The sequence below is a fragment of the Phocoena sinus genome, chromosome X (assembly GCF_008692025.1).
Source record: "Phocoena sinus isolate mPhoSin1 chromosome X, mPhoSin1.pri, whole genome shotgun sequence".
Classification (NCBI taxonomy): domain Eukaryota; kingdom Metazoa; phylum Chordata; class Mammalia; order Artiodactyla; family Phocoenidae; genus Phocoena; species Phocoena sinus.
Window position 1 is genome coordinate 87,997,194 of NC_045784.1, and position 72,089 is coordinate 88,069,282.

General features: G+C 44.7%; 2 protein-coding genes across 2 annotated transcripts; both read right to left on the reverse strand.

Annotated features, from left to right (window-relative positions):
* Positions 1-10,926: 10,926 nt before the first annotated feature.
* On the reverse strand, positions 10,927-18,102 carry LOC116747152 (nuclear RNA export factor 2-like). The gene is given in 19 exon segments (XM_032618948.1): positions 10,927-10,997; positions 11,000-11,097; positions 11,636-11,708; positions 12,374-12,416; positions 12,512-12,627; positions 12,736-12,794; positions 12,901-13,008; positions 13,152-13,207; positions 13,291-13,359; positions 13,742-13,778; positions 15,578-15,687; positions 15,874-15,981; positions 16,101-16,189; positions 16,336-16,405; positions 16,540-16,620; positions 16,735-16,839; positions 16,957-17,040; positions 17,651-17,804; positions 18,038-18,102. Coding segments are annotated over 18 exon segments (1,473 nt in total). The 5' UTR covers positions 17,747-17,804; positions 18,038-18,102.
* A 21,664-nt stretch (positions 18,103-39,766) lies between these two features.
* LOC116747655 (nuclear RNA export factor 3-like) lies at positions 39,767-46,433 on the reverse strand. The gene is made up of 17 exons (XM_032620109.1): positions 46,367-46,433; positions 45,662-45,745; positions 45,450-45,554; positions 45,245-45,325; positions 45,070-45,139; positions 44,827-44,915; positions 44,323-44,432; positions 43,409-43,445; positions 42,976-43,044; positions 42,835-42,890; positions 42,584-42,691; positions 42,419-42,477; positions 42,195-42,310; positions 42,057-42,099; positions 41,378-41,450; positions 40,658-40,840; positions 39,767-39,957 (listed from the first exon to the last, which is right to left on the reverse strand). The coding sequence occupies exons 1-16, from the start codon at positions 46,415-46,417 to the stop codon at positions 40,669-40,671; spliced, it is 1,323 nt and encodes a 440-aa protein (XP_032476000.1). The 5' UTR covers positions 46,418-46,433; the 3' UTR covers positions 39,767-39,957; positions 40,658-40,668.
* Positions 46,434-72,089: the final 25,656 nt, after the last annotated feature.

The following is a 72,089-nucleotide window of genomic DNA, read 5'->3' on the forward strand; positions in this document are numbered from 1 at the left end:
TGTGCCTGGCCCCCAGTGATTTACTGTAGTGTTCTTCTGCAAAGCCCATTCTGGCTGGGTTACAGTACATGTTATTCTTTTTTTTTATTATTGAAGTATAGTTGATTTACAATGTTGTGTCAATTTCTGCTGTACAGCAAAGTGATTCAGTTACACATATGTATTCCTTTTGACATTCTTTTCCATTATGGTTTATTACAGGATATTGAATATAGTCTCCTGTGCTATACAGTAGGACCTTGTCGTTTATCCATTCTATGTATAAATAGTTTGCATCGGATAATTCCAAACTCCCAATTCGTCCCTTCCCCACCCCCTCTCCCGCTTGCCAACCACAAGTGTGTTCTCTGTCTGTGAGTCTGTTTCTGTTTGATAGGTAAGTTCGTTTGAGTACACATGTTATTCTTAAGAAATTAACATAATTATTAAAAGTGGAATGGGAAAAGATATGAAATAATGTGAAATGGACCAATGGTTTTCTTTCACACACCCAATGGAAATGCTGGAGTCAGTTTTCCTTTCTCCTAAATTATCTGAGAAATGACTCCAGCACAGAGAAATGACACTGAAGTGAATACGTAATGAAAACTTATACGTTTCCCTTCCATTTAATAGTTCCACATTATTGTCTTATAATCATGCTGTTTGGATTGTATCAAGGGGATCTCCTTTAAAGGAAGGTCAGGTACGAGATAAGACTATTCATCCCTATTCAGCACTATATGTATCATCTGCCCAATTGACCTTTTGCTCCTCACAGTAATTGTCTAATATGGATAGAATTGTTTCCATTTTACAAGTGAGGAAAGGCAAATTCAGAGATACTGTGACGCAGCTTTTATAAAATTTCCCATCTGCTTTTCACATCCCTTTTTTGCAGCCTCTAATGATCATTGCCTCGAGCTACATTTCATAAAAGGTTGCAAAAGCATGACGTACAAATTCTTTAATTGCTTCTGCATGTATTGGCGGAAATTCTTTGATAAAAGAATTCTTCCCTCAACAACTATGCGTAGGTATAACAAGCACAGGAAAGGCAACGTGTATATACAGTTCACTGGCAATATTTGCACTTTCAAAAATCAGGTGTTTCCCTAGGATTCTCAAAGGTGAGCAGTGAGATGGTTTTGTTGGCTTTATTTTTAGAGTGTCATAGATGTTTCTATATTTGAAGTGTTTTAGTGCATCATAGTCATTAATATTTTTGATGTTCAAATTGTTCTGTCTTTGGCCAATGGGAGGCCCTGAGGTTATGAGTCTTTCTGATATAATTTCTGGTATGAGAGTTCAGTCCAGACTCACCTGGTACAATCCTTACCTAGACCAAAAATCAGGCATTTCTCCAAGGAAGCCTGGTTCTTTTAGTGGGAAATTCAGTCTAGGGACTACAGTTGCTGATTACTACTGTGTTGGTCATTGTTTCTTGCCCTTTCAGTGCATACAGCCAGTAATATAGGTTTCATATTTAAGAGAATCTACGTCATTGGCTTGCATCCTGGGCTGCTCTTCTGTCCCCTTATAGGTACGCATTTTTATCATCTTTTGTATTAACTGTACAGTTCTTAAAATATAAGGAAATATAACATACACTTGTTTTCTCCCCTTTCATACGTAAAAGCTGTCATATTCTACACCAGTGCTCTCCAACAGAAACTTCTGTGGAGATGGGAATGTTCTGTATCTGTGCTGTTCAACACAGCAGTCATTAAGTACCTGAGTCTTATTCAGGAATTGAACCTTTAGCACCTAAAACGTGGTAACTCTGAGTAACTGATTTTTTAATTTCATGTAATTTGAGTTTAATTTACTGTAAATAGCTACTTGAGGCTAGTGGCCGTCATATTGGACAGCAGCAGCTCCACACACTTCTCTGCACCTGGCTTTTATCATTGAACAATATATCCTGGAGATGACTCCACAACAGTACAGAGAAGGAGTCTTCATTGCTTTTTACAACTGCACAGTCCTCTCAGATGTAGATGGACCACAGTTTATTCAACCAGCCCCTTATTGGTGGATATGTCTTGTTTCTGGCCTTCTGCTGTATGAATTGTTCTGGCAGGAATGGCTTTGTGTTTATGTCTTTTTACATTGTTAGTTTGGGATAGGTTCTTAGGAGAGACATTGCTGGTTCCAAGGGTAAGTACCCTGGTAATTTCATAACACCGTATCAAATCCCCTGGCTAGGAGTTATACCATGTTACATTACCACCAGCAATGTACGTGATTGTCTATTTCTTCACTGACTATGTAAATGATGAGAAGAGGCATCTCGGCTTTTTGGTTTGTTTGTTTTTTTCTTTGCATCTCTTAATCCAGAGTTAGGTTTCACACTTTTTAACATGTTTAAGGAACATCTTTCGGGGAAATCCTTTTTGTATCTAGTGCCCTTTCTCCTTCAGAATGTTCTAATTTGCCCTTGCTTTTCCATAATCTTTCTACTACAAGGTAGATAACCTTTGTCATTGATGTAAGTTGTATGTTTCCCAATTTGTAATTTTTCAGTTTAATTTGCTGATGGGATGCTTTCTGCCTTACAATTTTTAATGAAATCAGGTGTACTATGGTTTTCCCTTATTGCTTCTGGATTTGAAGCCATATTTAGAAAACTTTTCTTCACCACTAGCTTTTAGAGGAATTTATTGTGGATATATGTTTGTGGACAGGAGAGAGAGAAAGGGATCATATTTGAGCGTCAGGTGTAAGAGGAACCCAGAAAAGAAGTGACCGTCATGTGAGAAATATGTGAAAACCATTTCACTAAGAAGTCAAGAGAATTAGGCATTTGGACCAGAGTCTTGGTCCTGTGTTTGTCTTGATAGCTCGGTCTCTGCTCTTTTCTGTCTCTTGTGGGTATGGATCCAGGCTCCCCCTGACTGGCAGAGAAGGTCTTCATGAAGCAGGAACTCCATGTCACCTCAAATGGACCTGTCAGATGACTAAATGGATAGAACCACCCTCTTAGGGATAAAACATACAAAACCAGTTCCGAAATGTACCACTCTGACAGAGCAAAGGTCTAAGAGAAAGTAAAACCTCCAGCTGGAGCCTGTGAGGAGAAGCAAAACTGAAAGCAACACTGTTCACCTCATCCTTGACTCTCTGAGTGATGTCCCGTCCGGGAAGGTTAAGAGCCTACTCGTCCTATGCAAAAGGACGGGGGTTTGAGTTAGAAGGTGCCACAGTTTCCCAAGTTATAGCCTCTCCCACTAAGCTACATCATTTCCTGTTTCCATGCTGGTTTCCAGGACCCAGGGTCAAGCTTGGACTAATCGTGCTTAGAATGGAGCCTGAGGTCATGGGGCTCCATGGGGTGGGCACTAACATCCATCTGGTTTCCTGGGGGCTTTTCCAGTTATGCAGGTCTGGAGATGAAGAGAGGGAGGTTGGGATGCAGATAAGGAATTGGACTGACAGTTCCTGCCACATGGTAAACACTACACATTAATAAATGAATGAGAAGCAGGGTAGAAACTACACATATGCCCTTTTAGTCTTTCTATACACATCTGAATGTTTCAAAGTAAGTTAAGATCACACTGTACTTGTTTTTTTCCAACAGACTTTGAGGAAACTTTTCACTTCTGTTTTTAAAATATATATTTTCCATTGAGGGGAAAAAGAAAAATGTGTAGAAAATGGAGAGCGATGCCACCTAGTGACCAAAGTCAGAACTGCAGGTGTAAAAGTCTGAACTGGGGGCTTGGCAAAGGATGGGGGATGGAAAGGACTGTGGTGGTGGTGGGGAGGCGAATGAATTTCATCCTAAAGGCAAGATTTCTAGACTTCACACTGGCAGCGATCCTTCTGTATTCATGCCCATGCTGGGATCTTCAAGCCCTGGGACTGGAAATCTGGCCCCTAAGTGAACTGAGTAGAAAGCTGCATGAGTTAGTGTATGAATAATTGGTGTAAAGAAATTTGAGACAAAGGGACATATACAAATACACACACATACAAAAAACTGTCAAGTCAATTCTTTTGATCTGCTTCCGAAGCCATGAATATATGAATAGCGCATTGGTAATCAGTTTGCAATCTTTTGTATTTTCAAACAAACCAAACATTGTATTTTACTCAATGTTTCCATTCTGGAAACAGCATAGAAATGCAAAGTTATAAAATAAAAACATCTTCTACCTTCAACAATCCACACTCAGTGATTTATTATCAAAGAAATCTGTTTAGTGTCTAAGTCAATAAATGTATTTCTACACTATTATTCTGTGACTTGGCTGCTGATATACCTGTTTAACAAAACTTTATCTCAGTACTTTGTTAGGGCACCAATGAATACTTCTCTTTGTTTAACACGTATGGAAAAATATAGACAGGCGTTTTTAGAAACCAAAATTACATTGCCACACCCATCTGTCCCTACCTTTTGCCCACCATAATACAAAGAGAGTTTCTCTTAACTTATAGGTGCCTACTTTCCAGATTTTTCTCTGTATGTAATGCACTAACATATTTAATCACCCTCATACACCCATGTTCATATATATTCTTTTGCAGAAAAAGGGTCATCATATTTTACTTTGTACATCATGACAACCCTGTTCGCTTAATATGATTCATTTCCTATTAATTTATTTAGTTTGGTTTCTTTCCAAGTGGTTTTTCTGTGCATCCGCTCTTGATATCATTGACCTAACTCTACTGTTTAAGAATATTTTGTACATTGAAGAGATAAACCTATGTCTGAATACAATATCCCCCAGATTTTCACACACCTTTTGTGACTTTTGAAATGCACAGGATATCTAATCCTTTTTAATGAGCTTTAGTGTTTTTATTTCACTTCACGTTGTTTTAGAGAACTGAATAATAATGCCTTCTGAGATGTCGAATGTCAGTTCACAGGATAAAATGTAACTCCAGATTACTTTGTGTAACTCCGGATTATGAATCCTGGAGCAGCAATTGGTAAGGTTGTTTCTAGGTCACGTTACTTAACTTGTAAGTTCTGTTCCCTGAAATGAATTCAGCAAGGTAGCAGGGTAAAAGATTAATATACAGAAATCTGTTGCATTTCATTACACTAATAATGAAATATCAGAAAGGAAAGTAAACAAATAATCCCATTTAAAATCCCATCAAAAAATGCAATACCTAAGAATAAACTTAACCAAGAGGTGAAAGACCTATATGATGAAAACTATAGGACATTGATAAAAGAAATGGAAGGTGATTCAAAGATATGGAAAGGTGTCCCATGCTCTTAGACTGGAAGACTTAATATTGTTAAAATGGCCATACTACCCAAATCAATCCACAGACTTAATGTAATCCCTATCAAAACACCTGTTACATTCTTCACAGAAATAGAAATAATAATCCAAAAATTTATATGGCACCACAAAAGACCCAGAATTGCCAAAGAAATCCTGAGGAAAAGAACAGAGCTGGAGGCATAACCTTCCCAGACTTCAGGTTATACTACAAAACTACAGTAATCAAAACAGCATGGTACTGGCACAAAAACAGACATATAGATCAATGGATAGAATAGATAGCCTAGGAATAAACCCACCCACCTACGGTCAAGTAATTTTCAATAAAGGAGGCAAGAATATACAATGGAGAAAAGACTGTCTCTCCAACAAGTGATGCTGGGAAAGCTGGACAGCTCCATGTAAATCAATGAAATCAGAACACTCCCTCACACTATATACAAAAATAAACTTGAAATGATTTAAAGACCTAAATATAAGACGTGACACCATAAAACTCCTAGAAGAGAACATAGGTGAACCAATCTCTGACATAAATCGTAGCAATATTTTCTCAGATCAGGGTCCCAAGGCAAAATAAATTAAAGCAAAAATAAACAAATGGGACCTAATTTAAAATCTTTTGCACAGCCAAGGAAGCCATCAACAAAATGAAAAGACAACTTATGGAATGGGAGAAAAATGCTTGCAAGTGATGTGACTGACAAGGGGTTAATATCCAAAAATATACAACTCCATATCAAAATATAAACAACTCAATCAAAAAATGTGCAGAAGATCTAAATAGATATTTTTCCAAAGGAGACATAAAGACGGCCAACAGGCACATGAAAAGATGCTCAACATCGCTAATTACTAGAGAAATGCAAATCAAAACCTCACATGAGTCAGAATGGTTATCATCAAAAAGTCTGCAAATAATAAATGCTGGAGAGGGTGCGGAGAAAAGGGAACCTCCTACACTGTTGGTTCGAATGTAAATTGGTGCAGCCACGTGGAGAGCAGTATGGAGGTTTCTTAAATAGCTAAACACAGAGCTGCCATAGGATCCAGCAATCCCACTCCTGGGTGTATATCCAGAAAGAAATGAAAACTCATACACACACACACACACACACACACACACACACACACACACACACACTGGACTATTACTCAGCCATTTGCAGCAACATAGTTGGACTTAGAGAATATTATACTTACTGAAGTAAGTCAGACAGAGAAAGACAAATATTATATGATATCACTTACATGTGGAATCTAAAAAATAATACAAATGAATCTATATACAAAACAGAAACAGTCTCACAGACATAGAATACAAACTTATGGTTAGCAAAGGGGAGAAGGAGGGGGGCGGGACAAATTAGGAGTATGAGACTGACAGATACAAGCTACTATACATAAAATAGATAAAGTAACAAGGAGTTATGGTAATAAAGTACGGGGAATTGTAATCAATATTTTTAATAACATATAATGGGAAATAATCTGATATCCGAATCACTCTGCTGTGCACCTGAAACTAACACAATACTGTAAATCAACTGTACTTCAATTTTAAAAAATACACACAAAAATTCTGATTCTGATCATTTATAAGTACCTATTGGTCTTGAAAAGAGTCTAGGATTAAATGAGATAAAATGTAAAATCCCTTTCATATAGTAGTTGTGTACATGTTAATATCCTACCATTCAGGTTCTCTTTCCAAAGGGCAACAGCTTGTGCTGCTTTCTGGGTCCAGTTCAGCACCTCAAGAATCAACTAGTCATTGTGGCCCCCACACCCAGTCCTCTTGGCCCACGGAGTAGGATTTCATCCCTACCATCATCTTCATGTCCAATGGGGAGCATGACACAGCCCAGATTCCACATCAGGCGAGGTTTCCACTATCAGTCTTTTAAGCCCTGGAATTCTATCATCTAAAACAGGAGGCTGCTGCTTGATCTGTGTGGAGGGCAAAGTGTAGACATGTGACCCTGGAAAATTTACACATTCCGTGAGTCTGAGGTTGGCCCTCTGTAAAATGGGACTAAGGGCGCCTACTTCTCGACTTGTAAGAAGAAAAGGAGAAAACCTCAAAGAATGTCTGGCAGGCAAGAGGACTTTGAGATACATTACTCCTGGCCCACCTTGCCTCCTCTGTCCTATAAAATAGATTTGAAACAGCATCTGGAAATGTAGCAGCAAGAAGTGAACTTTGGTGCCATCTCATCATTTCCTTTTTCCTCATGCTTTCTTGTCTCCTTTTTTTCATTCTAGTTTGACCAGAGGCAATTTCTTATTGAGCCCCAGGAAGAAGGATTAGCACAGAAGAGCGAAGAACAGGAACAGGTCAGCTAGACAGAAGTCATCAAACGTATGTCCAGTTCCAGAGCCATCAACTGACCACAGGACCTGGGTTGAGTCTCTTCCCCTGTGTCGGCCTGAGTCCTAACATAGAAGTACACTCAATATAGAAACAGGGGTTAGGGGTGGGGCCTTTTCGGTCAGAAGACCAGGATTTGATACTGGCAACCATTACTGGCTGGTTGACTTATCTTGAGCAAGTAATTTATCTAATATGTGTGCTAAAGCTGTTGCTATCTTTTATTACTATTGTGGGTTTATTCTTTCAGTTTTACGAGTATTATTATTTTTCTTACCACCCAGCCAAGTGTGAATGGTAGGAGTGGTGATTAGCACAAAGTTAGGGACGAACCCAACTGAGGCTGGAGAATATAGGAAGTGAAGACAGAGAATGGAGGTGAAGTAAGCAGACAAGCCCTGGGCTCTCTCTGGGTGCCAGGCCCTGTGCCCAACCTTTCACGACTCAGGGAAGGTTCTTACCCAACAGCACTCCTGGTTCTCAGCTGCAGACAGTGGCGACCTGGGGGCTGCCAGGGAGGTGCCCAGATGAAGGACTATACCCTTATTAGCTCCCTCCCCACTGAAGACCACCAGAGCTGCCTCTCCATTGCCATCTCCCTGCTCTTGGCTTCTGGGTATTGGAGTAGGTACCCCGTGGAAACTTCCACACCTGACCCTTGAAGGGCTTTCTCCTCATACAAAAGATACTCTACCTTCCTCAGTCCTCAAAGGTTGTCCTGAACAATTTACATTCCCACCAACAGTGCAAGAGGGTTATGACACAGCAATCCCACTACTGGGCATATACCCTGAGAAAACCATAATTCAAAAAGAGTCAGGTAGCACAATGTTCACTGCAACACTATTTACAATAGCCAGGACATGGAAGCAACCTACGTGGCCACTGACAAATGAATGGATAAAGAAGATGTGACACATATATACAATGGAATATTTACTCAGCCATAAAAGGAAACGAAATTGAGTTATTTGTAGTGAGGTGGATGGACCTAGAGTCTCTCATACAGAGTGAAGTAAGTCAGAAAGAGAAAAACAAATACCGTATGCTAACACATGTATATGGAATCTCAAAACCAAAAACGGTTCTGAAGAAACTAGGGGCAGGACAGGAATAAAGACGCAGACGTAGAGAACGGACTTGAGGACATGGGGAAGGGAAGGGTAAGCTGGGACGAAGTGCGAGAGTGGCATGGACTTATATACACTACCAAATGTAAAACAGACAGCTAGTGGGAAGCAGCTGCATAGCACAGGGAGATCAGCTCGGTGCTTGGTGACCACCTAGAGGGGTGGGTTAGGGAGGGAGGGAGGGAGACGCAAGAGGGAGGCGATATAGGGATATATATATATATATATATATATATATATATATGTAAATATATACATATGTATATATATATATATATATATATATATATATATATATATATATATACACACACACACATACACACATACTGGATTCACTTTCTTACACAGCAGAAACTAACACAACGTTGTAAAGCAATTATACTCCAATAAGGATGTTTAAAAAAAAAAGTTGTCCCGCACACTAAGGAAGGGGGACTCTGAGGTAAAGAAGGAAGTGCCTGCCTCTCAGAGGTATGTCATCTCCACGTTTTTACCTGACATATTGTACTTTTATCACTAATGACTTTATACATTTCCTATACACAGCCCGTCGATACACACACACAAACACACACACACACGGAGATATGCTGTCAACTCCATTTGGTTCTACTTTACCTCCCCCGTGAAACTGAGCACAGTGAATGCTTTTCCAAGTTAATGAATGCATGTGCGCGTGTATGTGCACTATCATATTCATCAGTAGGGGTTTTGAGGGAGTACCCCTTGGGCCTGTTATATCCGGGGAGAACAAAAGGACCATTTCTCCAGGCCTGGAAGCCCACTGTCTAAAAGGGAGGCTGCTCCACTGTCCTCTAGAGAGGGCGAGGGATGGAACCTCATTCCCAAACTCCCACTTACCTGGATAGGTGATAGAAGCTATATGAGGAGGAGTCTGTCATCTGTGAAATGGGACTAATCTTTAACACAGAGCTGTCCTGACGGGTGAATGAGAAAACCTGGGGCCAAGGCAGGCACTGTGGAAAGGTGTTTCTCATTGTTTCTCCTAATGAGAATATAGATATCTTTATGAAGGAAGCAAATCTCCCTCTGGTATGCCTTGAGTTCAAAGTTTTAACGACAGAAGGATCTTCTTGGGAGACTCAGAAGCTCCTAAGAGCTGCCCCACATCGTGCCTCTGAGCAGACCCTAACCCAGTTCCCCACGCTGGGAAGACAGGCTTGCCTTTGATTCAGCTGGTGAGCTCAGTGAGAGATGGCACCAGGGCAGCGAGCCATAGTGTTTGCCTAACTGCTGCTCCTGGACTGCTCCGCCTGCTAATACGTTTATAGGAACATTCTAGACCTGTCTCCCATTCAACTGTGCAGGGGTCCTCAGATCATGCGTCATCCAGTGACGTCACACCACAGTTTCAACCATCTGCTGCCTCCCTGTGACACAAAAACCTAAAAAGTACTATCATTTCACTGAAATACGATTGTCCCTTCTTTCATTCACTAATAACTAAATATATATTCCGCTTAAAATTTATACTATTCCATTTGAGGTGTCTCATTAGCTCTGTAGTAGAAATAAGATAAGAAGGAAAATTAATATATGGGCAAATTTAAGAGTTAAAAATGAGCTGAGATGGCTCCTTCACATTAGCTGTTAACTTGCTCAAGTTTCAAGGCACTGAAGATTAAATAATTCCTCCTTGGACCCCTCTTCCCCATTCAGCTACAAGCCTCTCTTTCTCATTGTCTCAGTCTCTCTATTTCCTTCTCTCTCTCCCTCTCATGATGAGATCTCATTTTCTGTAGATAAATATAGAAGTATATAAACGTGCATAATAAATATGTAAACACCTACGTAAGCAAACTTACAGGAAGATATGATGAAGGTGAAAACATTCAACGGTTACCTCTGGGAGGTATGTTTTGGGGTAATGATTTTTTTCCCTTCCACATACGCTGTGACATATACGGTGGAATGAACCTCATGCACACTCCTGAACACCCAACTGTCTGTTAATACAGAAGCAGCATCCATGAAATTAATAAAAATAATACAAGGCTGCTCAAAATAACTAGGTAGCGTTATATGTACCACGGATGAAATGTTCAGATTAAAAATGACTGAAATAAACAAGGAAAACAAATTACCTTCAAGTTCCCATTAATCACTCCTCTACTCCTCCCAGCTCCCTCCTATCCCCATGCAACCCCAGCACTCACTTCTGAGACCACTAGCGGTTCATCTCAGATGGGGTGGAGGATGCCTGCATAATGTTCTGCTGCTGCTGGGAGAGGGGTGCATGGAGCTGGAGGTGGGTGTAGACAGTGGGGTGGAGAACACACTCTGGGTCTCACTGGGGTCGGCATCCCTCACAAACAGCTCGTCATTCACGACGCACAGACTGAAGGAAAAATGGGCCCTCAGACAACTGATGGATGCACACCCACACCCCCAACACTGACTCTGCTCCCACTGGCACTCAGCAACCAGATTCCTTCCACGCGCCTCCCGTTTCTGTCTCCCAGGTTCCTTGACTGGTACCTCCGCCCCTCCCCGCAGAGTCCACCTTTGGAGGGACTGTCTACCACCTTCACTTGATTTATAGGTTCATCCCCAACCCAGGGGCAATTTCGCATTTACCCTTTAGCACAGTGCAAGGAGTGGACAGTCTGATCCCCATTCTCAGAAGACAACACTGAGTCACACAGAGGTCATGTGAATTGACCAAGGTCACACAGCGAGTGAGTGTTGGGTCAAGGAAAGAACCCATAGGCCGATCCCAGAGCCCACGCTCTTCCTAACCACTAGGCTACACTGCTCCTGGGATCTCCCTGCTGGCTTTCCACATTACTGAGTAAACCTAAGGTCTGCACCACCACATTCCCATGCCCCTGAGTCCAAGCGGGGATGGGCATTCCCGCCCACAACAGGGCTCTCACCTGGCGTAGCGGGCAGGGGTAGCGATGAAGGTCCGGGTGAAGGCACGCACACAGCCCTGAGAACTTCCTTCCACTTCAACAGCAAACAAACAACAGCACCCCTTACAGCTGCATGTGCTGTACACGCTCACACGGCGGTCCCCAGTCAGGGTGTGACTGGATACTCATGCTGAGAGGGCAGTTGTTCACGGGGGCCAGGGTGTCGGGAATGGGGAGGGCAACTGTAGGAGCAGTCTGCACCCAGTGACAGGGCCCCTGACGACCACTACACAAGTTCACGGGATGCATTTTTCACAGCCGCCCAAGAGGTGGATACTACTACCCCATTTTGCAAATGAGGAAACTGGACCTTAAGTAACGGCCCAAGTTCTCAGAGTAAGTATCTGGGTTGAGAGCCACCAAATGCCACAGCCTGTGTCCCCAAAGCCCAGGGTGTGCAGGGCAGACAGGCATGGACACAGCTCAGACCTGGATTGTCTGTGGGAAGCCTGAGGGCAGGAGAACACAGTGGGGAAGGGGAGGGGAGAGGAGGGGAGGGGAGGTGGGGGAGGGAAGGTGGGGAGGGGAGGAGTGGAATGCAGGGAAGGGAAGGGAAGGGACAGGAGGGGGAGGGGAAGGGAAGAGAAGAGAAGGGGAAGGGAAGGGAAGGGGTCAGGGAACCTAGGTGGTTCTGGGAGTGAGCCTGGCCAGGGGGAGGCAGCAGTGGGGCATCTGCGCTGGGGGTCTACACACACTCACCTGCCTTGAACACCCCACTGACGGAGAAGCAGAGCATCGTCTTCTGAAAGGGAAGAGCCCAGGCGCCCAGTGACCACCTCCACCTCCCACCCACCTGCGGCTTCCTGGGCCCACCCGAGGGAGGAAGCAGGCGCTCACCGTCTGGAACCACGTGTCCACCACGAAGGAGCTGAAGGCATGCTGAGTCTTGGGCAACACACAGAGGGTGTGCACAATGACACGTTTTGTGTGCTTCAGCAGCTGGACCCGCAGGTCTGTGAGGGGAGGGGAAGCGAGCGAAGGTCAGGGGCTGCCACGCCCTGGGCCCTATGATTGACCCCTTCACCACCCTTTCCCACCCAGTCTTCCCATCACACACTCACAGGGGTGCTTGAGCTTCTTCATATTCCTGCTGTCCTTGAAATACTCGCACAAGCTGCTTCTAGGAGACAAAGAGCAACAGTGGGTGGTGGGTGATTGCAGGAGCTGGCCTGTGTCTGCTGGGGAGCCACACGGCCCGGGAGCACAGCCTGTGCCGTGATACTCACGGGGCTGGGTCCTCGGGGTAGAAGGGAATCGTCAGGGAGAAGCAGGCCTCCTCGTGATAAGCACCCGCGAGAATCCGTCTGTCTCCATAGTCATGGATCAAGTAGTACCTAAGGAGGAGCAATGAAGACAGTCTATCTCTGTGGTCTGGACCTCAAATGAGACTTGAACACTCCCCTGAGCAGACCTGTGCTTAGGTGGCCTCACCTGTCCTAGCCCTCCCTCCCTTGCTCAGCTTCCCTGAGGTACTTACTGCTTCAGGAATTGCAGGACTAGGCTCTTCAGCTTATCAGATACAAAGCAGCTTCCCTGGAATCAAATGGCACTTGAGACTATGCAGTAGATAAAGGCTCCCTGCAACACCCCAAATGTTGTTTGATCCTTTTCCTCACCTTGCAGAGCTTTACTATGTAGGGAGTGTCAACGTCAACGGTCACTGGTGACGGTAACTCCTGGCCATCCTGGAGAAGGGAAGAGGAAGTCAGGAGTGGAGACCAGGGGAGTGGCCCTGGATGATCCGGGAAAAGGATGGGCCCAGGAGGGTGAGGGTCAGAGGTCAGGTGTGAAAGGGCCCGGGAAATTCCATGGGAAAGCTTACAGTGGATGTCTTCATCATGAGGTCCTGGAAGTCTCTAGTGTTATATTCAACTTGTGTGTGTGCGTGTGTGTACTTATGGGTATTTTTCCAGCAAGTATATCCATGTCATTTTCAGGAGACCATGTCCCCCAAAATGGTTAAGGTTCTGATGCTAATATGTGATCTAGGCAAGACCCAAAGGGCTTGAGGGCAGGTGCAGAGGCCACCGACATTCGAAAGAGACAATGATTTACGTAGGCACTTACCAGGCGTAACAACTTCGGGAAACATTCTCTGATGGCCCTGTCCAAAACCAAAAATAGAGAACAGGTGGTTGATAGTTCAAGGTTGCAATGCTTCCTTTGAGTTAAAACAGTAATACCATAAACAGAGATCAGTGTGTTCTGGCCAATCCAGCAGCACCCTTTGCCCACCTCTGCTCCTGATTTTAAGGGTTTTCGGTCCACTTGCCTGTTGAGCACTGAGCATCTGTCATCTTACTGTCTGAAAGGCACTGTCTCCTCATCTCTCTCAGTACCTTCACATTAATAGTCCTTCCCTCCCTCCTTTCCTCTCCTTTGCCTGCGTAGCTCCCACCCAGACTACTCGGACTCCCTTCTCCAGTGCCACAGGGACCAGCATTTCAAACCCGTGCTGCAGGGCTTCCTTCTCCTCCCTCCCTTCCTCCAGGGCCCCACTGAAGGCTGTGGGGAGAAGAGGGGATGGAGTGGGAGCCCAGGGCTCTGCTACCTCACTGGGGGTCCAGCACTCTGGCAAGACCCGGACACCCCCCAGGGATGGCCCAGGATGCTGGGCCCGCGAGGTGAGTGAGGTGGGGCCCAGGGAGGGAGATGGAGGGGATGAAGACAGAAAGGGAGTGAAGGTAGGAAGGGAGAGATGAGAGAGACATAGGGGCACAGAGACAGGGGAGAGAGAGACAACAAAGGGAAGGGAAAGAAGCTCTCCCGTGGTCGGGGTCAGGGAAGAAGAGAGAAGGAAGGGGAAACGGCACACCGGTTGCGGCTCTTCACCTGCCCCAGAATCGCCCAAACACACCGGGTAGGAGTGGAAAATATGCACATGTTGGGCTGGGGGCCCACTGGATGCTAGCTGAAACTTTGTCACCTGTGTGAGCTCAGCCAGACTTGGGCATGGGAAACCGAGCAGCCATGGGGGCAGATCTTCCTCAGAAAGAGGAAAGGGTCAGGTCCCAGCTCAGTATGGGGCTGAGGATCCATGGCCCCCTCTGATGATCACTGTCTTCTCTCCCGATGACCCCTGCACCTGTCTGAGTTGGTTCTTTATCTGAGGAATCATACCTGTCTCAGGCTGCCCAGGGCTCCTGTGAAGGACCAGGCGGAATGATGTGTCATGTGCAGGGAGGGATGGGAAGTGCCCCTCAGAGGCCTGTCCTTCTGTCTCCTCTACCACCTCTGCCCTCTGCCTTCCACTCCTGCCTCGGGAAGCCCTCTGATCACTGGCGGGGGCCCACGTCTGGCCCCTTGACTCAGGGAGCCCTGCTTTTTCCCAAGGAGGGTCCAGCTCCTGGCACTGGGCCAGCAGAATGGATGTCATGACAGCAGCCACCCATGGCCTCAGCCCTCAGCATGGCACAGGAAAGCCCCCATGTCAACATGGGAGAGGAGGGGGGATCCCTTTTGAGGAAGGGGAAGAGGGCCCCTCTCAGAACGGGGGAGACAAACCCCAACTCAGCACGAAGAAGGAAGGCTTCTCTCAGCAAGAGGCCCTGGACTGGAGGGCCCTTCTCAGTCCAGGGCGCCAGCATCTGGATCAAGGCTGGTCGCTCCTGGTCCTGGTGAGGAGGAGAAGCCCTGCTTCCTGGGGCACACTCTTGGGAGGCCTTGCTGGAATATAGCTGGGCGCAGAGAGCTGGAAACAGACCCCAGAGCGCCTGCAGAGGTGAGCAGGTCAGGGGAAGGAAACTCCTCACCGGTGATAGGCACAGAGAAAGCAGAAGGTGGGGCCTGTGATCCTCCCAGAAGACCAGGGCTGCCACCTTTGGCAAAGGGGCACTGTCACAGATAGTCTAGGCTCCCATGGGTGAAGGTCACCAAGAAGGGTGGCAGGGTGTTCACACTGACCTTACATAGGTGGACTGGTCTGGGAAGGTGTCACACAATGGGTTCCCTTGCAGCCACAGCTCTTCAAGCTTCAGCCCTTGCATCTTGCTCAACTCCCACACAGAGGTCAGCTGAGAAATATGGCGCGGAAGTGGGAAAAGGAATCCCAGGGAAAGAGGGACATCTGGATCCCTGCACCCCCAGACCCCTCCCTCCCACACAGGTACCTTCACCTGCCTCCTGTCATCACTCTGATGGCCACTAACATGCCCGCCCCCCACTCTCAACCCAACTTTGACCTGGCTCCCTCTTCTCACCTCATTTTTGGAGAGGTTCAGGATCTTGACCGTGGGGGCCATCTGTGTAATGTCAGACAGGCCATCCAGCTGGTACAGTTTGTTGCTGCTCAAGTTCAAGGACGACAGCTTTGGGGCAAGAAGAGGTAGAGTGAAGGTTACTATCTAGGACCTTGGAGACAAATCTGCCCTCCACCCCATCCCTTTCACCCCCTACCCTAATACCAGCAATGGGCCTACAGCCTCACCTCAGGGAAATACTTTTCGATGACCTGCAGGGTGGCAGCCATGCAGTTTCTTCGATTCAGAAATATATCAATATCATAGCACACCAAGTCTTCAGGAAGGAGAGGGGAGGAAATAGGATGGCTGAGTGGGGTGTGAGGCCAGCACCAGCCCCTCCCCGCGTTACCATCCCTAAGTCGCCCTCCGGGAAGACCCCTCTGCCCTCACCCGCCCTAGAATTACTGCTGTCAGTCGTACCTGGGTCAAGGCGGAGCCTCCGGAGATCAAGAGCTTGCTGGGAGACATCAAATCGTTTGCTCAAGGTCAGCTGCGGAGAGATGGAGAGAGCCGCTCTGAGGCTGTGGTGGTGGCAGGGAAATCGGGGGCGAGGGGGACGGGGGTCTGGAGGAAGGAGAGGTGGGTCTGAGCACTGCCTCACAACACGCCTTGAGTCTGCATTACCTTTAGCTGCTCCATTTCTTCTGGCTTCAACTTATCCCGCACAGAGTAGGGAACAGCGGAGGGGCTGACAAAGACAGGTATCTGCAGGAAGAAGAGGTGGGGTAAGCACCAGGAACTCTAGTTCCAAAGAAGACAACCAGCCCCTGGCCTGTACTCCTTCCTCAGGACGAGGTACACGTAACGCCCTCGACACACCTTTCGGCTCTCCTCGTCACGAATCTTGTAGCTGACATCCATCAATGCAGAGGCAGTGCTAGCTTCCTGGACAAAGAACTGAGCCCCATTTCGCATAAAGTGGAACTACAGGGATTGAATGCAACAGCAATAGTATCAGAAGCCAACAGACCCTGCAGAACCAGGTCTCTCTCTCTCCCCCTTCCCTGTGCCCATGCATCCGGCTTCGGCATCCTCTCTTACGTCCACTGGAGTGAAGGGGACACTGCAATGGCTCTGGATTGACTTCATTAGCCATGTCTTGTCATACTTTATCGCACAAGGAATCTAAGGATGAAAAGAAGGCATGGGAGAGAGGACAGACAACAGGGAATTTAGGCTGCAGGAGGAACCTTTTCCTGTTCTTTTCCGGCCTTCTACTGAGCTTGAAAGGGCTTGTAAAGAAGGGACCACTGGCATGATTTCTTATGGGTGTGCGTAATATGGATTTCCTAAATACTCTTTCTCTCCAGTCAAACTCTCTTCCATATAATCAAGGTGTCAGAGATGATCTTCCTTTTATAAATTTCCAGGAGATCCTACCAAGCGCACACACTGCTTGTCCCTCAGACAAGGTCTCCAGAGGCTCGACCCTCTCTCTCCCACACTCAGCTTGCCAAACTGAGACCTCCAATGTGGAGTTGCTCCATATCCTTGGCAGTAGTTTCCACCTTTGCTTTGAGACAGGCTCCTCCGTTCTCCTCACGGTCAGCCTGTTCCCTTTACATTGCTTCTCTGAACCTGCCCTTAGATGAACAAGACTGTTAACTCCTGGTAATAAAAAGGACAGATTACAAACTGTCCCCAGGGAAAGAAACCAGCATCTCTACATGAGACCAACACAACTCCCCCTGCCTTTTCTCTCCTGCACATTCCATACGTTTTTCAGGATACTCACTGTGACCCTGAACCAGCTGCCTGGGGTTCCATCTTGTGTGTTCTCTCCCATTTCACTCTCCAGAGGTTTTCTGTTTCTGCACACAGTAGTATGCATGTGGCCTTCACTGTGCCATCTCACTCCTCTCTTGTTGCCTCGGATGGTACAGGGAGAGCTGCAGGGGGCATGTGGAGAGAAGGACGGTGAGTGGCCATAAGTGCTAAGAAAGTCTTCTGTACACCCTCGTCTCTTTGACACCGGCTCTACAATTAGGATTGCTCAACCATTATTTCACTTCTAGCATGCTTCAGTTTTGCAGTGAGAGAAGAAAAACAAGTCCACGGAGCGTGAGAGAGGTGCACAGTCCCAGGGGCTGCTGTGCACAAACCCTGCTGCCTGGCCACTTACTGTCTTACTTCGGGGTCCTCCTGGACATCCCTCTTCACCACGTTTCCATCATCCTCCTGGAGGTGTGAGGGCTGAGGCTTACATCTATCATGTTCACAGTGAGGGCTCCTCTCACCAGAATTACCTGGGAAATAACTCCAACCTTTCTTTCTTCCTTGAGGTGATCTACCACCACCACCGTATTCTGAAAAGAGGAACAAAAATACAAGTTTGCAGACACATCTGTGGTCCACTTACCACGTACCATGTCTTAGGCTAACAGCATGGTAGGGCAGGCAAAGTGCCAACCTGGCCTAAGGGACCAGTCCCACAAGCCTCAGAAACGACACTCTTCTGCCTGTCCAGAGAGGACAGCCTTATCCGACAGATGGCACTATCAGGGGAAGAATCGAGGAGGAGCAGGATGAGGAAGAGGACGACAAGGAGGACAAAGAGGGAGGAGAAGGAGGAGAGGACAACTGCGTTGAAACTTTTAAAACAGTGGAGCAGGACTGATAAAGAACCGAGGTGTATGCGTCCATGGGTTAGACTGGACACCAGTCATATATATACCAGGAAGGCACCCGAATCTTGCTTTCTCTCAGGACTTTCCAGCAACCACACCAATACCTCTCTCGTGCTTCCCAAATCCAATGAGCCGCCAAACCGATTCCACTAACAACCAGCAAGCTAGCTGGACTTCCTTTGCCAGTGCACTTGGACCTTTAATGTCAGGTGGCACTGATGTAACGGCCTCCTGAACTGTCTCCCTCCCTCCAGCCTTGCCCTGAACAATACTCTGTTGGAAAGAGCCAGAGTGAGCTCTCTATTGGGCCAGCCTGAAATGCCTTTCAGCTCAGCAGGCAACTCTTCCTAACTTCAGCCCTTTTCTAACAAGGGTTTGAATGATAACCTGGAATGATGTGTCAACCACCATTTCCCAGTGTTTAGGGATTCTTCTTTTTGCTTTCTATTACTGGTGGCTAATTTGATTCCATCATGGCCAGGGAACACACTCTGGGAGATTTCAAGTGTTGTTTTTAAATAATTTTATTTCTTTATTTATGGCTGCGTTGGGTCTTCGTTGCTGCACACGGGCTTTCTCTACTTGCGGCAAGCGGGGGCTACTCTTCGTTGTGGCGCACGGGCTTCCCGTTGCGGCGCCTTCTCTTGTTGCGGAGCTTGGGCTCTAGGCACGCGGGCTTCAGTAGTTGTGGCACGCGGGCTCAGTAGTTGTGGCTCGAGGGCTCTAGAGCGCAGGTTCAGTAGTTGAAGCGCACGGGCTTAGCTGCTCCGTGGCATGTGGGATCTTCCTGACCGGGACTCGAACCTCTGTCCCCTGCACTGGCAGGCGGATTCTTAACCAGCACACCACCAGGGAAGTCCCTCAATTCTTTCTGAATTTACTGATGCTTGTCTGATGGTCGAGGAGATGGTCTAACTTGGTGAATGTTACAGAGATCCACGGGGAAAAACCTGTACTCTGCTGTTGGTGGGCGGACTGTTCTCTTTATGTCATGCAGATCTCGTTAGTTTACTGTGTTATTCAGGTCTCCTATATCCTTGCTGATTTTCTCTCTAGTAATTCTGTCACTTGCTAAGAGGGAGGTGGGTGTGGAAGGCCCCCACTATAAATATAGATCTGGCTCTTTCTCCTTTCAGCTCCACCCGTTTTTCCTTCGTGTACTTTGAGGCTCTGTTGTTTGGTGCGTACACATTTAGGAACTTTATGTCTCCCTGGTGTACTGATCCTTCCATCATTCTGTAAGGCCTCTCTTTGGCTCTTGCTCATTTTCTTTACGCTGACATCTACTGCACTGGATACTGAAGCTACAGCCACGCTTAGAAAGTGTCCTGGTTATATCTCACCTTGTCTTCACTCCTAGCAGTTGTGTTGCTGTTCACCCCTCCACCCACAAGTTCTCCCCTCCAACATATCTAATTCACCATGGGAAAAGATTTGGAAGTTTTTCAGCACCTGCAGAAATAAGATCGTATCAATTCTCTCTCCCATGGGTGGATTCACTAAGGGTATTTTATTTTTAACGCATTCCACTGAAACAGTGAACCAGCAGATAATCATACTAGTGGCTTGTGGGGAGGGAGGATTATGGTAATTACACTGTTACAAACCAGCTTCCCTTGGGTTGTAATACTTAAAGTCCTCTAGGTTTGTGTGCTGTGCCTTTTGTACATTAACTATTCCATGTTGTCTCAGGGCACGCTTATGAGCAAAGATCCGCCCACTGCTGATCACTCCACGATGGAGTGATTACGACCAGGCCTCAGATGAACTCCTCTGGGGAGCCCTCGCTTTCCCTGTGTGGCCCGCTGTCAGGGCAATCCTGCTACTCACAACCTTGGGACTTTCCGTGTGTGGCACTGGAAGTGAAAGGAAACACAGATAGGGCATTTGACCCACAAATGCCACTTGCTCAGTCCCCAAACCTCGGAGGGGGCCTGGCGTGCTCTCTTTCTCCCACACTCCACATCCAACTGGTCAGGAGATTCTCTCGGCCCCTCTCTCAAAGTATGTCCAGAAGCCAGCCACTTCTCACCACCTTCATTACCACCACCCTGGCCAAGATACCAACAGCTACCTCCTGGACTGTACTGCTGTCCAGCTGGCCCCTCTGCTTTCATCCTGGCTCCCTTACCTGTCTCTTTTCAACCCAGCAGCAGAGAGCAAGTCAAATCATTTCACTCCTCTTCTCAACACCACATAACAGTGGTTTGAAGCCCACCAACATGTTCAAAGGCCAGGAGTTCATAATGACACTCATCAACAATAACAACAACAAAGAGGAACCTTATTGGTGACCTTTGGAGAATGCCAGGCAACCAACTCGTTTTCAGGAAAATCCAGCAATGAAAGGGAAAAATTCACATTTTAAAGGGAGCAGTAAGGGCATGTGGTCTACGTACGGTGTATAGGAAGAGTCAGAGTCATTTGCAAGAACCCACTTTCCTTCCGAAATAACGTTGCCGAGGGGAAAGCGTAAAAGGGAGCTATATAACAGCTACCGCAGTGCCCCAGCTGACCAACTACGTCGGGTGCCTGAACAGGGCTAGAGACCTCCCTCATCAAGGTGATTCAGACACAAGCAATCTCAGACATCGACTTGTCAAGTATTTGATAGAATAATCCAGTGAAGCTCTGTCACTTACTGCGTATGTGATTTTAGGCGAGTAGTTTACCTCTCTGAGCCTCAATTCCATCGTGCGGTAGTGCTGTTTGCCATGTGTTTCCATTGGTCCCTGTTCTGGCGACCTGGAAGAGCTGGTACTTCTTGACCTCCTTTGTTTGGGCAGGGCTGTGTATGTGACTGGTTCTGGCTAATGGGCTGTGAGTGACATGTGCTATTTCTGGGCCAGAACATATGCTTGTTGGATTGAGACCTTGCAGGGTCCTCTTCCCCTCAGGCACAGAGACTGACAGCTTTCTAGATGATGGCTGCTCTGTCAGTTTGGGTCTCCAAGTCATTCCAGTAAGAATGGCTCAGACCCCCAAAGTCCACCATCCTGTGAGGGGCATGCACCTGCCATGGACATGTAGTCGAAGTGAGGAATGAGCCCCTGAGATACGGGGACTGTCTATTACCACAGCATAATCTAGCCTATCTTGATTCTTGTATCTTATCTGTAAATTAAACTAACATCCTCTCAGGATTTTTCTGGGGATTAAACGAGAAAACTGGTATGACAAGGTTGCCACAGTGCTTGACATAAAAAAGGAACTCAAAAAATGGCAGCTATAATGATTAAATAATAATAACAAACTAGTTTTGAATAAGTGTGGGAAATTGGTATAAAATGAGAGCTATTTCATCCACTCATCCTTACGGGTAAGTTGTATCATCTCTTCAAGAGTGGGGCATTTTATTTTATTTTTAAGACTTCCTAATGACTAGCACATATGCACTTATTGCTTGCCGTCATGATATCAGAAACATAAATTGAGGTTATATGTAAAGAGTGAAAAACTGGAAAGATTAAGCAAAAGAGAGAATGACTAATGACATAAGATAACATGAGTTAGCAATAAGTGGTTTCTTAATGAGAAGAACAGATTATAATTATTAGTAAGCATACATTCTTCTTAGTAAACAAAGGTACAAGGTATTAATGCGGCAGAAGAGATTGACTTTGAACAGGCTTTCCCAACAGGCTTTCTGAGGAACACTAGTACTTCCAGTGGTCTGTGGAAAAATGTTCCTTTCCCATATAGCTTGAGGAAACTACCTGCTACAGACTGAATGTTTATGTACCAACCTAGTCTCCAAGGTGACAGTATTTGCAGGTAGAGTCTTTGGTAGGTGATTAGGTCACGAGGGAGATGCCGTCATGAATGGGATTAGTGCCTTTATAAAAGAGGACCCAGAGAGCTCCCTTGCCCTTTCTGCCATGTGAGGATACAGCGTGAAGACAGCCCTTTATGAACCGGGAAGCAGGCTCTCACCAGACACTGAACCTACTGGTGCCTTGATTTTGGATTTCACAGACTCCAGAACCGTGAAGAATAAATTTTTGTAATTTGTAATCCACCCGGTCCATGGTGTTCTACTACAGCAGCCTGAACAAGCTAAGACACTACCCTATTCTTTGAGATTCAAGTGGCATATTATCTTAAAAATATGACAATATAGAAATCCTTTTTACCTTCATTTTTGTATGTCCCATATTTCTTCGATGGATAAAAACATTTTTGTTGTTGCTGTCTCTCAGACATAGTGTCTTGTAGAGCAAACCTGAAAGTGCTGAAATGAGAGGAAAGAAATGGCTATTATATAAGAAAAAATATATATATCACCGCTTTAACCATCTCTCAAACCATATTTAAATCCCTCACAAATGTAAACACCATCTTTTACTTGCTGCATTTTACTCATTAAGTACCATCTACGTGATTTTTATGAAATGTATCATCTATAATTTTACTTAATGTGGTTTTCTTAAATAAATTCACTGTTTTTTTCCCACACGAAGGAAAGGGGAGAGCTTTCAAGGAATGTAACAAGGAATGGTTAGAAAGTCAGGAGGAAAATCAGAAGGCAATAGTGTCTGGCTGGACTAATATAAGCCGTTTAGAGAGTCCAAGCAGTAAAAGATTATGGCATCCCACCCCACACACACTTCGAAAAGCTACTGATCGGCAAAGCAAATACAGAAAACAAATTCTGAACCTTAAGGTGCTGGCTACTTTCACACTTTTACTGAAAAAATATCAAATTAAAAAAAGTCTCTCTCCTTGCCTCTCTCTACAGAACAAATTAAGAGACAGAAATTCACATCAGATTTGAAATCATCAATACGAACTGGCATCTAGGAGTTCTCTGGTGTCCCTAATAACAAACGTGGTCAGAGGAGCACAGAGGACGCCATCACATGGCAGGCAGTGAATACGAATACGGAAGAGAGATAAGCAAGAGTAGGGCTTTAATGTGGGGGTTGGGAAGGAAGGGGGAAGGGAGGGGTCCACCCAGTTTCCCGAGCCTAGCTGCCGAGAGGAGCCCATGAACGCCTGCCGCCCGCTGTCCCGCCAATTCTGAGTAAACCTCTAGTACCGGCGGGCGCCCCTCCTACCCGACTACCGCCTACAGTCTACCACCTACCGTGGCAGAATATGAAAGCCGGTGGAAAGGTTGGCATCGGAGCCAGAGCCTCATCAAAGTTCCCCGTCAGCCAGGACAAGTACCTGAATGCTAAAGGTCTTCTTCACCCCTCGGTCTGACTCCTCAGAAGGCTAAGCCGAGCTACTGACCATTCGGCAGGCTCTCCACACGCTGAAAGGGCGCCCCCCTCGGTCGCGACCTTATGGCGTCACGTGACTGCGCGTCCTACGTAACGTAACGTAACGCAACGCGCCGCTGTGGGGCCCTACCTGACTTCCAGGGGCTTGGCTGGCGGAGGCCACAGAGTAGAAGGATGCAGGTGACCTCAGGGTTCAGGAGCCCTCTATCGTGAACTGTGACTGAGAGAAGTGAGCATCAGGAGACCGCAGCATGTCCCATGACCGTAGAATATACACAGCCAACAGCCGAAGGGTAGGTGCGGTGTTCATGTGACGGCAGGCGCTTTGCCTGCCATGTGATGGTAGCGGCCACATCCGTGTTGACTCAGGGATCTGAAGATTCTGGTAGCCAGCAATCTTCACGAAATAGAGATGGCTGAGCCTGATGTGTGACCAAGGGGGATATGTGACCTTCCATAGCATCCATACGACACTCAGAAGCAGGTCACCTTTGTGACTTGGAGGGCTGAGGCTTCCACATGCCACTAGCTAGTGAGGGCCACATGACAGGATGAATCCACATGATGGGCAGGGTTTAGGAGTCTGCCATGCTCTAGCGACTTGAAAAGCTGGATCTACCACATGATCATAGTGGCAATAGGTCCAGAGAGACTACACGAGCTCAGGGTTTAAGGGCTCATGGTGCTGACATGGCCAGTAGGTCTGGGCCTGCCACATAACTGTCAGGGCCTGCCACTTGATGGCCGCATCCACGTGACCATAGCCTTAGGAGCCCACGGTGCTCAAAAGCTGGGTCAGCCTCCTGAGTGTAGGATAGTGACAGTAGGGTTCTCCCGGCTGCATGTTTCAGGAGGCCGTTCTCTTCATGAGACCTGGAGATCTGAGATTTCCCACATTCCTGGGCTTCCCGTTGATGGTGGTGCCTCCGGATGATCTTCCTCAGAACACAAGCTGGCTTCACCTGCCCCAACCCCCTTTTAATGTGCTAATGTGCTTCTTTCATGTGCTATTTCTGTTTCCTTATAACACGTGAAATTTAACACATAGCAATGGACTAGTTCCGCCCTAAATCCATAACCATTGCCATATTTTAGGGACCATTTCAAAAACCTAAGCGGTGGGTACAGGTAAGCTTTGTTGCTGTAATTTCATGCAAGTCTAAGAGAAATTAAAGCAAACTCAATAAGTGAATTTTAGCTGTTAATTTGAAAACAAATGTATATAATGATTACTATGTGTCAGGCACTTTAAAACGTCAACTCCTTTAATACTGGCAATTCTATAAATGAGGTACTATGATTATTATTCCAGTTTTCAAAGATGAGAAAGTGGAAGCACAGATGTGTTAAGTCACTTGCCTAAGAGGTGCCAAACCAGGGTTTACTCCCAGGCACCCTGGCTCCAGACTTTGTGTTTTGATCACCCACAAGAGTCTCCAAAGAAAATTAAGAATAATTCAGCCTTCCTTATTCAGACTAACTGGAAAGCCATCCGCAGTTACTGAAAAGTTGAGATCATAGAGGACCTCTTTAAAGTGCCATTTAAATAATTTCCAGTACTACCAGTAATTAGAACTAATCCAAGCTGAAGCCAGGTAAGGCCCGCGGATTCATTTTAAGGTATAAATATAAACATCCTTAATAAGTGAAGTATTTCTATATATAAAAGTTGTTATAAAATGCTAGACGTTAGTTGAAAACGTTTCCTTCTTTTATTTTTAAACATTCTAAAGAGAAATATTGCAGACTTTATGGCTCTTTACGGAATTCCAAAAGTTAAAAGTGAGCAGAATCTGAATTTGATATTACTGCATTTGTATTTTGTTTGCATCTTCCCAGAAAGGACAGAGAAAGGGAAAGGAGAATATACAATATAGTTTTGGTGTTTTTTTCTTATTGCAGTTTTACAAACACCTCTTTTGCTGATTTGTACGGAAAACTGAAGATCTGTCTGTATATCCAAAAGAGATTTGATGTGATCTTGCGTGTTTGCTGGCTTAGGCAAACTTAATGCTATACAAGCAGTGGGATTATTTTCCCAGCACCCTGCAACGTGGCATGGCTACATAAATAACCTGAAGAAAATACAACAGACCAAATTTGCACCATGGTTAAATTTGAATATACTAGTAAGGATAACAGACTGTGTTTGTAGTTCTAAGCCTGTTGAAGGAAGTAGTGATTTTTTGGAGTGACTCTGGGCACATTGCTGTTACTTGGATAATTTTGGAAAATTATTTATGGGACACATGTAAATGCAGGGTATGAAAGTGGAGGCACGTGTTTACAGTAGAGCCTATTATGAAACCTCAAGATGGATTTAGGAAGCATCTGTATACAATCACTGGATGGAATCCGACATCAAGACCTGATGTCTGTCCCAACTGTAGCTTCTGTAATGGACAAATCCACTAATGGTGATTGAGGTCAACTTCTTTCACCAAAAGGCAAACCCTGGAGTTCTAATTATAACTTTACTTGGGAAGGGTCAGATATTCTCCTGTCAGAACTAAAGGTCGTATCATTTATTCTTTCCCTGAGATGATTACCAGGAGTTATTTTAGGATTTAAAAATATATTTAGTTACACCAGTGGTTGCTCGTCAGCTCTTTCTAACATACATTGGGGAAGGGACGCTAAGGGTATGTATGGGTAAACACCTGTATGAACACAGCTTATATGAGCTAGGCAGTTTAGGCACTGCATGTATCAGGTGCTGTGTCTGTTTAGGTGAGGCAGGCTGATAAGCTATTTTTCTTGAATGTTGTTTGGCAAGGTTCACCGGGAACAACTTTTACTTCTTTTATATTTCTGTTTTGGGGTGAACGTTTTGGAGGTCAGTGCTAGTGGCTTTGTTTAACACGGAGAAATGGGAAAGGAGAATAACAGACATTTGTGATGCTGCTAAATTAAACACAAATACTCAAATGCTTTTGGTTCAAACACAAATATGTACAACTCAAGTAGAGATCCTATGTGAATTTACTTTCAGAAAGTAAAATTGACTTAATCTGGTAACATTATCCAAGAGAACTTATGAGATATTGCTGTGCCTTCATAGAAATGGTAATCGAAACATGTTTTTCTTTGTTCCTTTAAGAAGCTCGTTAATTAACTAGAAATGACTTTACTGTCAGTGTCAAGCAATGGGAAAGAAGAGAAACAATTGTAGATAGTGCTCCCTGTCAGAGTACTCAGTGTGCTCTCTTCCCCCAGCACAGTGTAAATTTTAAGAGCTCTAGGTGATGAGCCCATTCTTGGGGACTACCACAGCCTCTAAACAGAAAATTACATCCACCGTGAAAACTTCTTTTGAGGCCAAAGGATGGAAAGGGGCGAGAAGGCAGGGATTCCTTACAGGGTTTTTGCTCATAAACTATGTCATTTGCGATGGTATGATTCTCTGGTACAGTTTGAAAATCGCATCCGCGTGAAAACCACTTAACAATTAAATAAGTGTGTTTCAAGGCTTCAAAAATTATCAGACAGGGAGAATTGAAGTGGTCCTAGGTTGGCTCTTGTTATCCACTCATTGTAACTATTTTTTGGCCACACCTCCCCAAATAATTCTAACTATAGTCTTTGAAAGCATTGTGAGATGGGTTTTTACGTAAACAGCCACATTGTTTCCTTGTTACGATATCACACTGGCATCTACTGCTGGTGGATATGTTCCCATATGATGTAAATGAGTGACCTTTGCCAGTTTTCTTTAGAATAAAAGCAGGCTTTGAGGACTAAGTTCTATCAATGAACTTTGCATTTCCATAACATCACCAGATAATTTTTAATTATCTACTTCATGTAGCCTCTTTGGGTCCAATGATAATCTAAAATGTACATGGTGCTCTACCTTTTTTTTCACACAAAATCTGGAAAAACATGGCATATCCTGTGCTCTCTAAAAACTGACAGGCACTTGCAATAGTTGACTATCACTGGATTCTGAAATTCTAATTTAGTCTAGTGTATCTGTTTTTATATGGGACACTTTGATGCAATTCAAAGTCTCCCAAATAGGGAGGGGTATCAAGATGGTGGAGTAGGAGTATGTGGAGCTCACCTCTCCCCATAAACACAATAAAAATACCCCTACATGTGAGGAAATTCTCACAGAAAGCCAACTGGAAACTGGCAGATCTCCTACACAACCAAAGCTGCCTATGTATCCAGGAAGGACAGGAAAAAAATTTAAAGGCATGAGGACGGTCCTGGCACCCCTGGGAGAGATCTGTAAAGGAGGAAAGATACACATAGGCAGACACTTGCCCCGGGGATCCCCCTTGCCTGCTGGAAAAGCCGCTGGGATAGTTGGAGGGGCTGCAAAAGCCTAAATTCTACTCACAAGGAGCGCATGCATGCTGGCTTGCTAACAATCAGGGCAGAGAGAGACTGGCACTGGTGGCTGTTGCCTTGCTGCGCTTCCCAACCCAAAGCACACACAAGGTGGTGGGGCCTCAGATGCACACAGCAGGTGAGCATTGAATCTTAGGTATACAGGTCCAGGGAGAGGACTTGATCTAGATGTGTCGAGACAGTCCGGAGGGCCTGGGGTACGGTCTGGGCCAAACCAAGGAGCACATGGTGAGCCCGCACACAGTGGGGGCATGTCCTGCCACAGTGCCCATTGTCAGTGTGCCCACAGTGGGGGCAGGTCTGGCCGTGGTGGACTTTGCCAGCACATACACCAGATAGCACCATGGAAAGGCACAGTAGTTGGGCACTGCATCTCGGTTGGACGGGCTCTTGGCAGGAGTATGCAGCCGTTCATTTCACGGTGGGAGCACACCTGCTCCGCTCACACAACACCATAGCTTGGAGCCAGATCTGGAGCTGACAGGTCCTGGGAGAGGTCTGCCACAGAGGAAGCCCAGGTTCCAGGCAGCGGCACAACCACCTCAATTCCTGCAGCCACAGGGCCCCGGCCCCCAGCACCAGCCTACTCCACACCACAGCCCAGCACTAGGTCTGGGATGAAAACACAACAGAGCAAGGGATGCAACCTTGGGCTGCTTCTGGGCAGGACCATAGATGCCTGCACGGGAGGCACATAGGTTTGTGGTGACCACACGGACCTCATTAGCTTCAGTGGTCACCTCCTTTGCATCTGGGCATGTGCTCAGGGGCAATGGAACCTGACTGAACCTGACCCTCAGGGCTTCTACTCCAACAGCCTGGAAGCAGACCCCAGCCCCAACAGGGCTGTGACAGCCATCGAGCAAAGAGGAGGCCCCAGCCAACAACCAGTGCAGGCTCTGGTCAACACAACTTCAAACACACCCCCTATCAAGGGAACAAGGGCCAGCACACTTTAAGGAAATATATGGCAAGCACCCACACCAAAACCAGCCCTTGCACAAAAAATATTGGACTCATACCGTCTACACAGGGATCCTCCCACCTAAAAACACCCCTTTAAGAACACAGTAGATTCGTGCTTCTCCTAAATTCAGAGAGAAAGAAAGTTAAGTGGAATGAAAAACAGAGGAACTCTTCCCAACGAAAAGAACAAGAGAAATCCCCTGAAGGAACAAATAATGAAAGAGACCTCACCAGTCTACTAGTCCCCAGATTCAGAAAGGAGGTAAGAGAAAGGCTAAAGAAGTTAAGAAAGATTATTGATAGAAATTCAGATCCCTGCAACAAGGAACTAGAAACTCTAAAGAGAAATCAATCAAATCTAGACAACTCAATTGCCGAGACAAAAAACAAACTAAAAGCAATAAATAGCAGACTAACCAAAGCAGAAGAATAAATAAGTGATCTGGAAGATAGAATAACGGAAATCACCAAATCAGAACCGCAGACAGAAAGACAAATTTTGAAAACTGAAGAAAACATATGAGACATTATATAAGAAATATATGAAACATTATATCATCCTTTATATTGGATCATATACAGCATGCGTAATATGCATAATCATAGGCATAATGTGCGCAGTCATATGCATAATAGGGGTACCAGAAGAAGAGGAGAGAGCAAAGGGGATAGAAAATGTATTTGAAGAAATTATGGCTGAAAACTTCCCAAACCTAAAGAAGAAAAGCGATATCCAGGTACAGGAAGCACAGAGGGTCCCACACAAGAAGAACCCAAATAGAGTGACACCAAGACGTAGCATAATTAAAATGGCCAAAGGGAAAGATATAGAGAACTACAAAGTCAACTGGGAAACAAGGTTTAAAATGGCAGTAAGTACATACTTATCAATAATTACTTTAAATATCAGTGGACTAAATGCTCCCATCAAAAGACAGAGTGGCTGAATGGATAAAAAAGAAAAAAAAACCAAGAACCTACAATATGCTGCCTATAAGAGACTCACTTCAGGGCACAAGACACAGACAGATTGAAAGTGAGGAGATGGAAGGCTATTTCATACAAATGGAAACAACAAGAAAGCGGGCTTAGCAGTACAGATATCAGACAAAATAGACTTAAAACAAAGTCCATAAAGACAAAGAAGGACATTATATAATGATAAAGGGATCAATAAAGAAGAGGATATTACACTAGTTGGCATATATACAGCCAATATAGGAGCACCTAAATATATAAAACAAATAGTTACAAACATAAAGGGAGAAATTAACAGGAATACTATGATACTAGGAGACTTTAACACCTCACTGACATCAATGGACACATCTTCCAGACAGAAAATCAACACGGCAACAGAGGCCCTAAATGACACAGTAGACCACTTGGACTTAATTTATATCTACAGGACACTACATCACCCCCATAAACAGAATACACATTCTTTTCAAGCGTTCAAGGAATGATCTCTAGGAGAGGCCACATACTAGGTCAAAAAACAAACCTCAACACAATTAAGAGGATAGAAATGACTTCACGCATCTTTTATAACCACAGTGTTATGAAGCTAGAAATCAACCACAGAAAGAAAAATGGGAAAAGAACAAATACATGGAGACTGCACAACATGCTACCAAAAAACCAGTGGGTCAATGATGAAATCAAAGAAGAAATCAGGAAATACCTCAAAACAAATGACAATGAAAACACAACCGTCCAAAATCTATGTGATGCAGCAAAAGCAGTTCTCATAGGGAAGTACATAGCGATTCAGGCCTTCCTCAAGGAACAAGAAAAATCTCAAATAAACAGAAAGAGAAAAAGAATTAGAAAAGGAAGAATCAAAAAAATCCCAAAGTCACTTCCTTGGGAAAGATCAGAGGGAAAGAAATAAAATAGAGATAAAAATAGAAAAGATCAATAAAACCAAGGGCTAGATTTTTGAAAAGACAAAGAATATCGACAAACTTCTAGCCAGGCTCACCAAGAAAATAAGAGAAAGGGCCCAAATAAACAAGCTAAGAAATGAAACAGAAGCAACAACCAATACCACAAAAAACAAAAAAAAAGCCTCAAAAACCAAAACACATAAGAGAATACTATGAACAGTGATATGCCAACAAATTAGACAACCAAGAAGAAAGTGGACAAGTGTCTAGAAATATACAGCCTGCCAAATTTGAGTCAAGAAGAAACAGATAATTTGAACAGACCAATCACTAGAAGTGAAATAGATTCTGTTATTAAAACAAAACAAAAAAACCTCACTGCAAACAAAAGTCCAGTACCAGATAGCTTCACCAGTATATTCTACCAAACATACATAGAAATTATACCTATACTGCTCAAACTCTTCCAAAAGATTGAAGAGGAGGGAACAGTCCCAAATTCATTCTATGAAGGCACCATCACCCTGATACCAAAAGCAGACAAAGATACTACCAAAAAAGATAATTACAGGCCAATATCTGTGAAGAATATAGATGCAAAAATCCTCAACCACATATTAGCAAACCGAATCCAACGCTACATTAAAAAGGATCATACACCGTGATCCAGTTGGATTCATTCCAATTGCTCTGATATCTTTAATTTTTGCCATTTTAACTACAGTGTGTCTTGGTGTGGTCTCCTTTGGCTTGACCCTGTTTGGGACTCTCTGTGCTTACTGAACCTGGATATCTCTTTCCTTTCCCAGGTTAGGGATGTTTTCAGCTATCATGTCTTCAAATATGTTCTCTGCCCCTTTCTCTTTCTCTTTCTCTTCTCCTTCTCAGACCCCTATAATGCAAATGTTAGTACACTTGCTGTTGTCCCAGAGGTCTCTTAAACTGTCCTATTTCTTTTTCTCTTTTTTTCTTTTTTCTATTCTGCTTCAGTTATTTCTACTACTCAGTCTTCCAGCTTGCTCGTCCATTCCTCTGCATCATTTCATTTACTGTTGATTCCGTGTAGTGTATTTTTCATTTCCGTTATTGTATTCTTCTCTGTGTGGTTCTTCTTCATATTTTATAAATCTTTGTTAAAAACTTCTCACTCTGTTCATCCAATCATCTCCTGGGTTCTTTGAACATCTTTACAATCATTCCCCTGAACTCTTTATCAGGTAGATCGCCTATCTCCCCTTCACTTTGTTCTTCTTCTAGGGTTTTATCGTGTTCCTTTGTTTGGGATAGATTCCTCTGTTGCCTCATTTTGTCCAATTTGCTATTTTATTTCTCTGTGTCTGTTAGGTTGGCTGCATTTCCCAACCGTAGAAAAGTGGCTTTTTGTAGGAGACGTGCTGTGTGTCCCAGCCGAGCTCTCCCCTCTGGTCACCAGAGCTATATGCTCTAAGGGTGCCCCCTGTTAGGGCTGCATGTGTCCTTCTGTTATGACCGGCACACTACTGTGGGTGGTGTGGTAGGTGTGGCTGGCCCCTGGTCCAGTGGGTTGCCAGGCCCTGCCTTGTGCAGAGGCTGGTGGCCACTGGCGAGTGAGGCTGGGTCATGAGGCTGCTGGCTGCAGTGCCCCAGGAAGTCCCGGGATTAGCGCTGGCCCACTGGTGGGTGGTGCTAGGCTCTGCAGTGGGTGGTGGTGGGGCTAGAGGTCCTGTATCTAGTGTCAGCCTGCTGGTGGGCAGGGCCAGTTCCACATGGCTGGCTGCCGGGTTTGGGGGTGTCCAAAAGCTGGTGTTGGCCCACTGTTGAGTGGGGCTGGATCCCAGGGCAGCTGGCTGAGGGGTGTCTTGGAACTGGTGTTGGCCTGCTGGTGGGTGGGGCTGTGGCCCAGGGAGTCCTGGAGCTAGTGCTGGCTCACTGGTGGGCAGAGCCAGGTTCCTGGGTCTCTGACTGCAGGGCCTTGGATTCCTGAAGCTAGTGCCAGTTTGCTGGTGTGTGGGGCCAGTTCCTGACATGGCTGGGTATGGGGTCGGGGGTGTCCTAAAGATGGCGTCATCCCACTGGTGAGTGGGGCCAGATCCAGGAGCAGCTGGTTGAGGGGCCCAATGTGTCCCAGAGCTGGTGCCAGCCTGTTGGTGTATGGGCTGGGTCCTGGTATGCCAGGCGGCAGGGCTGCAGTGGTTCTTGGGCTAGTGTTCCCAGAGGAATATTCCTTTTTGCATATTTACAAATATGTACATTAACAGAAGATGTTCTTTAATTTCATTACATTTTCATGAAACTGAATTTCTTCTAAAAGCTTGAAGCTTTTAAAGATATTCCATATTGAAATTTAATGGTGCTCTTTAAAGAAAATTGTTGCTGATCATAAATGTTGACAATTTTCTTGCTTCTCACCTTTCATACCTTTATGAACTCTGTGTTGTATGTGTACAGAATGGTAATACTTGATAAAATTGTAACTATAAAGAATCCATTCCCTTCTAGTCAAACTATCCTGACACAATAATATCAAAGTACGAGAGTAAAGAGAAAGCTTTGTCAAAAATTTGAGAAAGAAAAAGAGATTTCAGTACGCTGCCATGGATGCCTTTGTGGTTCTTCCTAAACTTACTGCAGGGGTGAGAGCTCTAGTGCTTTGTAGCTCCCCATTCACTAATTCAATGTAGGTATTTCCTGAATAGAAGTATTTGTTACCCGGAAAGACATAGTAGTTGAAAACCATTTGAGCTTCAGTACTGTGGGTTTTATGCTCATGTTGATAATTGTGCTTTCAAATGGTGCCTGAAGGTGATAATTTTGTTTACCTATGCAATATATATTCCTCATCTTCCTAAGTGGTCTCAAATTTTCATTAGTGCCTTTCCTCCCTCATACAGTCAGTCACATGTTTGGGGGGAATTTGCCTGCTAGTTCCAAGGGTGAGACCAGAGTTACTCTAGATCTCACGCAATAATCCTATGTCCCTAGCCACAGTCATTGGTTCAAGATTGGGCCTGAGTCTTTATATCTTTGAGCCACTGGATCAACTAACCTAAAGTCTCCTCTACCTCTGGGCTCTCAGTTATATAAGCAAGTATCTTTCCTTATCGTATACACAAAAGTGGATTTTACTTTCTGTTACTTGTAACTTTGTTACTTACTGCTATATATGTTTTTGAAGATATGTTATCAGGTGAATGTAAGTTCAGAATTTGTTATCTTCTTAATACATTTTCTTTTATGATTTGATAGTAGCCTTCTTGGTTGCAATCGCTTGATGTCTATTTTGCCTGAGAGTAATACAAATTAACCACGTTTCTTTCAGTTTTACTGATCATTGGTATTTTTTACCATCACTTTATTGTCATCCTTTCTGACAGTCTACTCTACCTGCTTCATGAACTACTGAAACACGTTCATAATGCCTGTATTAGACTGTTCAGACTGCCACAACAAAAATACCACAGACTAAGCGGCTTAACAACAGAAATTTGTTTCTCACAGTGCTGGAGGCTGGAAGTACAAGATCAAGGTGTGAGCAGGGGTGATTTCTTCTAAGGCCTCTCTCCTTGGCTTGAAGATGGCCATCTTCTTGCTGCTTTTTCACATGGTTGTCCCTCTTTGTATACACACTTCTGCTGTCTCTCTGTGTATCCTATACTCCTCTTCTTATAAGCACACCAGTCAGATGGGATTAACGTCTCCCCTAACAGCCTTAAATTCACTTAATCACCGTTTAAAGGCCCTATCTCCAAATCCAGTCACATTCTGAGTCACTGGTAATTAGGGCTTCAGGATATGAATTTTGGGAGAACACAGTTCAGTCAAAAACAAAACCTAATGTTAAGATGACGTTATCATAGAAAACGAGAGCAGAGGCAGGAGCAATGATGCGGAGCAGGCAGGAGGATGGTATGTTAGGCTTTCATTTTCCTATAGCTTCTCCAGTTCCTAAAATTCTCCAATGGCCAATGAATCCCAGGCATTTGCCTGAGAAATTTGCATTGCTACTACCTCAGCCTGGACCTAAAGGATGGGAACTAGTATTCCACACTAGTTAGTAGCTCACAGCTTAAAATCTAACACTTTCCTATTATCAATAGATCTGCCATTTTCTTCCAAGATACTTCACCCTTCTTATCCTCAGCTTCTTAATTAGATACAGAGACAAAATAATTAGTCATACAACTCCAACTGTGAGAATTAAATGAAATTGAGATCTACTTCTGCACATAATCAGGGCTGATTGCTGGGTGGAAGGTTTGGAAAGCTGTTTCCTCAGCCATTTATGCACAGAATGTTCAGGCTCATTCTATTCTAACAGCTCTATGTTCTAGGTCATGCCACAGCATTGTCAATGAGGCATGCAGAAGGGAAAGAGTTGCATCTGTGCACTGGGGTTAGACCTTCTGGGGGCCCAATTATCTCACCAAATACCTCCCTTACTATTTAGCAACCAGAGCCACTTGCAGTTCTCTATTTCGACTCCTAATCTTCCGGAAGACAGAGACATTGTCTGAATTTGTTCATGGTCCTATCTTCCCTTCTTAGCACTAAGCTTGACATGCACTAGGTGCTTGAATGGATGAATAAGTGGATGAATGATAGTTATATTCCACACATATATGTTTATTCTCTGACAGTTCGTAGCCCCTGGCAGGTCAGAGCCTTAGGCTTACAGCTAAGTCCAGTGGTTAGGACTCGGTGCTCTCACTGCAAGGGGCCCAGGTTCGATCCCCGGTTGGGGAACTGAGATCCTGCAAGCCGCACAGCACAGCCAAAAAAAAGAAAAAAAGATGGATGCATTACGTTGAACACAAATTATAGCTCAGTGAAGTTGGCTTTTAATATGTCTTTGTATCCCTTCCAGAATCTAGAGCTGTGTCATGCTCATATGTGGAATCAACCTGTATTTTCAGATTGAACTGTACAGTTGGGTTTTTCGTGTGTTTGCTTGCATGCTTGATTTTTGTTTTGTTTTGGGTTTTTTTTTTTGCCACAGCCAAGAATGTTCTCAGGATCTCCTGACTTATACATCCAACCACATGCACCCCACCCAGATATTTCATAGGCTCCACAAACGACATGGTCAAAACAGAATGGTCAGTTTCCTGGCATTGCACCGAAGCTGGTCCTCCATTCATTTCCCCATCGAAGAAAACCGCCCTAACCCAGCTGCAAAAATCCACATTCCAAGAGACGCACTTAATTCCTCTCTATCCTTACCACAAATGTGGACTTCATCAACAAGTTCAGTACTTCCAAGATACATCTCATTTCAAACCCCATCTCACCCCTTCCATTGCTACGACTGCGGTCTACGAGACTGTAACCTCTCACTGTCATGTGTGTAGTAGCCTCCTAATCTTGTCTCTTGATATTACAGTTGCTCTATTTCCGTCTGTCCTCCAAGGAACATTTAGAATGAGCTTTAATAAAGTAGATTATAATAATAATTCCCTTCCTTTCAGAAAGCACGCAATAGCTCCATCATAATAAGAACAAAACCCAGAGTCCTTACTATGGCCCACAGGACCTTCTGTTTGGGCCCCTGCTACCATTCTCACCTCATTTTCTAACACTGTCCTCCCAATACACACTGGCATACAAGCTGTTCCTTAAAACTGCCAAGCTTGCCCGTATCTTAGGGCCTTTCGTCTTGCTCTTCCCTCTGCCTCGAGGGCTCAGGTCCTATATCTTCCCACTGCTGACTGTGTACTTCTTGTTATTTCAATATTAAATCTAAGTTACGTCTTCAGAAAATCCTTCCTTGCCTTCCCCACCCTAGTCATTCTCTGTCACATTTTCCCATATTATTTTCTTAATGGCTCTTAAATCTTGAGTGTATCAACCCCTGTAGAATGTGAGCTCCATGAGAACCATGACCCTGTCTGTCAGGTTCTCTGATTTATCTCCAGTGCCTATCACAGTGCCTCACATATCATTGGTAACCAATAAACATTTGTTGAATGAATGACTGAGTGAGTGAATGATGTAGATTAAGCATGCTAAGTTGTGAGGACTCAGGCATAGTCTGGGACATGGGATTTGGGAGGATGGGAGAGTGAGCTCAGGTGTCTCTGAAGCAGCAGTTTTGTTTAAACCCATGAAAACTGTGGTTGGAAAGCTGGGTAGAAAGGACATGATAATTGACGTGGTGCTTCTAGCTGCCTTGGGTATGAAAGTGTAGCCTATGTTCTATACCTAGTCGCCTTCTTTCTTAATAAAAGAATCCTAAATTTATTTGGGACAGTAATGTTTCCAGTAAAAGACCACATTTATAGCCTCCTTTGCAGCCAAGAATGGTCACATGACCAACTTCTACCTATTGAGGTGATGGCAGAAGTGTTGTATAGTAGTTCCAGGAAGGTGGCTAAAAGGGAGATGAATTTCTCAGACCCAGGTATTTCTCATACCATCTGTTGTGAACTGAACTGTGTCCTACCCAAATTCATATGTTGAAGCTTTAACCCCTAGTACCTCAGAATGTGACTGTGTTTGAAGACAGGGCCTTTAAAGAGGTGATTAAATTAAAATGAGGCCGTTAGGGTAGACACTAATCCAATATGATTGGTTTCCTTATAAGAGGAGTTTAGGACACATAAAGAGATACCAGGGTGTGTGCACAAAGGGACAGCCATGTGAAGAAGGAGTAAGAAGGAGGCCATTTGCAAGCCAAGGAGAGAGGCCTCAGAAGAAAACAAACCTGTGGACACCTGGATCTTGGACTTCTAACCTTTAAAACTGTGAGAAATAAATTTCTGTTGTTTAAGCTACTCAGCCTGTGGTGTCTTGTTATGGTAGCCATAGCAAACTAATACACCATCAGATAAGGTTTTCAAGTTTGATAGCTCATTAGAATCAACTGGGGTGAACCTTAAAGATACTGATGACTGGGCTTATCCCTAGAGGCTCTGATTCAGTTGGTTGAATCTGAGCATTCGAGGGGATCCTAATGGATATCCAGAGTTGAAAACCACACGTCTAGGAGAATAGTTTCTTGCACTCCATTGAGCAGGCTGAGAGTGATGAATCTAGCATCGTTTAGAAGGCATCCCCCCGTATCTCCCTCCTTCCACTGTGTTTCCTCTACCCCATATCCCCCGTCTTTTTCTGCCCTATCCAGATCTCCACAGATGGACCCAGAGATGCCCCCACCTCTTAATCCTGTTCCATATCCAAGTTCAGTCCTAATTTGAGGAACATTTAATAGCTTCAGCCCCACTTCTGCCCTCCCTGTCAAGAAAAGTGAGTCTCGAGGGGCCTCACATTCTCTTACTCTGCCTGTTAGCCAGAGCCAGGGCAGCTCTCTAGAGGTAACTTCTTGCCTCTTAATCCAATTATAAAATGGATGAAAGACATGAACAGAGGGCAAATGGGCTTAGGAAAAGCTATTCAACATCTTTAGCCATCATGCAAATGCAAATTAAAGGCACAATGAAATGTTAAACCCACCTATCAGAATGGCTGAAAAAAGAGTGACAAAACCAAATGCAGGCAACACTGGATAAACTGAGTCACTCACACATTGCCAAAGGGAATGCAAAGTGGTACAGGCCGTCTGGAAAACAATTTGGCAGGTTTTTCAAAACGAAACATGCGATTACCAAATGATACAGCAGTTGCACTCTGGGCAATTTACCCAGAGAAATGAAAATTTATGTTTACACAAAAACCTTTACATGAAGTTCATCACAGTTTTACTCACAATAGTTAAAAAGTGGAAATAGCCCAGATGTCTTTCAACGGGGGAATGGGTAAGCAAACTGTGGTACATTCACACCGTGGAATCCTATTCAGCAATAAAAAGGAACAGACGATAGACACACTTTACAACTTGGATGGATCTCAGGAGAATTATGCTGAGTGAAAGAAATCCATTCCTAAAGGTAGTGTACTATATGATTCCATTTCTATGACATTTAGGAAGTTATAATAGTGTTTGACAGAGTTTAGGGATGTGGGATCAGGAAGAAGGTGGGTGTGGCTATAAAGGCTAACATGAGGGAAACGTGTGGTGATGAAACAGTTTTTGATCTTCTTTGTGGTGATAGAACACCTACACTGCTGGTAAAAGTGCATGGAATTATTAAATATATAAGTATTATACACAAGTGTTCTAACACACAAATGAGTGCATGTAAAATGGCGAAATTGTGGTAAGCTCAGTGAATTCTACCAATGTCCATTTCTAAGTTTCGATACTGTACTAAAGTAATACAAGGTGTTATCATTAGGAGAAGGTGAGTGATGGGTATACATGACCTCTCAACACAATTTTTTGCAACTTTTGGTAAATCAATAATTATTTCAAAATATAAAAGTTAAAAAAAACAACACTGGAGTTGTGGGGAAAATAGTCTTAGGTACAGAACCTAAGAAACTAATAAATATGTTAACACAGTTTTAGACCTGTTAAATAATTAAGAAATCCATAATTAATGGAGTAAATATGGTACTTTACTTGCTAAATCCCTTATATTTGTTTTTAGAAGTGAACATCAGAACGGTCACAACTTGTGAGTACTGAAGTGGTGGGGAGAAGGTTATCGGGAGGAAAAGCGTGGATTTTAGTGTTGTCCAGGAATGGAGTCCTTACTCTATAATTTTCAAGCACTGTGTAGGTTGGATATAAATGCTAGAGACTGCCAGGGATGATGTGGGAGATGGGACCTTTTGGTCCTGGCCCCACTAACTCATGGTTGGGTCAGGGGAAAAGCAATACAAGACACACAGCATACAATGTGCAATGTTACTCTTTAATATAAAGATGAACAAGGATCATGCGTTGGAAAAATAAAAACCAATGGGCAGGCCTACACGGTAAACTTTGGCTTCCTGATTAGCTGGACTGCAAGCTTAGTCATGGATATGGCTTCAGTTAAGAGAAGAGAGGTGACAAATATGATGAGGATGAAACTGACATCTAAAGGCTCCTTTGCAGATATTTGTTCTCAAGATCCCAGGTCAGTGGATGAGGGTCACATCTGGAATTTTGCCCTTGGACTGAAGAAAGTAAAGAGAAAGAATTGGGATGTCAGCAGAGCCAGCAGCCGTGAGTGTCAACCCCAGGGCACCTGACTTCTGTCCACCTTCACCTTCCTGAAACCCTAGAGGTCTATTTCTTCTTATCTCTGAATTCTCAGAATTCACTTTTTGAAGAGTAAAGAAATTTTTAGCTCTGGTATAGTCTAGTCATTGTACTGAAAGCACCTCTAGTGGGGGAGGATAGATGACCTCCCTTAGGACCAAACTGGAGACACTTGACCACACAACTTCACTGCTACATCTATGCTACAAGAGCAAGCCTTCAAGTTTACCAACATGTATGTACCAGAATGAGCAGATGCCACTGCATGTAATGCTGAAAAAGAGGCGAAAAGCTAAATGCCTATCAATAACAGCTTATGGCTTCCTGGAATTCAATTGTTTAATATATTGATCTTAGAAAGAATAATGTAGCTTCACATATACTGAGAAGAAACTATGCTGGCACTAATAATAAAAGAAGTTTCAAAACAGTATATAAGATAGGATACCTGTATTTTACAATACATGGAAATGTATTAGTATGAAATTAGGGTATTTCTCACAAGTAAACGTTTGTAAGGAAAAATAGATTTAAAATAGCTACCTGAAAATTCCCATTAATCACCCCTCTACTCCTCCCAGCTCCCTCCTATCCCCATGCAACCCCAGCACTCACTTCTGAGACCACTAGCGGTTCATCTCAGATGGGGTGGAGGATGCCTGCATGATGTCCTGCTGCTGCTGGGAGAGAGGGTGCATGGAGCTGGAGGTGGGTGCAGACAGTGGGATGAAGAACACACTCTGGGTCTCACTGGGGTCGGCATCCCTCACAAACAGCTCGTCATTCAATATGCACAGACTGAAGGAAAAATGGGCCCTCAGACAACTGATGGATGCACACCCACACCCCCAACACTGACTCTGCTCCCACTGGCACTCAGCAACCAGATTCCTTCCACGTCCCTCCTGTGTCTGTCTCCCAGGTTCCTTGACTGGTACCTCTGCCCCTCCCCGCAGAACCCACCTTTGGAAAGACTGTCTACCACCTTCTCTTGATTTATAGGTTTATCCCCAACCCAGGGGCAATTTCGTGTTTACCCTTTACCACAGTGCAAGGGGTGGGCAGTGTGATCCCCATTCTCAGAAGAAGACACTGAGTCACACAGAGGTCATGTGACTTGACCAAGGTCACACAGCGAGTGAGTGCTGGGTCAAGGAGTGAACGCATAGGCCGATTCCAGGCCCATGTTCTTCTTAACCACTAGGCTAGACTGCTCCTGGGATCCCCCTGCTGGCTTTCCACAATACTGAGTAAACCTAAGGTCTTTGCCACCACATTCCCACGCCGCTGAGCCCAGGCGGGGATGGGCATTCCCGCCCACAACAGGGCTCTCACCTGGCGTAGCCGGCAGGGGTAGCGATGAAGGTCCGGGTGAAGGCACGCACACAGCCCTGAGAACTTCCTTCCACTTCAACAGCAAACAAATTACAATACCCCTTACAGCTGCGTGTGCTGTACACGCTCACACGGCGGTCCCCAGTCAGGGTGTGACTGGACACTCATGCTGAGAGGGCAGTTGTTCACGGGGTCCAGGATGTCGGGAATGGGGAGGGCAACTATAGGAGTAGTCTGCACCCAGTGACAGGGCCCCTGAGGACCACTGCACAAGTTCACAGGATGCATTTTTCACAGCCGCCCAAGAGGTGGATACTACTACCCCATTTTGCAAATGAGGAAACCGAGAGGTTGAGTAATGGCCCAAGTTCTCAGAGTAAGAATCTGGGATGAGAGCCACCAAAATCCACAGCCTGTGCCCTCAATGCCCAGGGTGTGCAGGGCAGACAGGCATGGACACAGCTCAGACCGGGGTTGTCTGTGGGAAGCCTGAGGGCAGGAGAACACAGTGGGGAAGGGGAGGCGAGGAGTAGGGGAGGGGAGGGGAGGGAAGGGAACGGAAGGGGAAAGAAAGTGAAGGGAAGAGAAGGGGTCAGGGAAGCTGAGTGGTTCTGGGTGTGAGCCTGGCCAGGGGGAGGCAGCAGTGGGGCATCTGCGCTGGGGGTTTACACACACTCACCTTCCTTGAACACCCCGCTGACGGAGAAGCAGAGCATTGTTTCCTGAAAGGGAAGTGCCCAGGCGCCCAGTCACCACCTCCACCTCCCACCCACCTGCGGCTTCCTGGGCCCACCCTAGGGAAGAAGCAGGCGCTCACCGTCTGGAACCACGTGTCCACCACGAAGGAGCTGAAGTCATGCTGAGTCTTGGGCAACACACAGAGAGTGTGCACAATGACACGTTTTGTGTGCTTCAGCAGCTGGACCCGCAGGTCTGTGAGGGGAGGGGAAGCGAGCGAAGGTCAGGGGCTGCCACGCCCTGGGCCCTATGATTGACTCCTTCACCACCCTTTCCCACCCAGTCTTCCCATCACACACTCACGGGGGTCCTTGAGCTTCTTCATATTCCTGCTGTCCTTGAAATACTCGCACAAGCTGCTTCTAGGAGACAGAGAGCAACAGTGGGTGGTGGGTGTTTGCAGCAGCTGGCCTGTGTCTGCTGGGGAGCCACATGGCCCGGGAGCACAGCCCGTGCCGTGATACTCACGGGGCTGGGTCCTCGGGGTGGAAGGGAATCGTCAGGGAGAAGCAGGCCTCCTCGTGATAAGCACCCGCGAGAACCTGTCTGTCTCCATAGTCATGGATCAAGTAGTACCTAAGGAGGAGCAATGAAGACAGTCTATCTCTGTGGTCTGGACCTCAAATGAGACTTGAAAACTCCCCTGAGCAGACCTGTGCTTAGGTGGCCTCACCTGTCCTAGCCCTTCCCCCCTTGCTCAGCTTCCCTGAGGTACTTACTGCTTCAGGAATTGCAGGACTAGGCTTTTCAGCTCATCAGAACCAAAGTAGCTTCCCTGGAATCAAAACAGTCCTCAGGACCATGGCTGACACCCCCTTCTCAGGCACCACTTAAAACCCGGCTTGATCCTCCGTCCTCACCTTGCAGGTTGGTAAGCGCTTGCAGGCTTCAATACCACACTTAGCCAGTGCGGATGTCTCCTGGTCATCCTGGGGAAGAGAAGAGGATGTCAGCAGTGCAGCCAGGAGGTGGTGCTGGATGATCAGGGAAAAGGATGGGCCCAAGAGAGGGTGAGGGTCAGAGGTCAGTGGTGAAAGGGCCCTGGAAATTCCATGGGCAGGACTACAGTTTGGATCATCACCGTGGATTCCCCAAAGCCTATGAAGAATGTGCTTGTAGAAGATCCAGAGCGTTTGTCAGGTTCCCACAGGGACTGTACCATACCCTTCCGCCCAGGACTTTGAAGGGTCAGTTTCAAAACTGTAACTGGGGCAAGACCTAATGGGGTTCAGAGTAGTTTGTGGGTGCTGTCACTGCCAGTTAGAGGAGTCAGTGAACAAGGAATACACTTACCAAGGTTAGTAACTTGGGGAACAATTCCAGGATGGAGCTGCCAAAATCAAGACAAAACAGAAAAGTCAGTGAAACTGTGGAGGTGACCCTCCTCCTCATGGGAGCAAGTACACACACACCACAGCGTCCCAGGCTTCCAGGGCCCTGAACACGTCCCCCATTGACTGACACAGAGGGAGAGCAGGCCCTACCTCCCTCCCCGCCTCCCTCCCTCCCTTCCTCTCCTTCCCCTGGGTAGCTCCCCCGCAGACTGCCTGGACTCTCTTCTCCAGTGCCACTGGGACCAGCATTTCAAACCCATGCTTCAGGGCTTCCTTCCCCTCCCTTCCTTCCTCCAGGGCCCCACTGAAGGCTGTGGAGAGAAGAGGGAATGGGGTGTGTGCCCGAGGCTCTGCTACCTCACTGGCGGTCCAGCACTCTGCCAAGACCTGGACCAAGACCTGGACTTCCCCCTTGGATGGCCCAGGGTGCTGGGGCAGGGAGGTGAGTGAGGTGGGGCTCAGGGAGGGAGATGGAGGGGGATGAAGACAGAAAGGGAGTGAAGGTACGAGGGGATAGATGAGAGAGACATATGGGCCTAGACACAAGGGAGAGAGAGAAAACAAAGGGAAGGGAAAGAAGCTCTCCCGTGGTGGGGGTAACGGAAGAAGAGAGGAGAAAGGGGAAATGGCGCCCCATTTGCAGCTCTTCACCTGCCCCAGAATGGCTCAGACACAGCACGTAAGAATGTAAAATATGCACATGTTGGGCTGGGGGCCCACTGGGTGCTGGTTGAAACTTTGGCAGCTTTGTGATGCAGAGAGGAGAGCATAGGGCCTGTAGTCCTCCCTGAGGTCCACGTCAGCTGCCCCTTGCAAACGGGCACTTTCGGGAGTAGCTCAGGCTGCCACCGGGTGACAGAGGATGCATCTGACCTTATGTTGGTTGACATATCAGGGAAGGTGGTGCACAGGGGGTTTCTGTCTGCACACATCCCTTCTGGCTCCAGCCGCTCACCCTTGTCCATCTCCCCTGCAGACTTCACCTGTGATTATGAGGAGGAACCACATGGGCCAGAGAAACAGAGCCAGGATGGCCGTGCACCCCTAGTCGCTTCCTTTTCCTACAAATCCATTTCCCTTCCTCTGTCACCACCACATGAGCCTTCCCACCTTCCCTTCAAAGACGGATCTGGGTACCACACCTCACCTCAGTGTTGGAGAGGTTCAAGTTCTTGGTGTTGGAAGCATTCGGCATAGTGTTGGACAGGCTGTGCAGCTGGTAGGGTTTCTTATTGCTCAGGTCCAAGGCCAAAAGCTATGATGAGGAAAGAGTTAGAGTGAGGACCCCAGCAGGGGATACCTGAGACAAATCTGCCTCTTCTACCTAATCTCTCCCACCATCACCACCTGCTCCAACATCGGGTCTAAGGTCCTCACCTTGGGCATATTCCCTGGATGGATCTGCAGGGAGGTGGCCATGTCATTTCTAGGGTTTCGTGCCATTCCAGTATCAGGGGTCATCAAGTCTCCAGGAAGACAGGAGGAGGGAAACGGGGGCTGAGAGGCTCCTGACTGGTACAGCTCCAGCACCAACCCCTCCCCGAGTTACCATTCCTGAGTATCCTTTCCAGCCAGATCCCTCTGCCCTCACCTGCTCTACAATTACTGCTGTAGCCATACCAGGGTCAGAGCGGACTCTCTGGATGTCAAGAGATTGCTGGGAGGCATCATATTGTTCCTTCACGGGCAGCTGCAGAGTTAGGGATGGGGTTCAGGGGCCTGAGGCTGAGGTGGTGATCGGGGGCAATAGGTGGGTCTGGCTGTGAGTGCACAGGTTGTGTTGAGTCTGCATTACCTTTATCTGCTCCACCTTTTCTGACCTCAGCTCCTTCAGCACAGAGTGGGGTGCATCACAGGGATCAACAAAGATAGATATCTGTTGAGAACACAAGAGGGGCTGGGTAAGCTCCAGGAAATCTGAGCCCTGGGATCAAGCAAGACCATGCCCCTGTCCTGCCCTCTTGCCCCCAGCTAGCCCTGCTCATGCCCTTGATACATACCCTTTCATTAGCCTCATTGTAAATCTTGCCGTTGACATTCTTCAGTGCGAAGGCAATGTTGGCATTCTCAACGAAGAACTGGGCCTGCATTTTCTCATAGTGAAACTGTAGGGAGAGTGACAAGAGAAGCATAATATGAGACCAGAGCCATTTCTCATCTGGGCCTGCCATCTACCCCGTTTCCTCTCATCGGCCTCAATGTCCTCTCTTACTTCGACTGGGGTGAAGGGGACACTGCATTGCTTCTGAATCAAATTCAGCAGCCACTTCTCATCATATTTAATACCGAAGGGAATCTAGGAGCCAAAGAAATAATTGGGGAAAGAAAAGTGATACAATGGAATCCAAGGGTAAGATAAGACCCAGCTGTGTCTTGCTTTAGGACCTTTTTCAGGCTTAGGTAATTTCTTAAGATAGGACAATATCTGTTATCGCTAACTTTTACACCAGACATGGACTTCCTAAATACCCTTTCTTTCCATTTAAATACTTTTCCTGAAATAATCGACTTCATATCTTTCACATGTACTTACTTTTATAAAGTTCTAAGAGATCTTACCTAAGGCAGACCTGGCCCGCCCCTCTGACGAGGACCCCAGAGACTCAACCTCCTCCCACACTCAGCTTGAGCCAAACTGCGTCTTCTGGTGTGGAGTTGCTCCATCTCCTTGGCAGTAGTTTCCTCCTTTGCTTTTAGACAGCCTCTCCCATGCTCCCTGCAGTCAGTCTGCTCCCTTTATATTGCTTCTCTGAACCTGCCCTCACATGATCTAGGAAGTTAACTCCTAGTAATAACAAGACAGATTACCAACTCCACTGCCACGAGAGAAAAGTTCCCAGCATCTCTACACGCGCCCAACATGACTCTCTCTGTCATCTTCTTCTACATGTTAGGTCCATTTAGCCAGCACACTCACTCTGATCTTGAACCAGCTCCCCAAGGTCTCATCCTGCCTGTTTCTCTCCATTCTTCTCTCTGGAGGCTTTTGCTCTGTCTCCTTGTTAACATGGGTTTCGTCTTGTTCCTGAAAATTGCCTCTCCGATGACAGGATGGAATGGCATAGGGAGCACTGTGGGGAAAATGTAGAGAAGAAGTGGTCCGTATAGTCTTTGGGAAGTCTTCTCTACATTTTCCCCAATGATAGCAGAGCTACAATAAAGACTGCTCAACCGTTAACCTGATCCCATCATTCCTCACTTCTTCCAGGTTAGAGAGAAGAATGACATATTTAACTACAAGGTTTTTTGTTTTTCACTGGTTCATACTGGTCAGCCATGCTGCCTCGTCACTTACTATCTTGCTTGGGTGTCCCACGTGAGCATCACTTCTTAGTGATTCCTCTATCTTGCTGCTGCTGGGAAGTGGCCTGTTGAGAACAGTAGTTGTGTCTCCTTCGGTAAATACCCCGGCATCTTGCTTTTCTTTGTAAATTGTTCACTTGATCAATGTTCTCTGAAATTAAGAACAACACATCAATGGGCCCAGTACCAGAAAAATTCCTGGGAAAGTTCTCATGGCTAATGAAGAAATATCACTGGCTTTATAATCTAAAGAGAAATGTATCACAGTGCTAAAAAAAGGCTTAGAAACTTCATTGTGTTTCTGCTTCTCAGGAAATGAGAGGTAGGCAGCATTCACAGCCAAGAAGAAAACAAGCACAGAGGAAAGGGTCTGGACCCAGGGTTTAGTCTGTGATGTTAGTCCCTGCTCTGCTTGGATCAGGTTATGTGACCTGGGACAAGTGGCTTTTCATCTCTAACTCTCTCTTCTCTGCTCGGCTCTTGGGACACAATAAAACCTACCCTGAAATCTACCCTGGTGTGATGTTCCAAGGGTCAAAGGTGACCTCCCTGCCTGACGGAAGAATTAGAGATATGAAGGATAGGTCCAATGAAAAGATCCAGAATGGAGCCTGGAGAGACATAACATGGAGAATACCAAAAGTGAGGGGGAGATAATTAAAGGAGATGCAGTGAACATACCTAACACATGGTTAATGTGAGTCCCAGAAAGAACGGGAGGGAACAGTGGAGAAGTGGTATTTGAAGAGATATTGGTTGAGAAGTTTCCAAAAGTAACAAGATATCAACTCAGTGTAACAGTATTATTGTAATAGGAGAAAAAGTATGCTTTAAGGAAAAACAGTCCTAAAATATGCATTCATTTCATCATCATGTAAGAAAAACTCGGAAAATATGTGACCAGAAGACTCAAACTCAAAGAAATGTTACAGGCTCTTCTTTGGGCAGAAGAAATATCCTCCCAGGTGGAGGCACGTAGATACAGGAAAGAAAGTCTAATGACATTTGTGAATATGTAGGTAAATTTAAATGAGTGTTGACTATATAACACAATGATAGTAATTTCTTCTGGGGATTTAAATATATAGAGAAGGAAAATGCATGACAATAAATTTGGAGGGTATATGGAATCAAAGTGTCTCAAGGTCCCCTAATTGTCTGAGGAGTTTTAAAGAACTAATTAACTAACATTAGACTGAAAGGGCAAAAATGTACATTGTAATCTGAAGGGTAAACACTACAAGAATGGCAAAAGAATGTTTACCTAGCCACATGAGGTAACAATTTAATAGTTATAAAATGTTAATCATTTCAAAGGAGAGGAAAGGCAAAAGAACTGAGAAGGGGCAAAAATAAACATACAGTAAGATAGTATATATAAACCAAATTACATCTACTTTTACATTAAAAATTTCAGATTAGTATTCCAAATAGAAAGACAGCTATTATCAGACTGGACAAGAAACCTTCCATCAAATGCTCCTGAAAAGAGACACATGCAAATTTTAATCATCTAGAAAAGTTGAAAATAAAAAAATGGCAAAATGTATATACCTTTTCCACAGTAACCTACAGAAAGCTTGTATAACCCTATTAGTAAAAGAAAAGGTACACTTTAAAGAAAAAAGCATCACTAGAGAAAGAAGGAGATTTCTTTGTGATAACAGGTTCAATGCAATAAGGAGATATTAATATAAAATTCTAAATTTGTATGCATGTCCTAAAATAGAGCCAAAATATGCAAAGCAAAATCTAACAGAAATAGAGCATGGTCAAATTCACAGTCACAGTGGGAAATTTTAACACAGCTCACTGAGTGATGCACAAAATGGCAGACAAAAACCCAGCTAGAGGGCTTCCCTGGTGGCGCAGTGGTTGGGGGTCCGCCTGCCGATGCGGGGGGCACTGGTTCGTGTCCCGGTCCGGGGGGATCCCACGTGCCGCGGAGCTGCTGGGCCCGTGCGCCATGGCCGCTGGGCCTGCGCGTCCGGAGCCTGTGCTCCGCGGTGGGGGAGGCCACAACAGTGAGAGGCCCGCATACCGCAAAAAAAAAAAAAAAAAAAAAAAAAAAAAAACCCAGCTAGAGGGAGAAGGTTTCAAAATGTTACTTAAGTTAACAAATGTATTTAATTGACATAGAACAATGCACATAACAACTACTCATCGAACATTCCAGAATAGATCATATGCTGGGCAACAAAGCAAGCCTCAGTAAGCTTCTATGGACTAATACAATTTACCCTGACTAGTTAATGTAATATTCAGTGGTAATGGTGGGTTTTCTCCCCCTCCCCCACCTCATATACATCCAAGGGATATTAGTTTACACAATCCCATGCCCCACCTAGGTGACCCTCCCTACTCTCCAAATCCTAGACCTGAGAAGATCACATGACTTGTGCCTTTTTCTCAGCCAGGGGAAATAATTCACCTCAGCCATGGCCATTTCCATAAGAGGGGAGGTTTTCCACATGGAATCAGGACGGGTGTGTCAGAGCCCACCTGGCCCATTTCCTCAAGAGAGTGGGAAATAGTGAGCCTGAGCCCTCCGCATGCCTTCTCTAAAGGGGGGTCGGCTTGTTGGGGTCCTGTGGGTTGGGGTTAGGGAGGGAACCCAGAACCCCTCCTGCCCTGTGGGGATCTGAGGACAAGGTCTCATGCTGACCAACTCACCCATGGGGTGGCCTGAAGGCAGTGATCTGTCACCACCCTCCTCACAGGCTGCTCGTGAAGAGAATCTGTGGGTCTGGAGCTGGAGGTTTGGAGAATATCAGGAAGGGCTTCCGAAGAAGGAGAGTGCAAGCCCCAAACCACTTTGTCAGAGCCACACAAACAAGATGGAGTCCTAACAGGAAGTCCCTTCCCCAAGGGCACAGAGGAGGAGAGCCCTGGGGGCCAGAGGAGACTTAACTTCCTGTAATTACTGCCCCCTGAGTTTGCTACCAGCCTAACACCCAGGGCACTCTCTCCAACTGTACCACCCTTGCAGAGGAGACCATCTGGAATCAGGAGGCTTAGGGGACCTTGATACTTCTGGTTACAAACACAGAGAGCTCTGTATGCCAGACTCTGGATCAGCTACACTACACTGTGTTCCTTCATTCTGCAAACCCAGATAACTCTGCGTGCCAGCTGTAGGCCAGACTCTGTACTTGCTACATTGCCTCTGTTCTTTCATGAATTCCTCACAAGGGGACTCTGATATCAGAATCACCAACTTTCCAAGGTTGCTGAGGCTTACTGAGGTGCTGGAGCTTGTCTAGGGTCATTCAGATGCTACCTGGGGAAACAGAGACTGAAATTGAGCTCCACGGAATGGAAGATGACTTCTCCAAGCATAGATTTACTAAGTTATTGCTGTAGTGTGGGAGATTGTCTTAAGTTAGTACAAAGTAACAATTTTCTGAAAACAGTCAAATGGCTGGAATTAACCTCAGCCCACCTCAGAGAGATAATACCAAAAAAAAAAATACAAGAACCAAACAACAACGAACAGACCTGAAAACTATAATCGAAATAGCAAGCAGAGTTTTGTGGGTCACTGTAATGACAGTAAAAGAAAACAAATCATGTATTTTCCTTTTAAAAAAAAAAAAAAAGTCCTCAATGTAGATAGATACCCCTAGTGGTCAGAGCCGGAATTGTCGCTCTGAAAGTTCCAGACCAGAGAGGTTTCAAGGCAGAGGGAAGGAGAGAGGAGATTGGGCTCCAGTGCATCAGTTAGACATTTCTGGAATTTTCCACTACTTTCTGGAATTTTCCACACCATGTCCACAATCCCTTCCTGGGTCTCTATGCCCTGAGAAAAGTCCAGCCACTGAGAGAGGTGAAGAAAAATCTGCACATAAGTGTGTGAACATTTTGGGGTAAAAGAAGTGTAAGACAGAAATGCACATACCACACAGATAAACTGTCAAGTCAAAAATTGGAATTTTTGGGCTTCCCTGGTGGCGCAGTGGTTGAGAGTCCGCCTGTCGATGCAGGAGACACGGGTTTGTGCCCCGGTCCGGGAAGATCCCACATGCCGCGGAGCGGCTGGGCCCGTGAGCCATGGCCGCTGAGCCTGCGCGCCCGGAGCCTGTGCTCCGCAACGGGAGAGGCCACAACAGTGAGAGGCCCGCGTGCCGCAAAAAAAAAAAAAGAAGACATACAGATGGCAAAGAGCAAATGACGGTATCACCTCACACCAGTCAGAATGGCCATCATCAAAAAATCTACAAACAAGGCTTCCCTGGTGGTGCAGTGGTTGAGAGTCCGCCTGCTGATGCAGGGGACATGGGTTCATGCCCCGGTCCGGGAAGATCCCACATGCCGCGGAGCGGCTGGGCCCATGAGCCATGGCCGCTAAGCCTGCGCATCCAGAGCCTGTGCTCCACAACCGGAGAGGCCACAACAGTGAGAGGCCTGCGTACCGAAAAAAAAAAAAAAATCCTTGAGAGTTTCAGGGCACAATGGAAAAGGGCTTTAGACCAAAATATTTGAACATATGTTTGCTTATAGGAGATACCATGTAAAGTGCTTCTGGCCTAAAATAATTCTGTAAGTCATCGTTTTGTGGCAAATGAAGATTTTGTGGCAAATGAAGCGTTAAGGGCAGCCCACGTACATTAAAACTAGTGGCAAAAACATTTCTTCTGCCTCTCCCTCCCATGGAGGGGATCCCATGGAAGGGATCATTTTCTCCCCTCCGTGGAGGTTAACTTTCCTCTGCTTCTACCTGGGCCCCACATGCCCAGCACATCCGCCCCCACACAGTTCAATCCCTGTGGCACTCCAGGCTTAAGGGAGTGTATTTTATCTCCATCATGAACTTCCAAGACCAAGACATGGATGAGAGGGTTGTTTGAGTACCCTATCTGCGTGGCATTGACACCAGGGGAATTCAAAACTGCGTATGTGACCCAAAAACCTTTTATCTGTTACAAATTTATTTGAGAAATTGAAGGGAAGTTAGAAAAAGAAAACCTTGTCAATCCCAAACAAAAATGTCACATAGAAAGGAACGCAAATTATAGGAAAAATATTTTATAGGCAAATGTTTAATATTCTCGTACATAAATAAATCTGATTAGTAGTAAGAGTGTCTTTCAAAGTCTATTGAAAAAAATTAAGTAAGATCTATACATCACAAACATATAAAGATTAAACAAGTAAAAAAACAATTTAAAAAATATGTAAGTGTGTACATATATTTACATATGCACATAAACATACATAACATGAGGAAAAGTGTATACATACTGTGAGAAAAATTTGGAAGAATATATATATCATGTAAACCTGTTTATATAGTACTGTACACAGACAAATATATCTGGGGAATATAAACTAAACTATCAAGGATGTACATCTTGCTCTGTAACAAGATGAAAATAATATGGAAAAATATTTTCTCGAATACACATTCTTGCACTTCATTAGTTTATAAAGATAGCAGTTTGAAATCAGAAAAATAACTGATGTAAAATTTTATAGCATAGTAGTATATACCTGGTTGGGAATTTCACTACCAAAATAATAGGTGTGTGGATTAATGGTATATTTCTACATCTATATGCTTTTTCACATTACTTTTGTCTCTCAATTACACACATATAGGTTGCCCATCATAGTTGGGAGGGAGAGGCAGAAGAAATGTTTTTGCCACTAGTTTTAATGTACGTGGGCTACCCTTAATGCTTCATTTGCCATAAAATCTTCCAGAAATGTCACTCTGAATGAGAACTGGCTCCCTCCATCCTTCCAAAGATTCCTGCTGAGTGATGTCTAAGCTGCAATTCTAGACACGTGGACCATGGACAACAAAATGTGGTTACTTATGTCAAAGGGATTGAAAATGGAGCCAGGAGGCTAGTAAGGAAGTAGGACTTACATATTTCTACCCCCAAATGCAACATAAACCTTTGACCTGGCCAACCTGAGACCGACTGGAACTTGTTTTCGTTATTCCCTGGAGACCAGAGCATGGCAACCAATCTGGTGCCTCAAGTGACTGAATGCCTGCCAGCACCAATCATAGTTCTGTAAAGATAACCTATATAACTTCTCTGGAATGTCTTTATATGTCACCTTTATAAACTCTTGCCATTTTTGTTTCCCTATGAGCACATTTGAGTTGCTACTCAAATCAGTGCCTCACAAATTATAATTCATAAGACCCTAAGTAAAAACTATTTTTCTTATCTGCAGCCTTCTGCATTTCTTGGTTGACAATATGCTCACCAGTTATCATGGACCGCCAATTTCTGAATTTCCTCCAGTGGAAAATTTGGGAAGAGGAAAGAAAAATTTATTAAAAGTTGCTTTGCATGGTGAGTGGTGGAAGAACACGTAAAATAAAATCAGGCTCAAAGTGTTTTGCCTAACGACTTTCTTCTTCTCTATGGTTTCACAGATAGAAATCATAGTAATAACATAGGACTCCTCTTAGAGGGCTGGTGGTCAGTAAAGGCCTGAGGTGGGAGCAAGGAGGGCAGAAGGGGTTCAGGTACTTTCTACAACTGTCCTGTTAAGTTTCACAAAGGTTTTCCCAGCGTGACAAACTTCTGGGTAAGGGATTGCCACTCTGGATTTTCCAAATGGATAAACCAGGTTACAGGGTATTTCCTTCCTGTTATATCTGGCTAGTCTCCACCCTCTCCTCTTCTGCTGGCTAAAGCCTCCTTAGGCTCAGATCTCAGCTTAAACTTCACTTCACGTGAGAAGTCTCAGACATACCCTACTGGTGTGATTACCACTAGGCATCTAGTAACTCCACCACCTTTACCATCGCCAGACACATGTTTCATGTGAAAGGGGACCAAAAACTGTGAGCTCACAATGTTTCATAGGCTGTAGCATCACACAGTGGACTTAAGACGCTGAAGTTTTCAAATATCTTGTCTGAAGAGTTGCCTCAGATTCTCTCTGCCACTTTTGAGAGGGATGCTGGGGACACAGGTCAGTTCAGCAACGGAAATGCAGAGTTCTTCCACAGACAGCAATTGGAACGTGCAGTTCAGAGAAGCTGAGGAGGCTGTGGATTGATGCTCCTTCCCCTACAAGAGCCCATGAGAGTACTACAACGAGAGTCTGTGATTTTTAGCAGGCATAGTTTTGCATGGCAAAGACCAAATGAACCTTCCAGAGGTAAAATTCCAGGTTTGAAAGTTTTTGAATAATTTGCTGCATGGAATACTCTTAAATATATTTCAAAACATTTAAATGAATTTGGAAAATAGTAAAAGAAAAATTAAGGAAGGAAGCAAAATGTTCCATTAACCCAGGATGAGTTATCATCATTTTTATATTCTCATTAATTATGCACATAATAGGACACTGGCTTATCTTTTAATCTACACATAACACTTAATCCTTTTGACATAACTACAAACTCCATATTGTGACTCATTCTTTACTGATAAGGAAACCGAGTCTTAGATTTCAGGCCTGGCTGAGACGACAGCACTTTTGTGACCTACACAGTCTTGTGATTTCAATAAATCCTGACAAGGACACTATGAGGGGAAGAATCCTCACTCCCGGGATGGGGAACCTGAGGTTTGGGACCTTAATGTCCCACGCTGCCCCATGTCATGCTCCTACTCATTGGCTGATTCCAGACTGGAACCCACGTCTTCTGAACCCGAGGCCTTTGCTCTTCCTACTGATTCACTCAGCCTTGCCTCAATTATAGATACGGGTATACTCTGGAAATATTGTGAGCTTGGTTGCAGACCACAGCAACGTAGCAAATATTGCAATAAAGTGAGTCAAACAAGTGCTTTGGTTTCCCACTTCTTATAAAAGTTATGGTTACACTATACTGTAGACTATTAAGTGTACAATAGCATGAAGTCTAAAAAACAATGTACATACCTTAATTAAAAAATACTTTATTGCTGAAAGTTGCTACCAATCATCTGAAACTTCAGTGAGCCATAATCTTTTTGCTGTTGGAGGGTCTTGTGTCAGTTTTGATGGCAGCTGACTGATTGGGGTGGTGGCTGTTGAAGGTTGGGGTGGCTGTGGCAGTTTCTTAAGATGAGACAACAGTGAAGTGTGCTGCATCGATGGACTCTCCTTCGCAGAAACGATTTCTATGCACTGTTGCTTGAAAGCATTTTACCCACGGTAGAACTTCTTTCAAAATTGGGGTCTGCTAAATAGACATTTCTCCAAAGAAGATAGACAGATTGCCAACAAACACACGAAAGGATGCTCAACATCAATAATCATTAGAGAAATGCAAATCCAAACTACAGTGAGGTATCACCTCACACCAGTCAGAATGGCCATCATCAAACAATCTACAAACACTAAATGCTGGAGAGGGTGTGGAGAAAAGGGAACGCTCTTGCACTGTTGGTGGGAATGTAAATTGATTCCACCACTATGGAGAACACTGTGGAGATTCCTTAAAAATCTAAAAATAGAGCTACCATACGACCCAGCAATCCCACTACTGGGCATATACCCTGAGAAAACCATAATTCAAAAAGAGTCATGGACCACAATGTTCATTGCAGCTCTATTTACAATAGTCAGGACATGGAATCAACCTAAGTGTCCATCGACTGATGAATGGATAAAGTAGATGTGGCACATATATACAAGGGAATATTTACTCAGCCATAAAAAGAAACGAAATTGAGTTATTTGTAGTGAGGTGAATGGACCTAGAGTCTGTCCTACAGAGTGAAGTAAGTCAGAAAGAGAAAAACAAATGCCGTATGCTAACACATATATATGGAATCTAAAAGAAAAAACAAAAAGGTCATGAAGACCCTAGGGGCAGGACAGGAATAAAGACGCAGACGTGGAGAATGGACTTGAGCACACAGGGAAGGGGAAGGGGAAGCTGGGCTGAAGTGAGAGAGTGGTATGGACATATATACACTCCCAAATGTAAGATAGATAGCTAGTGGGAAGCAGCCACATAGCACAGGGAGATCAGCTCGGTGCTTTGTGTCCACCAAGAGGGCTGGGATAGGGAGGGTGGGAGGGAGATGCACGTGGGAGGAGATATGGGGATATATGTATATGTATAGCTGATTCACTGTTACACAGCAGAAACTAACACACCATTGTAAAGCAATTATACTCCAATAAACATGTTTAAAAAAACATTGGGTCTGTCCTCTCAAAGCCTGCCACTTTCTTTATCAACTAAGTTTATGTAATACTCTAAATCCTTTGTTGTCATTTCAACAATCTTCACAGCATCTTCACCAGGGGTAGATTCCATCTCAAGAAACCACTTTCTTCTCTCATCCATAAGAAACAGCTCCTCGTCGGTTAAAGTTTCATCATGAGATTGCAGCAATTCAATCACGTATTCAGGCTCCTCTTCTAATTCTAATTCTCTTGCTCTTTCCACCACATCTGCAGTTACTTCTTCCACTAAAGTCCTGCATCCCTCAAAGTCATCCATCAACTTCTTTCAAACTCCTGTTAATGTGGATATTTTGACATCTTTCAATGAACCAGTAATGTTCTTAATGACATCTAGAATGGTAAATCCTTTCCAGAAGATTCTCAATTTACTTTGCCCAGATCCATCAAAGGAATTACTGTCTATGGCAGCTATAGCCTTATGAAATGTATTTCTTAAATAACAATACATGAGGGTTAAAACTACTCCTTGATCTATGGGTTGCAGCATGGATGTAATTTTAGCAGGCATTAAAACATTAGTCTCACTATACCTCTACATCAGAATTCTTGGGTGAGCATGTGAGTTGTCTATGAGCAGTAATATTTTGAAATAATTCTTTATTTTTCTGATCAGTAGGTCCCCAACAGTGGACATAAAATATTCAGTAAACCATGTTGTAAACAGATGTGCGGTCATTCAGTCTTTGTTCCTCCATTTATAGAGCACAGAGTAGATTTAGCATAATTCTTAAGGGCCCTAGGATTTTAAGAATGGTAAATGAGCGTTGACTTCTATTTAAAGTCACCAGCTGAATTAGCCCATTACAAGAGAGCCAGCCTGTCCTTTGAAGCTTTGAAGTCAGGCATTGACTTCTCCTCTCCAGCTATGAAAGTCCTAGATGGCATCCTCTTCCAATATAAGGCTGTTTTGTCTACATGGAAAATCTGTTGTTTAGTGTAGGCACCTTCATTAATTACCTTAGCTAGATCTTCTGGATAACTTGCTGCAGCTTTTACATCAGCACTTGCTGCTGTACCTCACACTTTGATGTTATGGAGATGGCTCCTTTCCCTAAACCTCATGAACCAACCTATTCTAGCTTGAAACTTTTCTTCTGCAGCTTCCTCACCTCTCTCAGCCTTCATAGAATTGCAGAGAATTAAAGCCTCACTCTGGATTAGGCTTTGGTTTAAGGGAATGTTGTGACTGGCTTCATCTTCTCTCCTGAGTACTAAAACTCTCCTCACATCCGCAGTAAGGTTGGTTTCCTTTCTTGTCCTTTGTGTGTTCACTGGAGTAGCACTTTTAATTTCCCTCAAGAAGTTTTCGTCTTAATTCACAATTTGACTAACTGTGTGGTACAAAAGGCCTAGTTTTTGCCCTGTCTTGCCTTTTGACATGCCTTCCTTGCTAAGCTTAATCATTTCTCTTTGGGAACTTATACTTTGAAGGGGAAGAGGGAGAGAGAGAGAAGGACAGAGAGACACCTGTGTCTGCATAAGGATTAGGGGCCCTAAGAGGGTTTTTTATTTTGTTGTTGTTGTTGTTGAATCTTCAACGCCATGAAGTTTGAGCAAGTTTAAAGTTTAATATGAAGGAGTAATCTCATCTCAGATTTAACCCTTGAATTTTCCTACATGTTCATTTCCTTCCTTATCTTCTTAACTTCTTATTTCACAATAGAGTTAATGAAACACTTTCAATAAACATGATGGATTATAATATAAATTTTTAGTTATTAATAATTAAAGAATGGACAATTGTGTCCAAAAATGCTAGTACTTCTTGGATTTTTGCCTCTCAGGGAGGCAGCGGGTGGCTGAAATCCTGGGGTGACATGATCTGAGGACTCCTGTCCTGGTGGCTGTGGGTCGGATTCAGAATTTTCCTATAAACGTATTAACAGGCGGAGCAGTCCAGGAGCAGCAGTTAGACAAACACCGCAACTCGCTGCCCTGGTGCCATCTCTCACTGAGCTCACCAGGTGAATCAAAGGCAAGCCTGTCTTCCCAGCGTGGGGAACTGGGTTAGGGTCTGCTCAGAGGCACGAGGTTGAGCAGCTCTTAGGAGCTTCTGAGTCTCCCACGAAACTAGAGATCCTTCTGTCTTTAAAACTTTGAACTCAAGGCATACCAGAGAGAGATTTGCTTCCTTCATAAAGATATCTATATTCTCATTAGGAGAAACAATGAAAAACACCTTTCCACGGTGCCTGCCTTAGCCCTAAGGCTCAGCCAGCCCCTGCTACTGAGTCTTGACTTTTTTAAAGAGCCTTTGAAGTTCCACAGTATGCCATATACTTTGGGCAGGTTTTCTCATTCACCCCTCAGGACAGCTCTGTGACACAGGTATCGTGAGTCCCCTGTCACAGATGCCCAAGCTCAGGCTGACAGAGTCTAGGTCACCTGTCCAGTAAGTGGCAGGACGGGATGAGGCTCCTGCCCTCACCCGCCCTAGAGGACACAGAGCAGCCTCCCTTTTAGAAGATGGGCTTCCAGGGCTGGAGAAATGGTCGGATCACATTCCCTGCTATTGTGGCCCCGCGGGTACTCACTCAGCAACCCTTCTGGGTGAGGAAGATGACAGATGTCAGGTGGCATCATATCCACCTCCATTTTTGTTCTTTTTAAATGAAAAAGCGTGTATTTGGAAAGAGTAAAATATGAAACTGTTTACTATGATAGCAGTTCTATTTGGAGAATTTCTATTTATGTTGAAGCAGTTCCATCTGCTGTTGACTGCAAATCTATGTCGCGTGCACTGATTTATCTCTTCTCTCATTAATGTCTGTTGATGTACTTTGTGGACCCTACAGAGGGTTCCTACCAGAGAACACGTGTTAACCCCCATAACCCTACAGGCTGTACAGGCTGCCTAGTCCTTGTCTCACACACTCTGTCATCCCCTGTCAGGACACAGAACACTACTGTACAGGCTGCCCACACCACGATCCAAAGCCCCATCCTCTCTCAGTCACCTCCTTCCTGCCCTTTGCCTGCCCACCAACTGACAAGTTTCGCTGCTGCCACTTGGTGTTCCATCGTGTGCAAGCTCTGGAGTATATGCTTTCACAATCTTCATTTACACCTACCAATGTTTTCAGACAGAATTAGAATCATTCTGTACATATATTCATAGGCTGAATGTTAAGGGAAGGTACTGTATTTTTCGTTGCTGTTTGAATAAACTTATTTGTAAGAAATTTGCAAATGGCGGTTCTTTAGTGCCACCTGGTGACAGAAGCCTGAACTGCAACTTGAACATTGCAGGACAGGAAAGTGGGAGGGAGGGGCTGTGGCAAAAAGCCACAACAAAGAGCCTTTTGGAAGTCTGGGGGTAAAGCGGGGAATTCCTTGGGTACAGCTATACTAATTGCCTTTTTCTGGACATTGCATATAGATAGAATCATATACTATGCGGTCTTTTGCATATTTGGCTTCCTTCGCTTGGCATAATGTTTTCAATGTTCATCTATGTTATGGCATGTATCAGTACTTCATTCCTTTTTATTACCAAATAGTACACCACATTTTATTTACCCATTCTTTAATTGGTGGACATTTGGATTGTTTCCACTTTTGGCTGCTGTGAATAATGATGCCACATACATTTGTGTACAGGTTTTTATGTAAAAATATGTTGTCATTGCTCTTAGCTGTGTACCTAGGAGTGGAATTGCTGGGTCATATGGTGACTCTCTGTTTAACCATCTGAGGAACTGCCACACTGTTTTCATGACCCTGACAGTCTTGAGGAGTACAGGCATAGTGTCTTATTTTTCTTGTGATTAGCCTGTGGTTGTGGGTTTTGAGAAAGAATACCACAGAGTTGAAGTGCCCTTCCCATCACATCATATCTGGGAGGACATGGTACACACGTGACATCACTGGGTCACTGGAGATGTCGACCTTCATCAGTGGGTTAAGGTGCTGTTTGCCCAGTTTCTCCAGTGTACAGTAACTGTTTTCCATTTTCCTCCTCTGTTCTTCAGAAGTGAGACACTAAGTCTGCCCTACCCTCAGAGGTGGAAGGCAGATTTCAGGTTCACTTCACAGAGGCAGCGTATCACCATGTATTATTTGGAATTATTTGATAAACACAGTTACTCTCATCACCCATTTCTTTATTAATTCAAACATTTATTGATATCAATATGGATTGATGTATATGGATTCTGTAGGTTGTTTTTTTTCTTACTTAATGGATACATCCCAAAAGAAAGTCAAGCATCATAATTTCTACAATGCAGTAAGAGAATTTTGACTTAACAGTCAGGAAACTGCAAAAGAGTTCCCTATACCTACCAGTATATTGTCCAAATATGGTATATCACACAGTGCTTTCAGACAATATATTTTCATGGCAGAGCCTGGAACAACAATATAATTTCAGACAATTTTATTCCATACTTGGTAATCCCTTGAGAAAGAAATAAACAGATAAAACAAAGGTTATTGAAGTGACCATAAAAATAATTATTGCTAACTTTCACTTAACATATTTGCAAAATCCATTTCAATGAAGTAAAATTATGAGATATGTCCGAGAAAATGTGTGCGTCATTTGAAAGCCAATTGTCAAAAGCACAGCCTTCATGTTATCTAACTCTAACTCCATGGAAGGTATGTTACAGCTTGAGCTTCTCGGTAACTGATTGCCCTGTAATGTAATTCCTTGTCTGTACCCAAGTATTTGAATTCTGCCCTGTGGAAGGGAAATCCTTTCCTCTTGAGGAAATACCTATTTGTCTCTATTTGAAAAATTATTTCAACATTCTGGATCTACAGTATAAGTGTGACAAATAAGTGGTGGTTGAGTTGGCAAGTGTAATGTCAGTGGAAGCGTGGGAGAACACAGCCCTGTTAGATGAGGGATGAAGACAGAGTTGGAAGGGAGGTGCAGGGAGATGTGAACGGAGGGTGCAGAATTCTTGGTAGAACTTCGGTGCAAGGGGAGAATCTATGTAAAGAGGACAGTAACTAGAGATGTGGAGGGGGGATAGGGCTTGAAGCATATTTTAAAATCATCAATTATAAGAAACTTGAGCAGGTTGAAATCTTAATGGGAAGGAGCCATCTCTTCCTAGATTTAACAACTGAGCTTACCCACCTGCCTTTTCATACTTTAATTCCTTGTTTCCATTCTGGAGAAGCCTAAAACTCAACCAAAGAGATCGTGTAAAGTTTGGTCTTAATGCCTGTTAACTGGATGAATAGATGGATGGATGAGGATGTGTCAAACATGTGCTGGGTATTCACAGAGTTTTATGTCCCAGTGCAGAGTTCCTCATGCAGATGACAGAACCCGTGGTGTTGTGTGGCTGAGAGGATGCAGCCTCTCAAGACTGCAAATGATGGCCACAACATAGGAGGCATTTCAGTGTGGAGGACAGGGCTGCGCATCGCAGTTGCTGTGGAACCTAACGTCATGGCGGCAACCGTGACGACATTTTAAGGGAGACAGACATAAACTGGGGAAAAGAGCAGCTCCACCTTCAGGTGTTTGGGACTCAGCTGAGGGTGTGGGTCCCTGGTGGGGGCTGGACCACGCTGGTGTGTGGGGAGACAAAGGGATCCACATCCAGGTCACCTCTTTCCCGCTTTGGGGCTTGGTGCCTCCGCTGTCTCGTAGGTAAAGCCACTGCGGTCCCTCCTGGCCCCAGTGAGTGTGGTGTCCTGCTCCAGGGGTGTCCGGGAGCCACTTTCCTTCTAAAGTAGGGGCACAGGAGGTGAGACAGGTATCGACTTAAAAAAGGTGCACAACGTGAGAGTTGCAAGTTAAGTTTTATTTGGGGAAAAATGAGGACTATAGCCCGGGAGACAGCATTTCAGATAGCTCTGAGAAACTACTCTAAAGAGGTAGGCGGGGGGAAGGTCAGTATATATGTGATTTTGGTAAAGGGGGAGTACATGCAATAAAGCACATATTTGTTTTTTTGCAGGTCTCGCGAGGGTTACTGCTAGTCACGAGGAGCAGAGGTCACCATTAAGGAATTTAGTGCTTTTCTAGATATGAGGAGATGCAAGAATTGGGCTCATAAAATCAGCTCCTGAAAATACCTAACTATCTGAAGACCTGTTCTCCCAGTTTTTCTCAGAGCACAGAGTGTCTCGTTCCTGATCTCCACCCTGAATTCCTTTCAGGGGGTGTTGAAGGTAATCAGCTGCAGCGGCAACTGATTTAATCCTTATAGAGGTAGATGGCAAGGACCATGGCAAGTGCCAATTTGTAGTTGACACAGGTAATAACTCTCTCTAAGCCTCAGCTTCCCCCTCTGTAAAATGGGGAGAAGAATGCTTTACCCACAGGATGCTGAGAACATTGAATGATAACACGTGAGTAAGCTGATGGCCTTATCATTATTCCAGGATCATGAATGTTTGCATGGATTCAGGCCACTTCTTATCGTTTTCCACTTTGTTCTTAGGGTACAAACAAGGAAAGGAGAGAAATGGCCTTGTGAGAAGGACATTATAACATGTGCTGAATCTGTCTCTCCCCGTGCAGCTCCTCATGCCAGTGGCCGAGCTCATAGCAGGTGTCTGAAGGAGGCAGGTTCTGAGGATCTGTGTCCTGATGGCTGCTGGAGCTTCTACTCCAGGTTTAAAGGCAGCGGCTTCCAGGAGACCCCAACATTTACATTTTGGGTTTTCCTACACTGATACTGGTTCCACGGAGGTCTCTGCTATGAGTTTTTGCTCTGGTAGGTTGTATTCTCTGTATTCAATTTTGGAGACAAATTCGCCTTGTGACCTCACGTCTCTGATAGATCTGAGAAGAGTTGATTTTTCAGTTTGTTTGGCTTTTTACTTGTTAGGATGGAGTGCCGACTTTGAAGCTCCTTACACGTCAGGCTAGAAACTGGACACCTATTTATTTTTTGATTTATCTATTTTGTTGCATGTGCCAATAGTTTTTTTTTTTTTTTGCTGGGTAGTAATCCAGTATATGGATATGCCACATTTGCTTTATTCATTCACCTCTTGAGGGACATTTGGGTTGTTTCCACATTGGGTTTCTCTTAAATAAAGCTGCTGTGAACACTGGTGTGTAAGTCTTGGCATGGACATATGCCTTCTTCCTCTAGAATACATCCTTACCAGTGCAACAGCTGGATCATATGGTAGATGAAAGACTAACATTGTAAGAAACAAACTGTTTTCCAAGGTGGTCACACAATTTTCATTGCCACCATTAGTGTGTGAGAGTTCCATTCCCCACAGCCTTGCCAAAACTTGATTTGGTCAGTCTTTTTCCTCGTGACCATTCCCTGTCAGGTGTAGTGGTACCTAATTGTAGTTTTCAATTATAGTTCCTCAATGATGATAACAATGAGCATATTTTCATGTGTTTCTTTGCCATGACTATATCTTCTTTGATGAAGCATCTCTTGAAATCCTTTGTCAATTTATCTGTGAGTGTGTCTGTTTTCCTCTTATGGACTTTTGATTCTTTACTCTGTGTACAAGTCCTTTATCAGATACATGATTTACAAATATTTTCCTTCAGTCAGTGGCTTGCCTTTTCACAGGATGAGGTTTTGCATTTGATTTTCAGCAATCTCACCTTGTGGCTACAGGAAATAATGGTCGCCTTCAGGGCAAATATGGAAGCTTACAGATCATTTATGAAGTGCTTGAGCTGGGAGTTGCAATCCCTGAGCTCATCCTTTTCTTTCGCCATTTCGTCTAGTGACATTAGGAGCAATCAGCCAATCTCATTTGTTATTTTGCAAAACTTTTTGAAAGTATCATATACACAGTCACCCCACATCCTTTCTTCTTATAAGTGGTTGATTAGGTGTCTACAGTGGAGACACTTGGGTAAAATCTATTCCCAGATCACACCATGGACTATCAGAGCTCTCTTTACTACTGAAAATACAGTCCATAGCACCTTTAAATCTGATCAGATTAGAGAGCCAATTCCAGAAATCCAAGGTCAATTCACAAAACTCATGCTTAAATTTCTCTTCCTTTAGAACCACTTTTGGTACCAAAATCTGTATTAGCCAGAAACAGGACCAATAGAAGCCTGGGGGGAAGATGGCGGAAGAGTAAGATGAGGAGATCACCTTCCTCCCCACAGATACACCAGAAACACATCTACACGTGGAACAACTCCTACAGAACACCTACTGAATGCTGGCAGAAGACCTCAGACCTCCCAAAAGGCAAGAAACTCCCCACGTACCTGGGTAGGGCAAAATAAAAAAGAATAAACAGAGACAAAAGAATAGGGACGGGACCTGCACCAGTGGGAGAGAGCTGTGAAGGAGGAAAAGTTTCCACACACAAGGAAGCCCCTTCGTGGGCGGAGACTGTGGATGGCGGAGGGGGGAAACTTCGGAGCCGCGGAGGAGAGCACAGCAACAGGGGTGGGGAGGGCAAAGCGGAGAGATTCCCGCACAGAGGATCGGTGCCGACCGGCACTCACCAGTCGGAGAGGGCTGGGAACTGAGGCTCGGGCTTCGCTCGGAGCACAGGGAGAGGACTGGGGTTGGCGGCGTGAACACAGCCTGCAGGGGGTTAGTGTACCACGGCTAGGCGGGAGGGAGTCTGGGGAAATGTCTGGACCTGCCAAAGAGGCAAGAGACATTTTCTTCCCTCTTTGTTTCCTGGTGCAAAAGGAGAGGGGATTAAGAGCGCTGCTTAAAGGAGCTCCAGAGATGGGTGCGAGCCGCGGCTAAAAGCGCGGACCCTAGAGACGGGCATGAGACGCTAAGGCTGCTGCTTCCGCCACCAAGAAGCCTGTGTGTGAGCACAGGTCACTATCCACACCTCCCTTCCGGGGAGCCTGTGCAGCCCGCCACTGCCAGGGTCCCGGGATCCAGGGACACCTTCCCTGGGAGAACGCATGGCGCACCTCAGGCTGGTGCAACGTCACGCCGGCCTCTGCCACTGCAGGCTCGCCCCACACTCTGTACCCCTCCCTCCCCCTGGCCTGAGTGAGCCAGAGCCCCCCAAGCAGCTACTCCTTTAACGCCGTCCTATCTGAGCCAAGAAGAGACGCCCTCCGGCGACCTACATGCAGAGGCAGGGCCAAATCCAAAGCTGAGCACCAGGAGTTGTGCGAACAAAGAAGAGAAAGGGAAATCTCTCCCAGCAACCTCAGAAGCAGAGGATTGAATCTCCACAATCAACTTGATGTATCCTGCATCTGAGGAATACATGAATAGACAACGAATCATTGCAAATTGAGGAGGTAGACTTTGAGAGCAATATTTATTATTTTTTCCCTTTTCCTCTTTTTGTGAGTGTGTATGTGTATGCTTCTATGTGAGATTTTGTCTGTATAGCTTTGTTTCCACCATTTGTCCTAGGGTTCTATCTGTCTGTTTTTTTTTTCTTAAAAAAATTTTTTTTCTTAATAATTTTTTGTTTTAATAACTTTATTTTATCTTATTTTACTTTATCCTCTTTCTTTCTTTCTCTCCCTCTCTTCCTTTCATTCATTCATTCTTCCTTTCTTTCTACTTTTTCTCCCTTTTATTCTGAGCTGTGTGGATGAAAGGCTCTTGGTGCTGCAGCCAGGAGTCAGTGCTGTGCCTCTGAGGTGGAGAGCCAACTTCAGGACACTGGTCCACAAGAGACCTCCCAGCTCCACATAATATCAAACGGCGAAAATCTCCCAGAGATCTCCATATCAACACCAGCCCCCAGCTTCACTCAACGACCAGCAAGCTACAGTGCTAGACACGCTATGCCAAACAACTAGAAAGACAGGAACACAACCCCACCCATTAGCAGAGAGGCTGCCTAAAATCATAATAAGCCAGAGACACCCCAAAACACACCACCAGACGTGGACCTGCCCACCAGAAAGACAAGATCCAGCCTCATCCACCAGAACACAGGCACGAGTCCCCTCCACCAGGAAGCCTACACAACCCACTGAAACAACTTTAGCCACTGGGGACAGACACCAAAAACAACGGGAAATATGAACCTGCAGCCTGCAAAAAGGAGACCACAAACACAGTAAGATAAGCAAAATGAGAAGACAGAAAAACACACAGCAGGTGAAGGAGCAAGATAAAAACACACCAGACCTAAAAAATGAAGAGGAAATAGGCAGTCTACCTGTAAAAGAATTCAGAATAATGATGGTAAAGATGATCCAAAATTATGGAAATAGAATAGAGAAAATGCAAGAAACATTTAACAAGGACCTAGAAGAAATAAAGATGAAACAAGCATCAATGAACAACACAATAAATGAAATGAAAAATACTCTAGAAGGGATCAATAGCAGAATAACTGAGGCAGAAGAACGGATAAGTGACCTGGAAGATAAAATAGTGGAAATGGCTACTGCAGAGCAGAATAAAGAAAAAAGAATGAAAAGAACTGAGGACAGTCTCAGAGACCTCTGGGACAACAGTAAATGCACCAACATTCGAATTACAGGGGTTCCAGAAGAAGAAGAGAAAAAGAAAGGGACTGAGAAAATATTTGAAGAGATTATAGTTGATAACTTCTCTAATATGGGAAAGGAAATAGTTAATCAAGTCCAGGAATCACAGAGAGTCCCATACAGAATAAATCCGAGGAGAAACACACCAAGACACATATTAATCAAACTGTCAAAAATTAAATACAAAGAAAACATATTAAAAGCAGCAAGGGAAAAACAACAAATAACACACAAGTGATTCCCCATAAGGTTAACAGCTGATCTTTCAGCAGGAACTCTGCAAGCCAGAAGGGAGTGGCAGGACATTTTTAAAGTGATGAAGGAGAGAAACCTACAACCAAGATTCCTCTACCCAGCAAGGATCTCATTCAAATTTGATGGAGAAATTAAAACCTTTACAGACAAGCAAAAGCTGAGAGAGTTCAGCACCACCAAACCAGCTTTACAACAAATGCTAAAGGAACTTCTCTAGGCAAGAAACACAAGAGGAGGAAAAGACCTACAATAACAAACCCAAAACAACTAAGAAAATGGGAATAGGAACATACATATCGATAATTACCTTAAATGTAAATGGATTAAATGCTCCAACCAAAAGACACAGACTGGACGAATGGATACAAAAGCAAGACCCATATATATGCTGTATACAAGAGACCCACTTCAGACCTAGAGACACATACAGACTGAAAGTAAGGGGATGGAAATATATTCCATGCAAATGGAAACCAAAAGAAAGCTGGAGTAGCAATTCTCATATTAGATAAAGCAGACTTTAAAATAAAAACCATTAGAAGAGACAAAGGGCACTACATAATGATCAAGGGATTGATTCAAGAAGAAGATATAACAATTGTAAATATTTATGCACCCAACATAGGAGGACCTCAATATATAAGGCAAATACCAACAGCCATGAAAGGGGAAATTGACAGTAACACATTCATAGTAGGTGACTTTAACACCCCACTTTCACCAATGGACAGATCAACCAAAATGAAAATAAATAAGGAAACACAAGCTTTAAATGATACATTAAACAAGATGGTCTTAATTGATATTTATAGGACATTCCATCCAAAACCACAGAATACACATTTTCTCAAGTGCTCATGGAACATTCTCCAGGATAGGTCATATCTTGGGTCACAAATCAAGCCTTGGTAAATTTAAGAAAATTGAAATTGTATCAAATATATTTCCCGGCCACAACAGTATGAGACTAGATATCAAGTACAGGAAAGATCTGTAAAAAATACAAACACATGGAGGCTAAACAACACACTACTTAATAACTAAGTGATCACTGAAAAAAATCAAAGAGGAAATCAAAAAATACCTAGAAACAAATGATAATGGAGACATGATGACCCAAAGCCTATGGGATGCAGCAAAAGCAGTTTTAAGAGGGAAGTTTATAGCAATACAATCCTACCTTAAGAAACAGGAAACATCGCCAATAAACAGCCTAAACTTGCACCTAAAGCAATTAGAGAAAGAAGAACAAAAAAAAACCCCAAAGTTAGCAGAAGGAAAGAAATCATAAAGATCAGATCAGAAATAAATGAAGGAAATGGTAGCAAAGATCAATAAAACTAAAAGCTGGTTCATTGAGAACATAAACAAAACTGATAAACCATTAGCCAGACTCATCAGGAAAAAGAGGGAAAAGACTCAAATCAATAGAATTAGAAATGAAAAAGGAGAAGTAACAACTGACACTGCAACAATACAAAAGATCATGAGAGATTACTACAAGCAACTCTATACCAATAAAATGGACAACCTGGAAGAAATGGAAAAATTCTTAGAAATGCACAACCTGTGAAGACTGAATCAGGAAGAAATAGAAAATATGAACAGACCAATCACAAGCACTAAAATTGAAACTGTGATTAAAAATCTTCCAACAAACAAAAGCCCAGGACCAGATGGCTTCACAGGCGAATTCTATCAAACATTTAGAGAAGATCTAACACCTATCCTTCTCAAACTCTCCCACTACATAGCAGAGGGAGGAACACTCCCCAACTTATTCTACGAGGCCACTATCACCCTGAACCAAAAGCAGACAAGGATGTCACAAAGAAAGAAAACTACAGGCCAATATCACTGACGAACATAGATGCAAAAATCCTCAACAAAATACTAGCAAACAGAATCCAACAGCACATTAAAAGGATCACACACCATAATCAAGTGGGGTTTATTCCAGAATGCAAGGATTCTTCAATATACACAAATCAATCAATGTGATACACCATATTAACAAACTGAAGGAGAAAAACCATATAGTCATCTCAATAGATGCAGACAAAGCTTTCGACAAAATTCAACACCCATTTATGATAAAAAAACCTCCAGAAAGTAGGCATACAGGGAACCTTCCTCAACGCAATAAAGGCCATACATGACAAAGCCACAGCCAACATCGTCCTCAATGGTGAAAAACTGAAAGCATTTCCACTAAGATCAGGAACAAGACAAGGTTGCCCACTCTTACCACTCTTATTCAACATAGTTTTGGAAGTTTTAGCCAGAGCAATCAGAGAAGAAAAGGAAATAAAAGGAATCCAAATCAGAAAAGAAGAAGTAAAGCTGTCACTGTTTGCAGATGACATGATACTATACATAGAGAATCCTAAAGATGCTACCAGAAAACTACTAGAGCTAATCAATGAATTGGTAAAGTTGCAGGATACAAAATGAATGCACGGAAATCTCTGGCATTCCTATACAGTAATGATGAAACTCTGAAAGTGAAATCAAGAGAACACTCCCATTTACCACTGCAGCAAAAAGAATAAAATATCTAGGAATAAACCTACCTAAGGAGACAAAAGACCTGTATGCAGAAAATTATAAGAAACTGATGAAAGAAATTAAAAATGATACAAATAGATGGAGAGATATACCATGTTCTTGGATTGGAAGAATCAACATTGTGAAAATGACTCTACTACCCAAAGCAATCTACAGATTCAATGCAATCCCTATCAAACTACCACTGGAGGGGACCTTGAAGATGGCGGAAGAGTAAGACGCGGAGATCGCCTTCCTCCCCACGGATACACCAGAAATACATCCACACGTGGAACAACCCTACAGAACTCCTACTGAAGGCTGGCAGAAGACCTCAGACCTCCCAAAAGGCAAGAAACTCCCCACGTAACTGGGTAGGGCAAAAGAAAAAACAGAGACAAAAGAATAAGGACGGCACCTGCACCAGTGGGAGGGAGCTGTGAAGGAGGAAAAGTTTCCACACACTAGGAAGCCCCTCCGCGGGCGGAGACTGCGGGAGGCAGAGGGGGGAGTTTCGGGACCGCGGAGTAGTGCACAGCGACGGGTGCGGAGGGCAAAGCGGGGAGATTCCTGCACAGACGATCGGTGCCTGACCGGCACTCACCAGCCCGAGATGGCTTGTCTGCTCACCCGCCGGGCGGGCGGGGCTGCGAGCTGAGGCTCGGGTTTTGGTTTTGGACGGAGCTCAGGGAGAGGACTGGGGTTGGCGGCTTGAACATAGCCTGAAGGGGTTAGTGCACCACGACTAGCCGGGAGGGAGTTCGGGGAAAAGCCTGCACCGGCCGAAGAGGCAAGAGACTTTTTCTTCCCTCTTTGTTTCCTGGTGCGCGAGGAGAGGGGTTTAAGAGCGCTGCTTAAAGGAACTCCAGAGACGGGCGCGAGCCGCGGCTAAAAGCGCGAACCCCAGAGACGGGCGCGAGCCGCGGCTGAGGGCGCGAGCCCCCGAGACGGGCGCGAGCCGCGGCTGAAAGCGCAAACCCCAGAGACGGGCGCGAGCCGCGGCTAAAACCGCGGACCCAGAGCGGGGCGGGAGACGCTAAGGCTGCTGCTGCCGCCACCAAGGGGCCTGTGTGCGAGCACAGGTCACTCTCCACACCCCTCTTCCGCGGAGCCTGTGCAGCCCGCCACTGCCAGGTTCCCGGGATCCAGGGACAACTTCCCCGGGACAGCGCACGGCGGGCCTCAGGCTGGTGCAACGTCACGCCGGCCTCTGCCGCAACGTCACGCTGCCTCTGCAGCCGCAGGCCCGCCCCGCACGCAGTGCCCCTCCTTCCCCCATCCCCCAACCCCCGGCCTGAGTGAGCCGGAGGCACCGAATCAGCGGCTCCTTTAACCCCGTCCTGTCTGAGCGAAAAAACAGACGCCCTCCAGCGACCTACACGCAGAGGCAGGGCCAAATCCAAGCTGAGCTCCTGTGAGCTGTGAGAACAAAGAAGAGAAAGGGAAATCTCTCCCAGCAGCCTACAGAAGCAGCGGATTAAAGCTCCACAATCAACTTGATATACCCTGCATCTGTGGAATACCTGAATAGACAAGGAATGATCCCAAATTGAAGAGGTGGAATTTAGGAGCGAGATCTATGATTTTTTTCCCTTTCCTCTTTTTGTGAATGTGTACGTGTATGCTTCTGTGTGAGATCTGTCTGTATACTCTTGCTTCCACCATTTGTCCTAGGGCTCTATCCGTCCATGACTTTTTTTAAAAAATTCTTTTCTTAATAATTAAGTTTAATTGTAATAACTTTATTATACTTTACCTTCGTTCTTTCTTTCTTTCCTTCCTTCCTTCCCTCCTTTAGACAACGAATCACCCCAAATTGAGGAGGTGGTCTCACGGAGCAGGATTTATGATTTTTCCCCCTTTACCTCTTTGTGAAGGTGTATGTGTATGCTTCTGTGTAAGAATTTCTCTGTATAGCTTTGCTTCCAACATTTGTCCTAAGGTTCTATCCGTCCCTTTTTTTTTTTCTAAAAAATTTTTAATTCAATAACTATATTATACTTTAATTTTATTTTTACTGTATCATCTTTCTTTCTGTCTTTTTCCTTCTTTCCCTCCTTCCTCCTTCCTCCCCCTCCCCTTCCCCTCCCCTCCCCTCCTTTCTTTCCTTCTTTGCTTCTTTCTTCCTTCCTTCCTTTCCTCCTTTCCTTCTTTCTTTACTCATACTTCTACTAATTCTCCCTACTTTTTCTCCCTTTTATTCTGAGCTGTGTGGATGAAAGGCTCTTGGTGCTCCAGCCAGGAGTCAGGGCTCTGCCTCTGAGGTAGGAGAGCCAACTTCAGGACACTGGTCAACAAGAGACCTCCCAGCTCCACATAATATTAAACGGTGGAAATATCCCAGAGACCTCCATCTTAACACCAGCACCCAGCTTCACTCAACGACCAGCAAGCCACAGTGCTGGACAACCTATGCCAAACAACTAGCAAAACAGGAACACAACCCACCCATTAGCAGAGAGGCTGCCTAAAATCATAATAAGGCCACAGACACCCCAAAACACACCACCAGACGTGAACCTGCCCACTAGAGAGACAAGATCCAGCCTCATCCAGCACAACACAGGCACTAGTCCCCTCCACCAGGAAGCCTACACAACCCACTGAAACAACCTTAGCCACTGGAGACAGACATCAAAAACAACGGGAACTACGAAAGTGCAGCCTGCAAAAAGGAGACCCCAAACACAGTAAGATAAGCAAAATGAGAAGACAGAAAAACACACAGCAGATGAAGGAGCAAGATAAAAACCCACCAGACCTAACAAATGAAGAGGAAATAGGCAATCTACCTGAAAAAGAATTCAGAATAATGATAGTAAGGATGATCCGAAATCTTGGAAGTAGAATGGACAAAATGCAAGAAACAGTTAACAAGGACCTACAAGAACTAAAGATGAAACAAGCAACGATTGTACAATGCAATAAATGAAATTAAAATCACTCTAGATAGGATCAATAGCAGAATAACTGAGGCAGAAGA

Bases quoted from the DNA above. Each gene is read 5' to 3' on its own strand.
- LOC116747655 (XM_032620109.1), bottom strand. From the start codon at position 46,417: ATGGAGAGAAACAGGCAGGATGAGACCTTGGGGAGCTGGTTCAAGATC. The intron at 42,311-42,418 runs GTGAGTGTGTGA...CTCCCCTCACAG, and splicing joins GAAGAAGCTCAAGGACCCCC to ACCTGCGGGTCCAGCTGCTG. The intron at 41,451-42,056 runs GTGAGTGTGTGT...TTGCTGTTGAAG, and splicing joins CAGCGGGGTGTTCAAGGAAG to TGGAAGGAAGTTCTCAGGGC.